We start from the raw sequence: 67,309 nt of genomic DNA on the forward strand, positions 1-67,309 counted from the left end.
GATCCCTTCTTTGGGGAGCTCAGCAAATGGAGCAGGAAATTTGGACCCTCTGCCTCCCTCTCTCGCCCTGCTCATTGGATCCGGAGCCTTCTCCGCTGGGAAAGCTGTAATTAGAGGGTGGATCCCTACAGACAGAGAGCAGCCCCCCCACCCCCCACCCCCCAGTCCCTTCTAACTTTAGATCTCTTCTCTCCCATTCTCCCATTCTCCCTCCCTCTCCCTCTCTCTCTCCGGCTCGGCTGGCTCTCTCCATCTGCCTGGCTCCTTGGGACCCGTTCCCCAGCCTCAGGATGGCGTCCTCCCTGCTTGAGGTAACAGCCCCCTCCTCCCCTCCAGGACACCAGCGACAGTCCTAATGGTCCTAATCCCTCCCCGCCCCCTGCCTCCCAACTCACACAGACAGTGGCTCTGGTGCTTGTCACTTCCAGGGTCCCTCTGATGAGGAGAGAGGACAGGGATCAGAGTGGGGAGCAGAGGGCAGGAGGAAGGGCTGCAGAGAGAGGGGCCAGGGGTCAGAGAGCTGTCAAAGGAAGATGAGAGGGGTCAGGTCAGAAGAAGGCATGGACCTCTGGGTCTGCAGCACACATCAACCCTGAGGAGTGGACAGCGATGGAGAAAGGAGGAAGAGGAGGGGTGGGAGATGGGTCAGCCTTCGCAGACAGGGGGAGAGAGTGAGAGGGCTGGTGGGGTGGGCACCAGGCACTGCACTGGGTATAGTGCCTCGGGGGTCCCATACCCAGGAGCTCCTGGCCTGAGCCTGGGCCGCAGGTTGTCTGGTTTGTAGGTGGGCAGGGGGTGGGCCTCGGGGCAGAGGTGTGTAGGGGAAGAGGCGAGCCATGAGAGAAGGGAGAAGGGCAGCCCTGTGCATGTGGGGGGGCTGACCAGAGGAACTGGGCCCGGGCCTGAGAGGGAAGCAAGGAGGAGGGCCAGGGTCTGAGGCCGCCTGCCCGGCTCACAAATATTTAGCTTTCAGCCAAAGACAAACTTAGCTCTATTTTGGGAGTGGGAGGCTCCAGGGCGGACTGGGCCACTTCCCCTACAGGCTGGGACCCCGGCATCCCTTGCCTTGGCACTAGGGATGGAGGGCACTAGGGTACCATGGAGGTCAGGTGTGGGGGTCTTGAGAAATCACGGACTCTGTCCAGGGGGGACTCCAGGTGCATAGCCGGAAAGGAAAGACTCATAGCCACTCAAAGCCACTCAGAATGTCCTGAGTTCTCCTTGTTTCTGGATCTCTGACTCTGTTTCTCTGTCATCATCTCTGTCCTGTTTTCTGAGTCCCTCCATAGGAGTTTGGGGCTGGAGAGCCCTCCCCCCTTCAGGTTAGCTGCCTTCAGTAGCCTTGAACTTTCCATATTCTCAGGCCCCTCAGAAGCCCCCATCTCTGCTCTCAGTCCCCTAGGGGCGATGGGCTGACCAGGAAGCCGATTCATTCAGCCTCCGGGAGAGGTGTGTGTGAGACGGAGCGAAAATCTTTTAACGCCTGTGATCACTGGCCTGGGCATAAGCACTAGGGTGCAAACCAGCGTGCCTGCATACGCGTGGCTGGCTCTGTGAGAGCACAGGTGTGTGTGTGTGTGTGTGGATGTGTACCAGCTGGACCATCTGAGCATCTGGTCGTCCAAGTGAGGACTGGTGTGTGTGTGTAAGGCTGAGAATGGCGAGTTTGTGACTGAGTTGGAGGGAATGGCATGCAAGCCAGTGGTGCAGACACGATGTCCCTCGTCACTGCTCGGTATCCAGTCGGGGTCCCCAGTGTTGCCCTCTACGGCCTGCCGCAATGAGGGCAGATCGCTGACCCTGCCATCCCCCCACGGGACTCTATACTGAGCCATCATCGGAACACTGTGGTTGGTCTTGAGGAAGTTCCCGGACCAAGGTGCGCGGAGATGCTGGGTCCATCCGGGGCAGGGGCAGTGTCAGTGGGCGTGGGCACCATGCCAGGTTGCCAGCGTGGCACTGGTGTCTGGGGGAGGGGCTGGCCCAGAGGCCTGCTGGAAAGACACAGGATCAGGGAGCACTTGGCAAGAGGAGTGTGTGCTAGGATCTGGGCTTTCATGTCCCTCACTCCTCGTGAACTGGAGATGCCCCCAACACAAAGGCACTCCAGTCCTGTCTGTTTCCCCTACTTTTGGGGCACCGGGGCCCTCAGCTGTCCCCTTCCCCCACCTAGGACGCCCTCCGCCTGGTATGGGTGGGCTCTCGGGTGATAGGAGGAAACTGGAGGTTCAGAGAGGGAAACAGCTGTTGTCTGAGGAGAGGCTCACCTGGGCTGAGCGAGCTGCAGGGGAAGAGGCCGGAGGAAGAAATGGGGGTGAGGGCTACGTGGGGATGGAGAATTGCAAGTGGGGAGAACCAGACAACGTGGGCGGAGGCTCACATGGACAAGTGGAACCCAGGACCCTTGTGTGCTCAGATCGGATGGCCAGCTGGCCCTCATATATAGAGTGAGCTTCGGCAGGAGGTCAGCCCGGCACCGTGAGCTCCCTGGGAAAAGGGGACCCCCTTCCCCAGCTGCATATAGGAGTGAGAAAGCTGGGACAGCTCTTCGTTCTTTCTTACTGAAAAGGAGACCCCTCTTCAGGACTTGAAGCCTGCTTTTATTGTTTTAGCAGAAGGTGGGGTAGAGGTCGGAGGAAAAACAACTGGAAGGTGGGACCCCTGGGAAGGTGATACATCTGACCAAGTATGGGGGCTCATACGTAGGACCCCCTCAGGAACATGCAAGTGGCCGCAGAAGGGAAACTGAGGCTGTGGTGAACCTAGCCAGGTGCCTGGTTCTTGGCCTCCAGAACCTTTTGAGGGGGTCTGGTGCCTTGCTCCCCCTTCTCTGCCCTCAGGGGCTCTGGGGGCCACCACTCCAGGGCTGGGGTCTCCTGTTGGCCTGGGGCTGCTAGCCTTCTTTCACCCCTCCTTCCCTCTCCCCAGCTGGGTGGGGTCCCTGGGCTTGGCTGAGGCCCCTGTGGCCACAGTGTGAGGGCCGGGCGGGGGGGACGGCGTCGGCGTTTTTAAAAATAAACCGACCGCAGGGAAACCAACGGAGCCGGGCTGGGCCGAGGGGGAGAAGCGGTCAGGGGGAGAAGGAGGGAGGAGTGGCCTGGTCTGGGGGTTTTCTGGGGCCCAGCATCATGGTGGTTTTCTTTTAGGTAGGAGATCTGTCTTCCTCCTCCCCCTCCCCCTCCCCCTTTTCTTTTTTCTTCCTCCTTTTCCTCTCTGTTTCCCTCCGCCTTCCTAGCTGAGTCCTCTCTCCATCACCTCTTTGTTTATTCTGCTTTCCTCTCTCTCTCTGCCCTTTGTCTTTTCACCTCCCTGCTCTTTTGGGTCTCAGCCCATTTCTGCCCCTTGATGCCAGTTTCCCCCTCTGCCTCCCCTTCCCTCACCCCCCGGTGGCTTTTATATCTGTGCCTCACCCTGCGCAGGGTCCTTTGCTCCTGTTGGCTCTGGGTCTCTGCCTCTCTCCTTCGCACTGCATGTTTTTACGTCTCCGTTCTGCTAGGACTTGACTCCTGCCAGCAACCCTGCCTCAGTCTACCCTCTGCTTGTGAGAAGGGAGGCTCCAAGGGAAACTTTGGCTGGGGAGGACCCAGAGCTTTTCCCATAGCCAGATTTGAGGACGGTTTTGGTGGCTCAAATTTGGGAGTCTGTGGGGTCAACAGGGCTTCAGAGAGGTAACTGGGCAGGGCGGGGGCTGCAGGTGTGCATCTGGGGAGCAGCACAGGGGTGATGACTGCACACGCCCCTCACTGCAACATAAAACCCCAGACCTACCTGTAGGATCAGTGTCACACACACATCCCGCAAGCTCGGAGGGACTGGACAGGTCTTGGATGCTTGAGTTCTTTTTTAGCTTTACTGGGAAAGCACTGGGTACATTGCCTTTTGAGGGCATCTTTTTGGGTGGGATTCTCAGTCATGGATCTCTGTACCAGCCAGAGATGCTGGAGGGTATCTCCTCCTGGGGTGTCCTGAGGTTGACCCAGGGAGGGGTACCATGACCTCCTGAGGGATGGGAATCTCAGGGTGGTTTGGCCGGGTAGCGGTAGCATGATGGGCATTAAGGGCATTTTGTGCTTGGAAAAGACCCCCACGCCTCATGTCTGCATATCTTCCTTCATTCATGGTGCTGGAAGGGTATAGAGAGACCAGCTACATAAGGGCTACTGGACATGGAGGGGTACGGCCGTGAGCCAATGTCTTAGCCACTCCAATTCCCAGCCCCGGAGGAGTGTGAGGACTTTGGGTGCCTCCAGCCTTCCCAAAGGGGTACCAGCTGCCTCCACAAAGCAGGAGGTGCCCACTGCCCGCTTGAAAGACATTCTTGCCTCAGCCACAGTCCGGGCTTGGCGGCAGCCCTGTTCCCTCTCAATGTCCCAGTGTCTCCGCGTCGCTTCCTCTTGCTCCCCAGCCCTAGAGTCCCTGCCAAGAGATTCTTTATTCCTTACATGAGGCTGCGGCCTCAGGGAGACCGGGCCACTCACTGCCTTAGTCGAGAGCTAGAGCAGAGACAGGAAGTGGAACATGGGGCTGGAGCTGGGAAAATCCGGAGTAGGGGTGGCTGCAGTCCCCTAATACTTCTCTCTCTCCCCATGTTTCTCTTTGAGACTTATCTCTTCTCTCCAAGTCTCTGACCATGGCTTTTATGCTGAACCCACTTTCAGGAGCAGGACCCCTTAATTCTCACCTCACCCAGGTGCTGCTTCCATCCCCGGCTCTTCTCGTTGCTACTTAAGAAGTGTCTCCTGTTCCCCAGAGGCCCTGGCACCCTCCAGGAACTCCACAGGGAGCTCTGCCTCCTCCCTCCTGGGTCGGGTTGTTAGGTTGCGGTCTGGACCTCTCTCTCCTTCCACGAATCCATCTGAGCTCTGCCCTGGCGCCCAGTGTTCTTCATTGGCCTCTCCACCTCCATCTCCCATCCTCTTCAACTCTTCCCGGACCCCGGGGTTCTGCTCTCCAGGTCTCTGGGTCTCGTCCCAGGGATTTGCCCTTCCTTGGCACTTCCCTTTCTCTCCCCTTAAGCAGCGCTTCCCTCTGTCCACAGGAGGAAGCCCACTATGGCTCCAGTCCCCTGGCCATGCTGACGGCGGCGTGCAGCAAATTTGGTGGCACCAGCCCTCTGCGGGACTCAACGACACTGGGCAAAACAGGCACAAAGAAGCCTTACTCCGTGGGCAGTGACCTTTCAGCCCCCAAAACCATGGGGGATGCCTACCCAGCCCCCTTTTCAAGCACCAATGGAATCCTCTCACCTGCAGGCAGTCCTCCGGCACCCACCTCGGGTTATGCCAATGACTACCCTCCTTTTTCCCACTCATTCCCTGGGCCCACGGGCACCCAGGACCCTGGGCTACTAGTGCCCAAGGGCCACAGCTCTTCTGACTGCCTGCCCAGTGTCTACACCTCTCTGGACATGGCACACCCCTACGGCTCCTGGTACAAGGCAGGCATCCATGCAGGCATCTCACCAGGTCCGGGCAACACTCCTACTCCTTGGTGGGACATGCATCCCGGGGGCAACTGGCTAGGTGGTGGGCAGGGGCAGGGCGATGGGCTGCAAGGAACGCTGCCCACAGGCCCTGCCCAGCCTCCACTGAACCCCCAGCTGCCCACTTACCCGTCCGACTTTGCCCCCCTTAATCCAGCTCCCTATCCAGCTCCCCACCTCCTGCAACCAGGGCCCCAGCATGTCTTGCCCCAAGATGTCTATAAACCCAAGGCAGTGAGCAATAGCGGGCAGCTGGAGGGGAGCGGCGGGGCCAAACCCCCTCGGGGCGCAGGCACAGGGGGCAGCGGCGCTTACGGAGGCGGCGGAGCCGGGCGCTCCTCCTGCGACTGCCCCAACTGCCAGGAGCTAGAGCGCCTGGGGGCAGCGGCGGCCGGGCTGCGGAAGAAGCCCATCCATAGCTGCCACATCCCCGGCTGCGGCAAGGTGTACGGCAAGGCCTCACATCTGAAGGCTCACCTGCGCTGGCACACGGGCGAGAGGCCCTTCGTCTGCAACTGGCTCTTCTGCGGCAAGAGGTTCACCCGTTCGGACGAGTTGGAGCGCCACGTGCGCACCCACACCCGGGAGAAGAAGTTCACCTGCCTGCTCTGCTCCAAGCGCTTTACCCGGAGCGACCACCTGAGCAAGCACCAACGTACCCACGGCGAGCCGGGCCCAGGGCCCCCTCCCAGCGGCCCCAAGGAACTGGGGGAGGGCCGCGGTGCGGGGGAAGAGGAGGCCAGTCAGACGCCCCGACCTTCTGCTTCCCCGGCACCCCCAGAGAAGGCCCCTGAGGGCAGCCCAGAGCAGAGCAACCTGCTGGAGATCTGAGCTGGGCGGAGGGTCTCCAGTCCCAGGGCTGCCTCACCAGCATCTCCTGGCTTCGTGGACCACTGCTTGCCCCTCACCCCCTTTGCCCCATGCATGCTGCCCTTGGGGCTCTCAACATCCTGGGCCTGGGTGTCTCCTAGCATGCCTCCTCGGCTCACCCTTCCCTTTGCCTTGAGCCTGTTCTGCAAACTCTCATCTCAGGCCCTCACCTCGTGCCTGATTTCCACACTCTGGCTTCCTAAGTTCTTCCCTCGCCCCTGCTCACAGCTTCCCTCTCCTCTGCTCTTACTGCATCATCTCATTTTCCTTCCGTCGGGCTCTCAACACTTTGTTTCTCCCATCTCACTAACTTATCTGCAAACATTCTTTCTGCTTCCCAAGCTTATTTACCACTATTGCTTAGCTTCCAGGCCCCAGTCTTCCCAATTTCTTATTCCCACTTGCTTTCCATGCTCCAGAGTGCTTTTTTTTTTGTTTTGTTTTCCTTTTTTACAAACACAGTGATGATGATGATGATGATGATGATGATAATTTATTGCCCCCTGGTGGCCTCTTCATTAGGGACCAGAGTTAGGGGGATTGGGGTTAGTGATCTGGCAGGGAGCAGGGTGCCAAGAGGGGGGCAGACCAGTGGGGATCTGATCCCAGCAATGGGGTGACCCCAGGGTCAGGGAGGCTGCCCCCAGGCCTGTATATTTAACCCCGATGTTCCAAGAGAAATGAATACTAATAATAATAATTCTATTTATCTAAGTTATGATGACAGGTCAGGTAGAGTGAGCTGGGGAGGGAAGGAGGTCCATTTCTGCTATGGAAATTTTAGCTAAATGTATCTCTGTACAGAAAAAGTGTTAGTGGAGATCTTGTTAATAGAATTTCTATCATCAGGGTCTCAGTTAATGGGGTTTCTCTTTTAATGGAATCTCTGCTAATAGGGTTGGTTAGCTAGATCTCTGTTAAAGAGTTGATGGGGGGGGTCCTCTCAGTTAGGGATCCCTAATATTCCCAGCCCCAGCCAGAAGCTGTGAAACCTCAAGCCCTATGGAGGGGAGGACTGGATTGTACCCCAGCTCCCTTGGCCCCAGATCAGGCTCTTCCACTGCCCCTCCCCTGACACCGTGACCCCTGCAGGCTAATCCCTTGTTGCCATGGTTATGGAGAGCTTTCAGCTGCCATCCAGGACTTTTTTGTGGAAGCCCACCTAACAGGAGGAGCACACTGGTTTGGAGGTGCCTCTCCTAAAGAATAGGTGTGAAAGGCTTTCTCTGAGATCAGATTCAAATAAATCAAGTATTTATTGCGTGCCTATTCTGTACAAGGCACTACTAGGCTGGTGCCTAAAAGCCAGGAGAAAGAAGAATTTATAGAGCTAGGAGGACAGAGGTCCCCAAGCTGATTTGGGGTTGCGTTCACCGCTCCTCCTCCCCCCCACTTCCAATGCTCCCAACTCCACCTCTGGTGACTTTTAAAGCCGCTTCGTGCCTTTAAACGCCTTTCCTGTGACTTTGGATCCTCCTTTTCTGTCTCCTGCTCCCTCAAGGCCCCAAGTTAAAGGGTTAAAGCCTCTGGAGCTTGGGGAGAGGGTAATATTGTGTGGAAGGGAAAGGATCATGCCCTCATGGAGTCTTTTTTTTTTTAATTATTATTATTATTTAATAAAAATTTTGATTTTAAATTTTGTCCTGGTGAGAAAAGAGAAAGAGGAAGGAAGAAGAGTGAGCCACAGGATTTTTCCTTGGCAAACTGGAGACTCCCCACGGGCATCCTATCGTGCCCGTTGGCACACTGTGCGCGCGGCAGAACGCCGCGTCGGCCAGGCCCTCGGGCGGAGGTCAGTATGTGAGCGCCCAGAGCTCTCTGTGTCGAGTGGAGAAGGCGGGGAGGTTTCCACACCGGCCCTTTCCAGCCTCTGCCTCCGGACTCCGGCCAGGGCAGGGACCCGGCCGGCGCGCCGGCCCCGCGATCGCCGCGCGGACTACTGCACCGCCCCGAGCGGGTCCCGGCGGGCAGCCCCGGCCTGGCACGTAACCGCCCCCTGCCCCCGGCCTGCAATCAGCCGTGCCCGCCGCCGAGTTAGCGGACGAACAAAAGCCACTCTGTGGCGGCCAGCCCGGAGCCACAATAGGGCTTTGTGCGCCCCCCGCTCCCGGGCTCCCCCGCTGGGCTGAGGGGGCGCACGCGCGGCGCCCCCGGCCACCGTCCCCCCTGCCGGCTCGGGAGGCGCTGCGGGCGGGCTGGGGCCGCCAGCCCCCTCCTCAGCCGGCCGCCGCGGCCGCCCCGTCCAGGTGCGAACCCTCCTGCCCTCAGGCGGGCCGCGCGGCTTCAAAGGGGCTTTGAAGAGGGCCGCGTTCCCGGGCTCCTCCAGCGGGCGGGAGTTGGGGGCCGCGGCGGAAGAGACGCGGGGTGGGGGAAGGGGTCCCGGGCGCCCGCCCCCATCCCGCCGGGCAGACTCCTCGGGACCCCCCCAGGGCCTGGTCCTCTCGGCTCCCGGTCCCCGCCTGTCCGGTGCCAGCCCCCGCCCGCCGCGGCCTCGCGGTCCTCCCCTCCCGGCCCCTCGGCCCCTTTCATCTTCCCTAGACTCCGCTTGGGGTTTTGCTGGTTTCTGGGAGATAAAAACCGCCTCAAATAGCGGCGGCGCGCTGCCAGGACAAACAGGGCCCGGCGGGCCATGTGCGCCTGGTTACCGGCCCTGAGCCGGGGCGCCGGGCCTCGGCGGGCCGAACTCCGGGCACGCAGGCTCCGCCGGCGCCTCCCGCCTCCCATAGTCGAGGCCCCCTTTAAAAGCCTCGGGCAGCGGCCCGGCGCTGCCTCGGTTTCCCGCCCAGGTCGTAAGGAGCACCCCCCTCCCACATTGGAGACCGCCTGCTGAGCGCTTGGAGCCCGTGGAGCGGTGGGTCGTAGTTGCAGTGTCGCCGGGGCCGCCGCGCCCCCTGGTGAAGTTAGTGGGAAGTGCGCTAGGCCTGGAGGTCGGCCTCCCAAGAATCTGCACCTCGTGAAAAACTCGGCACAAACCTTAAATACGGGGGAGGTGGGGGCCTGAATGAATACACAGCGCACTGTTTTTCCTCCCGAGTGCATCTTACAGGGCGAGTGGAAGGCCCCTAATCGGTAATTACACCACAACCTGTTGGTGAAAATCGGTGTACCTAAAGGAGTAGGAAGTTGGAGGCCGAGGCCGCAGTGATTTCTTGGTGGGTGTGGGTTGGCTGGTACCATGACTGAGGTACAAACAAAAACTTTGTCGGTGGATTCTCAGTGCCCCCCACTAATCTATCAGAGTCAGGGACTGCCTCTTTACCTCCAAGGCCTGCACTGCCTTCCCTTCTCAAGGAGAGCTCTCCCAGCCAGTTTCCCCGAACTACCCTCGGTTTTACTCTACACCCTTTAAGTCTTCTGTAACGTTGCAGGTGACGGTGAACTAACCTAGCAAATTAAACTGAGGCTATTTAAAATTTGGTCTGTGCAGTATCAGGTGAGGGGCGTTTTGGGGCTACAGCTTAAAAGCTCCACCGCAGAACCTGCATTTTTAGCAAGATTTTTCTCGGGTGTGTACGATCACTAACATTTGGGAAGTCCCAGAGCAGAGGAGACCCGTGGCTTTCTCCACGTTAAGGGCATTTTCAGAGGAGCCTTCTTGTTTTTTGACCCTGGAATCACTTTCTTGGGGGCAACTTTTCAGGTAGAAAGGAGGGGCAGACAAGAATGCTAAACCTAGAATGCCCCCTAGTTTCTCCAACTTGACTGGCAACTCTTGGGAGCAGTGACTATGCCTTCCTTCTTCATTTCTGTGTCCCCAGAGCATGGTCCTTAGAATTGCTCATTAACCTTTGTTAAATGAATAAACCAGGGACACCTGGGTGGTCTGATCTTGCTGTTAGATTGGGGCTCTGTGCTGACAGCCCTGCGCCTGCTTGGAATCCTCTCTCTGCCCCTCCCCTGCTCTCTCTAGCTCTCTCTCAAAATAAATAACCATTAAAAAAAAACAAACCAAAACCAAACCAAAGCTCAAGGTCACCAAGTTCATGGCAGTTATGGCTAATCAAGTGTTTAGTGCTTTACCATTTATTAAATGGCTTCATTTCCATTATTTTGTATGGGAAACAACCACGTGAAATAATTAGGAGGGTCCAAAAGTGAAGAAACCGAGGCTCAAAGAATTCAAAAACGTTTCCAAAGTATCACAACTGCAAGAAGAGGCGCTCCCATTCTGCATTCTAGCTCCATCCTTTGGAAACAGAATAAAATCAATCTCACTTTTATTTTTTTTTATTTACTTATTTTAAGTAAACTCTACTCCCGACAAGGGGCGCGAATTCATTACCCGAAGATGGAGTCGCATGAACCCGCCAGGCGCCCCATCTCACTTTTATACTTAAATCAGAATGACGCCTGGTTTTCATATTTCTAGGTCCAATCTCTCTGTGCCTCACTTTCCTCTTGGTGATACAACAGTACCCACCTCATGGGGTTGTTGTAAAGATTAAACAAGCACCTTACTCTACAATACGTGCTCAGAAAATGTCAGTTTTCCAATCGTTCTCACTCATCCTCCGCGCCTAACCCGGGGGACTTCAAGTTTCGGCTGGCGCTTCCCTCTTCCTCCCAAGGTCTCCCCTGACTTTACTCCTCCCAGAGGCTTTTCACAGCTGGCTACCCAGCTGCCCGAGACCGTCCGCATTTTCCTCCGGATGATCCACAGTCCTGGCAGAGTTCACTTCCCTGAACGTGGCTTATTTTGGGCTTTCCGAGCGCTGAGAGGGGGGTGGGAAACTGTGTTGTGGAATTTGGAACTGGGAAAAACAGAGGTCTCGCATAAAACAAAGCAACACACACACGCACACACAAAACCCGCTCCGACCCTTAACTAGAGTTTGGAGCCCGTGCCACGCCCGCGCCGCTCTCCCTCCCGCCGCTAGGCGGCGCGAGACGAAGCTTTGGGAGTCGGTCCCGGACTGCGCACGCGTTCGTGTTCTGCGTTACCCTTCCCCTCACTTCCGCTGAATTTTGCATCTCCGTTTGTCCCAGACGGCTACCCGTACGGATCCGAATCTAGCCCGGGAACTAAGAGAGGAGCGGGGTTCGCGAATTTACCGATTCCAGACGTCCTCGGGACCGGCAAGATGTGCTCCCTGGGATTGTTTCCTCCGCCGCCGCCTAGGGGTCAAGTCACCCTATACGAGCACAATAACGAGTTGGTGACTGGCAATAGCTATGAGAGTCCGCCTCCTGACTTCCGGGGCCAGGTGGTCGGGGCGAAGAGGGAGGGGACCTTCAGGCATGGGGGCGGGGCATGGGGGACCTGAGGCTGCGGAGCGGGGACGGGGTCGCTGTCCTCAGTCCAGCGAACTGGAAGCCGCCTGGCCCAGGTTTGAGAATAGAAGGGCTGGAATGTATTTTAGGTTTGGGATTGGAGAATGAGGGGTGCTGAGGAACTGTGGGGCAAGCCTAGAGGAAATGGAAAGAATGAGGGAGAATTTAGAGGATGTGAGGGTGCAAGAGAACTACTGAAAAGTTGGGGACAGTATCTGGGAGAGCTGTGGAGGCACAACCTGGGCGTTTTCCCCCCCACAGCGTTCCTGGGGAAGGAAAACGGAGAGACACTGACATTTGCTATGTATGAAAGGCTCTGAGTCCGATGTGCTTCACAAATATAAGACTTCATAATCACAGCAATCCTATGCACTACTCTGGTTTTACAGATAAGGGAGCTAAGCTCTGTTTCCCCTTCTCACCAGGGTTAGGTTTATGGGAATGGGAGGCAGGTTAGTGGAGCCTCTTACTCTTGGCTTACTCATGGTTTGGAGATTGACAGGGAGTTCAGCAACGATCCGGGGAAGAGACGGACTCATCGCCACACCTCTCTAATTTCTGGCCTATAGTGGATCAACCTTCCTGTCCTGAACCTGACGAAGGATCCCCTGAAGACCCCTGGGAGGCTGGACCATGGCACAAGAACTGCCTTCATCCATCACCGGGAGCAAGTATGGAAGAGATGCATCAACATGTGGTGAGATGTGGCAGACGGTCTCCTGGGCCATGGTCTGCAGATCTTGAAGAAGATGGGGTCACCCTCCGTCTGCCTTGGTCTGCCAGGCTCTCTCTCTAGCTCAGGGCTGGATATCATTCATCATAACAAGTTAGCCGTTCTTACTGAGAAACCTAAGTCGACATTAGTTCATTTCATCTCCAGTGACTTGCCTTGCCTTCTGATTTGATTAAGTGAGCCTGCTCCTTGCCCCCACTTCACATCATTACCACTTTCTGAGCTTTTACCTGAAGCTTACATATAGTTCTAACGGTGCAGTGAATAAAGAATCTCATATTTAGGTCATTCATTTGGCACATGTAGGAGTGGAGTCACCTGTCTGGATTCAGTTCCTGGCTGTGTGATGTTGGGCAAGTTACTTAGTCACTTGGTCCCTCACTTTCCTCATCTGTAAAATGGAACCTGTCTTAATAGGTTGTAGTGACCATGAAATAAATCAGTGGATGGAAAGCACTTAGAGAACAGTGCCTCATCCATACACATTAGTCCCTTCAAGGGTTAGTTATTATAGGGGCGCCTGGGTGGCTCAGTCGGTTAAGCGTCCGACTTTGGCTCAGGTCATGATCTCACGGTTCGTGGGTTTGAGCCCCGCATTGGGCTCTGTGCTGACAGCTAGCTCAGAGCCTGGAGCCTGCTTCAGATTCTGTATCTCTCTCTCTGTCTGACCCTACCCTGCTCACACTGTCTCTCTCTCTCTCTCATTCTCAGAAATAAGTAAAAAACATTAAAAAAAAAAAAAGGGTTAGTTATTATCACTGACACGTGTAGGATAGACTCCTACAAATCCAGCAGGTGGGTTCAAAGGTGTGTCCATTTGTAATATCGTGAGGTGCCACCAAATAGTCCTCCACTGAAATTGTACACATTCACAGTCCCACCAGCGGAGTATGAGAGTGCCTGTTTGCCAGTACATGTGCTATCAAATTTAGGTATTTGTTACCATAGTCCTGTTTAATTTGCACACCTCTTTGTGTGAGGGAAGCTCTTGTCTGATAAGTCCCAGCCTCTTTCTCACTTCCTGCCTCTTCACCTGCTGCTTCTCCCGCCTTTTCTGTGCCTCCTCTTCCTGATGTCCCTTGAATATTGGTGTCCTGAGCTGGACTTAAAATGGATACTTCATACCGGGTATCGTCTTGTCTGCCAAACCCCCTCGGTTGGCTCTTTCACAGGCTTCACACACTCAGCATATTCAGAGCCGATCTCTTCATTTCCTTTTCCAAACCTGCTTCTACCTTGGGTTTTTCATCTCAGGGAATGACCTTACTACTCATTCAGGACCAAGTGGTTTGAATGTAGGCTCTGGGGCAGACAGACAGGTTGAATTCTGATGCTGCTACTTCCTACCTATGTCACATTGACAACAGTAACCTTTTCAGGCCTCTGTTCTCTCATCTAAAACAGATGTTAACAATACCAATTTTGAGGGGCGCCTGGGTGGCTTAGTTGGCCAAATGTCCAACTTGAGCTCAGGTCATGATCTCACGGTTCCTGGGTTTGAGCCCCGCGTTGGGCTCTCTGCTGACAGCTAGCTCAGAGCCTGGAGCCTGTCTTCGGATTCTATGACTCCCTCTCTCTGACCCTCCCTTGCTCATGCTGTCTCTATCTCTCTCTCAAAAATAAATAAAACATTAAAAAAAAAATACTGATTTTGTAGGGTTGTGATGGTGGCTGAATTAGATGATACATGTGAAGCCTCTAGCCCAGCCTTGGCATACTGTAAGCAGTATTAGCTGCTGTAATTATTACAGAGGTGTTTCCTTTGATATTACTCTTCCTAATGTCTAATAAGCCATGAAATTCTGTTCATTCTGCTTCCTCACGTCTCAAATCTATCTGCTTTTCTCCAACCCTATTGGTTCAGAGCACGTTGGCCTTTTTTCCAGATTTGTGAAGTAGTCTCTTACCCCATCTCCTTCTCTCTATTTTTGTCCCCCTCGAATTTGCAGCCAGACTGATCTTTCTAAAATGCCAGTGTGATCAGTTTATTCCTCTGTTTAAAATCCTTCCATGGTGGGACGCCTGGCTCGGTTGGTAGAGCATGACTCTTGATCTCAGAGTCGTGAGTTCTCCAGCCTACGTTGGGTGTGGAGATAACTTAAAAAAAAAAAAAAAAAATCTTTCCTTGGTTTTCCATTCACTCGTTTAGGACTAGTCTTGATCCCTTGACCTGCTCACAAGGCCCTGAAAGACCGCTGAGCCTTCATTATCTTGTTGGTAAAATGAGAAAAATGCCATTTAGATGAGTGTGATAATTAAAGGAAAGAATTATATATAAAGTGCCTGGAACATACTTGGCACTCGTTAAAATGTGAGTGATCCTTTTTCTAAAAAAGATTTTATTAAAAAAAATTTTTTTAATGTTTTTTTTTGACAGAAAGAAGGAGAGAGTGCAAATGCATGAGCAGGGGAGGGGCAGAGAGAGAGGGAGAGGTTCCAAAGTAGGCTCCACATTGACAGCACAGAGCCTGATGGGGGGCTTGAAGCCATGAACCACGAGATCATGACCTGAGCTCAAGTCAGACGCTTAACCAATCGAGCCACCCAGGCACCCCTTAAGATTTTATTTTTAAGTAATCTCTACACACGCTGTGGGTCCCAATCTCACAGCCTTGAGCTCAAGAGTCACATACTCCACCCACTGAGCCAGCCAGGTGCCCCTGAATGTTCTTATTTTTGATACATGCTTATTGACTGAATATAACTTGTGGAGGGAGGCAAGGGATCAGAATCGTCTAACTCACAGCTTTCTCTCATCAGGCGTGATGTGGGCCTTTTTGGGGTGCTGAATGAAATCGCGAACTCGGAGGAAGAGGGTAAGTATTTCCCCGCCTTCTCCAGTTTTATGGTTGGCATCTCCCCTCCATATTCTTTGTAACTTATCCCAGTACCTCTTGGCCCAGCCGTTTCCCTTTAGCCCTGTTTTTCCTGCCCCAGTTGTCTGTGCCCGTGCCATCTTCTTTTCTCCCCTCTGCCTCCCTCACATGGCCCAGAGTGGGTGTCTCGAGCATTTGTTGGGCGGAAGGACCTGGGGGACGCTCGTCCTTGCTCATCCTTCATCTTAGGGTGCGCACTGATTGCCCCATGAATGGTTTAATTGGAGCTAATCAGAGCTGCTTCCTCAACCTCACAGTGTTTGAGTGGGTGAAGACGGCATCCAGCTGGGCCCTGGCAGTCTGTCGATGGGCCTCCTCCCTCCACGGGTCCCTGTTCCCCCACCTGTCCGTAAGTTTGGCTTCCTCCCCGGCCCTCTCTGCCAGCTGCTGCTCCCTCACTCCTGCCTCCTTCCATTTCTCATCTCTTAAGGTCAGGGTGAGGTGGGAGCGGAGGGGATAAACTCCCTCTGTCCCAACACGTCCTCTGTTGCTTTGTTCTTGCAGCTCAAGAGTGAAGATCTGATTGCCGAATTTGCCCAAGTCACAAACTGGTGAGTGTAGGAGCTCTGGGGCTTTTGTGGGAAGGAAGTCCTGTTCTGAACCTTGGAACTTCTCTGAGGTAGTCAAGGCAGAGACCCCTCCCACTGCTCTCCTGACTAATACCCACACTCCCCTTCCTCCTGCCTCCTGAAAAAAGAAATAAAAGAAAAAGGGAGAAATGATAGTGCCCTCGATAGTGCCCTTGTGTGAAAGGGAAGCTGAGCCTCTGGGCTGGGGGATGGGGAGGCGCAGGGCAGCCTTCCTCATGCTCACTCCTGCGCCAGGTCCAGCTGCTGCCTGCGGGTCTTTGCGTGGCATCCCCACACCAACAAGTTTGCAGTGGCCCTTCTAGATGACTCGGTCCGTGTGTATAATGCCAGCAGGTATGTGGGGGCATGCTGGGTGTGCCCTGACTCTTCAGTCTCCACGAGTCAGTCTCCCTCTCCCTGCTCGCCTTGGTTCCTGGGCCTGGTCCACAGGACCCCTTGCAGAACCGCGTCTGGGAGCCGCTACAGTTAGACGTGTCCTATTTCCGGATCTAACCTTTACCCTATCCTCTCCCACAATACCCCTGGGCTCTGTGTGGTCCGCTTTCTTCTCTTGGCTTTCCCTCCTCACCTGAACTCTGGTCCCCTCAGCTGTAGTGTCCCTGCTTTGACTCCACCCCTTAATCTTCACCACAGCACAATCGTCCCCTCCCTGAAGCACCGGCTGCAGCGAAATGTGGCGGCTCTGGCCTGGAAGCCCCTCAGTGCCTCTGTGCTGGCTGTGGCCTGCCAGACCTGTATTCTCGTCTGGACCCTGGACCCCACCTCCTTGTCCACCCGGTGAGTCCCAGCGGCTTCTGCCTTACCTTGGCCTCAGGGTTGCAGCCATGCTAGTGGTGGTGGGCGTCAAGGTCTAGAAGTTCTTTGTCCTTGCGGTGCTTCCCAGGGCTGTGGGAGAAGCAGACCTAAGGTCACCGTGAAGGTGCTGAGAATGCCCTAATCTAGAGAAAGGGACAGAACTAGGGACTTCTGGAATTGTGGGTAGTGTGTATCCATGGATCATGGAGTGGAAAGACTTGTGTTTTTCAGAGGACTGTCCCAATGTTGGGTTTAAAGGAAGTGGGGGAGGGAATTAATGTAGACAGAACTTGAAATTAAGGAAATTGGAAAAAAAAAATACCCACGAGAACTAAGTAAATGTAAAATCAGAAACTGATTCTTTAAATTATGAATAATGAAGAAAACTTTTTGGCCAGCCGTATCAGGGTAAAAGAGAAAATCAGAGTATAGTATTTTCAAAGTGGGAAAGAAGAGATAACAGCAGATATGGAAGAAAATAGAAGAACTATTTGAGAATATCATATACAAGTTTAGACTAACATTGGAAATCTGAAGGAAATATTTGATTCCCTAGCAAAACCGAACCAAAGTGGATTGTGTAAGAAATTAAAACAGATGAGCTCTAGCACTAAAAGAAAATGCCAGGCTGTGGGGCGCCTGGCTGGCTCAGTCCATTGAGTGTCCAACTTTGGCTCAAGTCATGATCTCACGGCTCGTGGGTTTGAGCACCATGTTGGTCTCTGTGCTGACAGCCTAGAGCCTGCTTTCAGAGCCTGTCTCCTTTCTTTGCCTCTTTCCCTGCTCATGCTCTGTCTCTCTCAAATATAAATAGACATTTAAAAAAAAATGCCAGGCTGAGATGGCATTATGAAAGTTCTATGATAATCTGCATGTTATTTGTTTATTTTTAAAGTAGGCTCCATGCCCAACATGGAGTTTGAACTCATGACTCTGAGATTAAGAGTTTCATGCTCTACTGACTAAGCCAGCCAGGTACCCCTCCTTGTTATTTGAATTAGACCAGATCATAGAAAAATTTGGAAAACCTGATTTTTTTCCTTTCAATAAACTTTATTTTGGTATAATTTTACATGTTTATAAAAGTTGCAGATAGTACAGAAAGTTCTGGTATACCTGTCCCCCAGTTTTCCCCATTGCTAACATCTTATGTTAGCATGTTACATTTGTCAAAACTAAGAAACTGATGTTTGTCAGACTTTCTTCAGATTTTACCAGTTTTTCCATTGATGTCCTCTTTCTGTCCCAGAATTGATCCTGATGTATATTTATAAAGCTAAGCCCTAAAACTTAAATCTGACAGTAGTATAAGAAAGACGATATTTGAGCATAGATTTAAAAATCATACATAGGGGTGCCTGGGTGGCTCCGTCAGCTAAGTGTGTGACTTTGGCTCAGGTCATGATGTCATGGTTCACGAGGTCAAGCCCCATGTAGGGCTCTGTGCTGACAGCTCCGAGCCTGGGGCCTCCTTCAGATTCTGTGTCTCCCTGCTCACACTCTGTCTCTCTCTCTCTCAAAAATGAATAAACATTAAGAAAAATATTAAAAACCTTAAAGAAAGGTTTAATCTTCTTAAAAAGCAGACATTGGGGCACCTGGTTGGCTCAGTTGGTTAAGCATCCAACTTCGGCTCAGCTCATGACCTCACGGTTCGTGGGTTTGAGCCCCGCGTTGGGCTCTGTGCTGACAGCTAGCTCAGAGCCTGGAGCCTGTTTCAGATTCTGTGACTCACTCTCTCTGACCCTCCCCTGCTCATGGTGTCTCTCCCTCTCTCTTTCTCATAAATAAATAAAACATTTAAAAAAAAAAACAAAAAAAGACATTCCAGGGGTATCTGGGTGGCTCAGTCGGTTAAGCGTCTGACTTTGACTCAGGTCATGATCTCACGGTTCGTGGGTTTGAGTCCCGCGTTGGGCTCTGTGCTGACGGCTCAGAGCTTGGAGCCTGTTTCAGATTCTGTGTCTCCCTCTCTTTTTTTTTTTTTATTAATTTTTTAATGTTTTATTTATTTCTGAGAGAGAGAGGGAGAGAGATAGCGTGAGTGGGGAGGGTCAGAGAGAGAGGGAGACATAGAATCTCAAACAGGTTCCAGGCTCTGAGCTGGCAGTCAGCACAGAGCCCGATGCGGGGCTCGAACCCACGAACAGTGAGATCATGACCTGAGCTGAAGTCGGACACTCAACCGACTGAGCCACCCAGGCGCCCCTATCTCCCTCTCTCTCTGACCCTCCCCTGCTCATGCTGTCTTTCTCTCTCTCTCTCAGAAATAAATAAAACATTAAAAAATTAAAAAAAAAAAAAAGACATTCCAGGTGAAAACAGAAAGTAAAATAGGAATACAAAGAGATGACCTAACATAAGAATTTACTCAGGGAAAAAGAAAAAAAGAGTATTTACTCAGAATCAGTAGCTCTCATGATAGACATTGAAATATGAAATATTAAAGGTATTTTCTCCAGTAATGTCAAGATAAAGATAGTTACCATTATCACTGTTATTTTTATTTTGTTTTTTATTTTTTTTAAAGATTTTATTCTTTTGGGGCACCTGGGTGGCTCAGTTGATTGTGTGACACTTGATTTTGGCTCAGGTCATGATTTCATGTAGCCCCTGTGTTGGGCTCTACGCTGACAGCCCTGAGCCTACATGGGTTTCTCTCTCCCCTCTTTCTCAAAATAAACTTTAAAAAAGAAACATTAAAAAAAAAAAAGATTTTATTCTTTTAAGTAATCTCTACACCCAAACTGGGACTGAAACTCCCAACCTGAAGATCAAGAATTGTACATTCTACCAACTGAGCCAGCCAGGAGCCCCTTATTGTCACCATTGTTAATCAGCATTATTTTTGGAGATTCTAGTGAGCGCATTAAAACAAAAAAATGTGAGGGGCGCCTGGGTGGCTTAGTCGGTTAAGCGTCTGACTTTCGCTCAGGTCATGATCTCGCGGTTCGTGGGTTCGAGCCCCGCGTCGGGCTCTGTGCTGACTGCCAGCTCAGAGCCTGGAGCCTGTTTCAGAGTCTGTGACTCCCTCTCTCTCTGACCCTCCCCTGCTCACGCTGTCTCTCTCTCTCTCCTAGAAATAAATAAAACATTAAAAAAAAAATTAAAAAAATTAAAAAAATAAAAATAAAACAAAAAAATGTGACGTCTTGAAAACAAAGGGAAAATTATTCTTCTTTAAAGATAGGATTTTCATGGGGCGCCTGGGTGGCTTAGTCGGTTAAGTGTCCGACTTCAGCTCAGGTCATGATCTCACGGTTCGTGGGTTGGAGCCCTGCGTCGGGCTCTGTGCTGACAGCGAGCTCAGAGCCTGGAGCCTGTTTCAGATTCTGCGTCTCCCTCTCTCTCTGACCCTCCTCTGCTCATGCTGTCTCTCTCTCTCTCAGAAATAAATAAAAAACATTTAAAAAAAATTTTTTTTTTTAAATGTTTTTTATTTATTTCTAGGAGAGAGACAGAGAGAGAGAGACAGCGTGAGGGCAGGGTCAGAGAGAGAGGGAGTCACAGACTGAAACAGGCTCCAGGCTCTGAGCTGGCAGTCAGCACAGAGCCCGACGCGGGGCTCGAACCCACGAACCGCGAGATCATGACCTGAGCTGAAGTCGGACGCTTAACCGACTAAGCCACCCAGGCGCCCCTAAAAAATTTTTAAAAAGATAGGATTTCATACCTAGATAAAACAAGAGACTCAACTAAAAAAACTGTTTGAGCTAATAAATTTAAATGTAGTAAGGTGACTGGATCCAAGAAACCAAAAATTTAATAGTTTTTTTTAATACCTATAATAATCATTGAGAAATTGAAGCAGAAAAAATGTTCTATTTACAGTACATACAACAATTATTAAATCACTAAGAATAAATTATTAAATGTATTTAATCTACCAGACATCTGAAGAAAGTTGTAGAAGAACCCTGACCTTGAACTAGAGCTGACTAAATGGGAGACATACTCTATGCCCAGACAGGAAAGTGTAATCAAGTAGACTTGCAACCAGAATTCTGGCTTTTGTTTTTCTGAACTGGGCAAAATGATATTCAGAGTTCTTATTAAAGAATAAATATGGAAGAATCGCCAAGAAGAGTTTGAAAAGGAAGAATATTGAGGGGAGACTTTCATAAAAATTAAAATATTTATGAAGTTGCAGTAATGGAAAGTTACCACTGGCATAAGGATAGACAAACCAGTGTAACTAACATTCAGGAACAGACCTGAGAATATATGATAAATTTGGCTTATTATTGCAATAAAGAAGTTCAGTGTTTTTTTCTGTGTGTGTGTTTTAGTAGTGTTGATAATTGGCTATCCCTTTGGGAAGTCATAAAGATAGTCTTTGCTTATACTTTATATACAAGTAAATTCCAAGCAGACTAAAAAGCAAAACATAGAAATAAAAGGACTAAAAGAAAGTACAGAACATTTTTTACTCATTCAGAATATTAAAATTAAAATGTTTGATAATATCCAGTACTAGCAAGACTGGGAAAGTGGGTACTTTTTTTTCTCATGAGACTATGTTGTACAAACTTTTCACAAAATAATTTGTTGGTATATTTATATTTAGTTAGTTTATTTTTGAGAGACAGAGTGAGCAGGGGAGGGGGGAGAGAATCTTCAAGGAGGCTCCACACTATCAGCAAGGAGCCTGATGTGGGGCTTGACCTCACAAACCATGAGATCATGACCTGAGCTGAAACCAAGAGTTGGACACTTAACCGACTGAGCCACCCAGGCGCCCCTATTTTTAAAAAAGTGCCAACCTTTTTTACCCCCAAATTCTGAACTCATAGTAACATGAGTATTTAAGGATACCGATAAGAGAATTTTTTTGCAGTATTGTTTGTAATCAGAAAACATCATAGAGCGCCTGGGTGGCTCAGTTGGCTGAGCATCTGACTCTTGATTTCAGTGCAGGTCATGATCCCACGGTTCGTGGGATCGAGCCCTGTGTAGGGGTCTGTGCTGACAGCACGGAGCTTGGGATTCTCTCTCTCCCTCTCTCTGCCCCTCTGTGCTCTCTTTCTCTCAAAATAAATAAACCTAAAAAACCCCCTACATCATAAACAACTGTGAAACGCCCATTTGTGGAGGCCTGAGTGAATGAATTATAGTTTATCTGTTCAGGGGAATGGAGGCAGTGGAGCCGCTGAGAAGAGTGAGATGGATCTCAGTGAACAGAGCTGAAAAGATAACTGATTTAAAGTTCAAGAATAAGTTGTGTTCTGTGATCTGGGGTCTCACTGGCACTAAAGGTAGTTACAGTTTGGTGGAAAAGGAAGAGGATGGTTCATTCAGGTCACCACCTGCCCCAGGTGCATGGCTGTGGATGTACAAAGCTGACGAAGTCACATCCTCATGGTGGAGGATGACCCACGTGCAGCACCCTCGTGACAAGCAGAAGAAAATGCAGGAGCACAGACAGACTAATTCTCACAAGACAGACAGGGTTTGCAGCACGGGATGAGTTCTTGGGGGAGCAGCAGATACTTCTGGAAGAGAAATTGGAACTCTGAGGTAGAGTCCTAGATGATCCCAGGCCCCAGGCTGGGCAGTGCGGTGCGGAGAGGGCTCTGGTCGGGGCCAGAGCGCGGCCTCTCCCCTGCTCGGCACCATCCAGCTCTGCACCATCCAGCTCTGCTGTCAGAAGTTCTTGTCTCCGGGAGGCCCACAGTGCAAGCTTCCTCCCTCTCGTGCAGTTTCATCCATGGACCTCATGGTGGCAACTCTGCTCTTCTTCTTTATTTTTTTCTATCACTTCCACGACCCTTCTTCATTTCTCCTAACTTGGATTCCAGGGGCCATTGGGATTTGGAAGTTTTAGTGGAAGGCAAGGAAGTAGAAGTCGGGGAGGGGCATTCCTTTTGTCGCCTTCTGACTCTATACCTCTCCCCTGGGCAGACCCTCTTCTGGCTGTGCGCAAGTGCTCTCTCACCCTGGGCACACACCTGTCACCAGCTTGGCCTGGGCACCCAGTGGGGGACGGCTGCTCTCAGCTTCACCTGTGGATGCTGCTATCCTGGTGAGTTGGTCCCCACCCCTCTTTTGGCCATTTCAGCCCCCTCAGACGTGAGCCAAGAGCATTCTTCTCCAGTGGGGGAAAAGATCCCGGGGGAAGGAGGGGGCTAATTGTCCATTCAGTGTTAAACGTACCCAGGGAAGGAGCGGCACCATAGGAGCGGCACCATTCAGACTCTTCAGATTTAAAACTCTGCTTGCTGGGGCGCCTGGGTGGCTCATCCAGTGAAGCATCCAACTTTTGGTTTCGGCTCAGGTCATGATCTCATGGTTTTGTGGGATTGAGCCCGTGTCGGGCTCTGCACTGACAGCATGGAGCCTGCTTGCTATTCTCTCTCCACCCTCCTCTGCTTGCTCTCTCTCAAAATAAAGTTCTGCTTGCTATCACTGTACATATAAACCCATTCCCTCCTGTTTTAACAGTCCTTCCCTTGCTTCCTCCCCTCTCTGTGTCCTTGTACCTAGAGTTAGGGCAGCCCCTGTGACAGGATGGGGATGCTGGAGCGCCCGCTCACTCCCGCCCCTTCTGCCTAGGTATGGGATGTCTCAACAGAGACCTGTGTTCCCCTTCCCTGGTTTCGCGGCGGTGGGGTTACCAATCTGCTCTGGTCTCCGGATGGCAGCAAAGTCCTGGCTACCACTCCTTCAGCTGTCTTTCGGTGAGTGGGAGGAGAGCGGGGGAAGAGGGAAGGATAGGAACGACCCCGAGAAAGGCACTTGGTTCCTGGAACTTCCAGCAGGCAGAACCTTCTGTTCTGTGACCATTCTCTGATCTGGCCCTGGGACCGGCAGAGGGAGGGAAGTGCAAGTTTTGGAACCTAGAGGTCCTAGGCTGTGACCTGACTCTTTCCGGCGCAGAGTCTGGGAGGCCCAGATGTGGACTTGCGAGAGGTGGCCTACTCTGACAGGGCGGTGTCAGGTGAGAGGGGACTGTGATTCAGAGAGCAGGGGAGGAGGTGGGCCCCAGATCCCTCCAGCTTGTCTCCCTGCGCCCCCCCTACCGACCAGTGTTCCCCTACCTTTTGTTCCCTGACCCCAGACTGGCTGCTGGAGCCCAGATGGAAACCGACTGCTGTTCACTGTATTGGGGGAACCACTCATTTACTCCTTGTCATTCCCAGAACGTTGTGGTAAGTCAGGGGAAACTGCTCCGAATGCAGACTATCTGGGGCAGTCAGGGGGAGGCAGGCACCCCCTGGAATAGGCTACTCTGAAGGATAAAGCGAAGTAAAACTTGGGGGACTTGAGAGGTGTTGCGTACAATGAATGGGTGGGAGGCAGGCGACCAGTGAGAGGCCCTCTCCTGTACTTCAGAGCCTCTGCCCTTCTTGCAGGGGAGGGAAAGGGGCGCGTTGGAGGTGCAAAGTCAGCCACCATCGTGGCCGATCTGTCTGAGACAACAGTACAGACACCAGACGGGGAGGAAAGGTGAGCTGAATGGTGAGGGAGGGGCAGTGAAAAGGTGGAGGGACCACGCTGAACCCTCCCAACCTACTGTTCTGACCCACAGGCTTGGGGGAGAGGCTCACTCCATGGTCTGGGACCCCAGTGGGGAACGTCTGGCTGTGCTCATGAAAGGTAAGGGTTGGGGAGGAAGGACTTTGCTCGGGCCACAGCCATCTTCCCATTAATGGAGGGTGTCCTGTGTCCAGGCTGGAGTTCTCTGCCCTGCCCCGGGATTCTGCCTGTAGGGTGCCTTCCTGTCACACCCATTTCTTACAGGAAATCCACGCGTCCAGGATGGGAAACCAGTCATCTTCCTTTTTCGCACTCGAAACAGCCCCGTGTTTGAGCTGCTTCCTTGGTAAGTGCCTGTTAGGCCATCAGGTCTGGACTCCCCACCCTAGCCTTCCCACACCAAACCACATCCTCCTCCGCTGCCCGGCGGCCTGCTCACCTTCCTTTCCTAGTGGCATCATCCAGGGGGAGCCAGGGGCCCAGGCGCAGCTCATCACTTTCCATCCTTCCTTCAACAAAGGGGCGCTGCTCAGTGTGGTGAGTAGGCCAGGCTGCTGGGTTCGGGAGTGGGGCGGAAGAACCCAGGGCTTTGGCTACTGGGTGGCCCCGCTCTGCGGCCTTCTTTAGGCTTCAGCTCTGATAAGATTTCTCTTGTCCTTCTCTGCAGTGTTGGTCCACAGGCCGAATTGCCCACATCCCTCTGTACTTTGTCAATGCCCAGTTTCCACGTTTTAGCCCAGTGCTTGGCCGAACCCAGGAGCCCCCAGCTGGGGGCGGAGGCTCTATTCATGATCTGCCCCTCTTTACGGAGACATCCCCAATCTCTGCCCCGTGGGATCCCCTCCCCGGGCCACCACCTGCCCAGCCCCACTCCCCTCACTCCCACTTCTGATAATAATAATAAATTCCCCTCGTTGTTTTCCACTTAGTTATGAGACTTTTTTCCAGGGAGGTGCATTGGGGTCTAGTGAAAGAAGGCATGGACTTTGGGTTAAGATGGCTGTGTCGCTTTTTAGGAGTTTGGTCAAATTATTTATCCTTAGGAACTGGGTGGTTTTCAAACGATTTGGAAGCAACGTGGAGAAAATATCTACTGTGGGCTTTGGCATATAATAAACATTTCACTTTTCCCAAGTTTCAGCAGGTTCCCAAAAGGGTGCAGGGCAATAATGGGGCAAGGACTGGATCAGTATGAGACAGAGAGCATTTTATTGGACTAGGAGATTTGTAGGAGGCGTTGGCGCTGGGCCAGGGTGGCACGGGCCATGCTCAAGGCACCCTCTCGGGTGTGGTGCCCACCAATGAAGCCACTGGTGTGGACAAAGATGCAGCCAGGAATCCCACTGACCTGGTCCAGGGCCTCATCCCGAAGTCCCCGCCAGGGTTCTGGCAGGGGCAGCCTGTAAGTAAGCAGAAAGCGGAAGTTGGTGGGAGCAAATGCAGGCCTCGAGGAGCAGAGAGCGGTGGCACAGAAGAGGCCCAGCCTAGCAGCCCCCGCTGCTAAAGGGCTGAAACAAGCCTGCAGGGCGGTCCTTTAAGGGCCTTACCGGCTCTGGAATGAGTGGGGCTCCTTGGGCACACACTGTACCCGCCACTGTCCAGCCTGGTCAGTGTAGATAACAAAGGTGATGGTCGCCGGGGGTGACATCCCAGATTCCAGGTGGTAGAGGTGATCCTTCCAGGGGCATCCACCTTTTGCCAGTTCTACTATCTCTCCACTTGGGTCCACCTGAAAGGAGGTGTGGCTGGAAGCGGGAGCCCCGCCGACCAGCAGCTGGCCAGCAGTCACTAATCTGTGAACCACAGTGCCTCCTCCCAGGCCTGTACCTGGAATCGCTGGGCCAGGGCCTCTTCCACCAAGGCCCGGGCTGGCAGCCAGCTATGCTGGTAGAAGTCTACTCTCTGCAGAAACTCCTCGCGAACCAGATCCATCGCACGCTTGAACCCGGCCTGGGAATCGGAGCCAGAACCATGGTGCCAGCCTCAACTTTTGACTTTGCTAGGACTGGAAGAGGCAGCCACTCTCATTTCCTCCCCCAAAATACTTACGTGCCTCACAGTCCCTTCCCCCGAGGCTCTCCTTACCTCCGTGTCTTGGTTGGGCTGGTTCCATGTAGGGTTAAGCCGAGCAACCCGGGCACTCAGTGTGGTGGTTAGCGCGTATCTAGGCTCTCCCTCCTCCCACTGGGAGATCCCATTGTCCACCGCATCCACCTCCTCCACGAAGTTCTCGTACATCTAAGGCAGCAGCAGGAGAAATGCTGAGGGCACCTACCACTTGCATAAAGGTGTCTAGGTCTCAAAGTCTGTGCACGCACCGTTTCATTTAATTTTTCCAACAGTCCCATTAGACCTCTCAATGTTCACTGGATGAACAACGGGGGAACTGGGGAATTCAGCAGCTTAAGGTCAGGCTAACCGTGCTGGGGGCTGGTATTCAGATCATCTGACTTCTAATCCAGCACTCCCTCCACTACCCTGCAGAGCATGAATCAAGGCCAATGTGTGTGGGGTGGGGGCTGCTGACTTCAGAACAAGGAAGGTCTCAAGTTCCACGAGGGGACCTGTGGGAGTGGACGGATCTCTGGCTGAGAGCAGGTGAGTCTCTGGGTGGGTTAAGTAGGCTATTCAGTGACCTGGTCAATGAAGTACACAGGGGTGTGGCCAAACACAAGTCAGGTGGGAGAGAGAGTGCTGGGTGAGACACAGGAGCTGGGATGTGGTCCCTGGGAAGCCCAGGCTGTGTCACGCGGTGGGAACAGAACAGCAGCTGTATCTCTGGAGCCTGTGGAAGTGGCAGGACAGCGCCTCAAGAGTCTGGGGGTAGAAACAATAGGCTACAACACCAACGCGTTTGCGGTTTGCAGAAAAGCACTGTTTTTGGGGAGAGCCGAGAAAAACTATGCCAGCACCTCTTGGTCTGGGCCCCAACACGATGCTCAGTTAAAACTTGGCGTAACCTACTGTAATCACTGAGAAACCCCTCAGCAGAAGGAAGACTGACCCACGCAGTCTAAAACCAGTATTCCTAAAGCTCTAATCCAGCCATTCATTATTTCTTCACTTGTTTGGCTCATGCTCCTGCTGTGTCACAGGGGCACATGACAGGCAAACTGAGACAGAGTGAACTCAACGGCCTCTGCAAAAATCAGAGTTGCCTAAATCTGAAGTTTGACTTATTTTTTTTAATTTACTTATTTTGAGAGAGAGAGTGTGTGTACATGCATGAGTTGGGGAGGGGAAGAGAGAGCAAAAAAGAAGCCCAAGTAGGCTCTAAGATCAGTGCAGAATGCAACTCGACATTCAGTCTCTCAAACCATGAGATCATGCCCTGAGACAAAATCAACAGTCCACCGCCCACCTGACTGAGCCACTCGGGCGCTCCTGAAAAGTTTGACTTGTGAACTTCATAGGAGTGGGGCCAAGTAGATGTCCTCAGAATCCCTGTTTGATGTGACGTGCGCGCCAGGACGAGTGGCCCCATTCCTTCCCCACAGCAGGAATGTGTTGAGCTGCTTGCAGGGGATGCGGATGGATCCTGTAGATGTTTTCATAATCCGACCCCTTCCAGCTGAGCTTCCCAATTCATGCGTCCAAGATCTGCTCCCTCCCCCCTCAGGGCAGCCAGAACCTCTAAGCCTTATACTCCCAAAGGTCCCAAATCCTAAATCCCAAACATAAGCAGCCTCCTCTATTGCCAAGTTGTGCAACGATTGCCTATGCATGTTGGGTCAAGAAAAGGACCAGGAAATGCTGCTTTATGGTTTCCAAAGCCCTTCCCCAAACACCACCTCATTCTCACAACCCCCCCAGGATAGAGACGGGAGAGCCTAACCATCTCCTTGTGAGATGAGCCTGAAGGAGAGGGTGCTGGGCTAGCTCTGGGCCAGGAATCTTGACCGGAGGCCCAGTCCCAGCTGGTGGAGATACATATACGGGTCATCTCTGTCCTTGGATCCCCACCTTGTCATAGATGGTGTCCACCGTGCTGTCCTCTTCGTCAGCGCCCAGCAGTTGGGCCAGCAGCTTGTGCCCGAAGTGCAGATAAACGAGTCCCGCACTGCTCAGCTTTGTCTGCCATGGCTTCCCAGGCGACAGGGAGCTCATGGTCTCTGTGAAAGACCTGAGGAGCACAAAGAGGCGGGGCTGAGGCACAGCTGCCTCAGTAAACCCAGTGTGCGCGTGCGCAGGCACAAGTGGGTGAGGACGCTGGAGCTGGGAGGACAAAGCCCAGCTGTGAAGGCTTCAGCTTTTTCTTGGGGTTCAACATGGACCTCAGCCTGGGGTCCCCATTCATGCATGCATTCAACAATAGTTTACTGAATGCTTATACATGTCAGGTATTGTGTTTTAGACATTAGGGATTAAAAAAAAAGACCTAAGACAATGTCCCTGCCTTCAAGTTCATCTACTAAAGGCAGACAAGCACACAAACAACTAAGTGAATGCTCTAGCTACATTATAAACAAATATAAGGGGGGAGGAGGAAGGAGTGTGTTCAGGCTAAAAGATGAACTAGTAGGTGTCGCCAGCCAGACAAAAGGTGAAGGAGAAAAGGCATTCCCGGCAGATGGAACAGCATGTAGAAAGGCTAAGAGCCAGATGTTTTCATGGAACTGCAGGAAAGGCGGCTTGGATGTGAGGAGCGGCAAAAAATAAGCTGAAAGAGTCAGCAGGGCCAGGTCGTGGCAGGCCCCATCTGCCATATCCTGGAGCTTGGACTTGATCTGTAGGTAGTGGGGAGCCACCGAGAGACTTTAAGCGGGCAAGTGCTTGTAGAGCCCTGTGCCAGCCAGCACACAGAGACAAATGCAAGATTACCTGCAGCGCTGGAGGTGAGTGAGGACGGCAGGAATCTGAATTCTCAGTAGCACAGAGAATAGGGAAAAGGTAGGACAGTTCTTGGGGAAAGAGAAACCACAGCTGTAATTTCTAACTATCCGTTCATCATAAGTTTTTTGTTTCAGTGTTCTTTATTATTAGTGAGTAAATGCAAAAATAGTTATAAAATGCCTAAAATTACCAACAAACAGTAACTCCCTCAGATAAAAGTTCAAGAAGCAGCAAACCTAAATTGTTGATAGAAACAGACGTGCTGAACTACACAGAACAAAGGCATGATGGACACAAAATTAAGGATGCTGCTTGCTTCTGGGACACAGGGGGATGGGCGGGGAAGAAGTACTTGGGCACAGACACAAAGGTAATGGTAATGTTCTAGTTCTTAGGTTGGGAGACTGGTTCTTGGGTGTGCATTACAGGTTTTATATTCCAAAAATGTATATTCTTTCATGTATCAAATACTTCATCATTTAAAAAAAAAAGTGTATATAAAATCAGAAAAAATTAGTCAATACTGTCAAAGGCCACAAAGAGGTCAGGTAAAGTGAGCCCTTCAGCCAGCAACCTGAGTTTGGTGTTGAGGTCACTGGTGCCCTTTCCATGAGCACTGCCAGGGGAGAGACTGGGAGAGGACCGGCTAAATGAATGAATGGAATGACCTGGAAGGAAGGTGGAGGGAGGGTCGGCTCTTCTTTTGAAGACAGGCTTGGAAGGGAGGGTAGGAGATGAGGCTATAAATACCATGAGGGTTCCCACATTCATTTATGAATGTAGTATGAACACTTAGAAACGAAGTGAGAGGGGCATTCACTTTCAAATGTCCCCTCTGTAAAGACAGCTTTCATATTATTATTCCCTTCTAATCTTATACTCTAACAAACTTTTGCCTGCTGCTTTAAAAAAAAAAAAAAAAAACCGAGGGAGAGAAGTACTTAAAGAGAATGAAAATAAAACATCCTCATAATCTCTCCGCGATCACCACTTTAAACAGTGCGGTGCATATGAGGGAGGGTTTTGTTTTTCGTTCACTTCTTTGACTTCCAGACGGGAGACGGCAGGACAGAGTGTTAGGTTGCAGGCAAAAAGCAGCAGAAGCGCGGGGGTTGTCGAGAACGGTGGTCTCGACCCCGAGGAAGAAGCAGTAACATCCGGAAAGGGGCGAACAGAAGGGAGTGAGTTTCCTGAGCTGGAAGGAGGGAGCTGAGGATGCCCGGGAGTGGGAATCTGAGGGCGGGCCCGCAGGAAAGGCTCAATTTCCTTAGAAAAGCGGGAGGCAGGAGGGAGCTGGAGGAGGCAGGGGCCTGAGGAGAGGGGAAGGGGGCTGGACTGGTCCTGCGGACAGCGGGCTAGCCTCGGAAAAGAAAGATTTCCCAGGGGAAGAGTGTCAAATGAAGCGGAAGACCACGCACGTCTAAGCTGTCACCAACCACGGGCAAGGACTGATCAGAGCTGGGGGACCGGCAGAGGGAAGGCGGCCAGTCGGGAGGGGCGAGAGGCGGGCCCGGGAGCCGGGCGAGGCGCGAGGCCAGGGGGACGGCTGCAGGCCCACGGGACTCGGGAGTCCGCCGGCAAGGATAGGGCGGTTCCCTCCGGCGACACGGGGCGGAACCCCGCGGCGGACAGCTGCCTTGGAGCAGAGGGGCGCCCCAGTCAAGGGAGGTCAAGAAACGGTATCTGGCAGCTCACCTCTGGTGATGGTCATATCGGTGTCTCTGCGGGTCGTACTCGCCACCCACGTCTACCACGATGTCACAGGCAGCCAGTTTTTCGGGGTCCCGGGTCCGCACGATCTCTGCGTCCTGCGAGGGACAGGGGAGGTGAGGGGAAGGCCGGGGGCGCGGCCCACCCCGGAGGCGCTTTCAGCCGGCCGTACCCGGTACTCGGGCAGCAGGCGCAGCAGGGCGCACGCCAGGGCCTCATCGCAGTGAAAAGTGCCGTTGTGCGTCCCGATGCGCGGTGGCGCCATGCGGCTGCCGCGGGCTCGCTTGGACGGCGGGGCGGGCTCCAGGCTGAGCGTCCGGGGCCCGGCCCGGAGGGCGGGCGGACGCAGCAGCAGCAGCCGCCGCCGAAGGCGAGGGAGAAGACCGCGCAGGAAGTGGTGGCCCATGCGGCCTCCCTCTGGAAAGGGATTGGGGGGGGGGGGGGGGGGGGGGGGGGGGGGGGGGGGTCGCCGACCCGGAAGAGGAAGCGTCCGCGCAGCTCCACTTCCGCTGGGCCGTTCCCATGGCAACCGCCGCAAAAAAAAAAAAACAGCGCCGTGTAGGGCTTCTCCCCAACTCCCCCGCCCAAGGCCCAGGGCGGAGCCTCCGAGATAAGCACTGCCTCACCCCTACAGAGCTGGCTCTGGGGAGGGGCACAGCGACTAGACCATGGCCCTCCAGGCTCACCACCAATCCTTTGCTCAATGCAAGAAAAGACCAATATTCTGCCCAGCCGGCACATTTATTAGCATGAAAACACCAGACCCCTCTCTTCCTTGACCCCAGGAAGCCACGCCCACAAAGTCCCAGGCTCCTTGAAGCAGGGTCCATCGGCCCCATTTCTGAAACAAGCTCTCAGGCCTTGGCAGTAGCCTGAGCTGCCCCCAGGGCTGTAAGCTGCTGAATCTTCTGGCTCATCATCTCCATGACAGCTGCGGAAACAAAGAAGAGTCAGACCCCCGTGTGGAGCGAGACGGGAGAACCCACAGTTCAGTTCAGGAAACGTGAGGAAAAAATCAAGGACAGGTAGAGAACCAAGTACAGTTCATAAAACTTTAAACACAGTGATTCACTGGGGGACGCACACATACTGAGAGTCTACCGTGGTCAGCAAAGATGATAACCACTGGGACATAAAGATGAACAAAATGAACAAAATACAGTATTAAATGCTTCAAACAACGAGAAAATTACTCTGTGGACAAGAGTTTTGCCTTCAGAAGAAGCGCTCTCAATCCTGATTGTAACAGAAATACGTGGGGAGCTTTTAAACAAACACTGGCCCCCAGAATCCCCACATCCCCAGGCTGACTTAACTGGTTTGGGCTGTACTCCGGCTTCCTTTATAAACTTCCTGGGTGATTCTAATGTCTAGCCAGGGTTGCAAGGGCTAGTCCTTAGTTCCGGCTGTATTTCTTTCCTAGGTGTTCATTTACCCGTATCATTCTCCCATCCCCCATTAAAGAGGAACTTGCCACAAAAAAAAAAAAAAAAAAAAAATAGGATTTCCTTCTTCTAAAATTCTCAAGCACCCAACCCAGGAATCTACAGTGAGTATGTAATGCACAGAATCTAGAGAATGCTACATATGGACATCAAAGAGAAGGGCATGGCTTCAATCTGGAGAAGGGGACATCCCCAGTTCATTCCATGTTCGTTATGGAGGTAGAAAGGGTGAAGAGGTGGCCCAGGCCAAGCTTACCCTGTTTCATGGCATGCTTCTCCTGCAGGGCTGGCTGGATTTTCTCCATCTGTTTGGTGAGGAAGTCGATCTTCCTCTTGAAAAAGTCCTTGGCATCCTCAGCTGTCTGCAAGGGCAGAGTGAATGGCTAAGGGGAGGCCCGATGTTGTACTCTAGCTCTTCCCCTAAACTTCCTGTCCCTGCTCAGAGGGGCATCCACGTGGTTACTTCCACTCACCTTTTCTACATAGTAGCCTGTTCCCACATCGATGAGGACATGTTCCACATCATGTAGCTTCCCAGGGACATACATCTGAGAAGCAAGGATTAAGGGAAAACTAGCCCAGCGGGAGTCATGATTCCTTGTCAGCTAACCTGCTTGGCCTTCTTTTCTAAAAAGCTACAAGGCTCAAGGACTGAAGAATCTGGAAGCCTCAGAACAATGCCTAGCCACTCCAGATGGGGAGGGACAGAGAACTCGGTGCCTTATGGAGAAAATGGCATATGCTGGAAACACCCTCCTTCCCTGATCCCATCTCCCATTCTCCATGCAGTTCTCAGAATTCTTCCCACCAGCCTTTCCAGAAGGACTGCATACAGTATTTTCCTACTGCTGTGGAGTCGTAAAAGTGAAAAGCTGGCCTCAGGGCACCTGGGTGGTTCAGTCAGTTAAGTGTCCAACTTCAGCTCAGGTCATGATCTCATGGTTCATGGGTTTGAGCCCCTGCATGAGACTCTGTGCTGACAGCTAGAGCCTGGAGCCTGCTTTGGATCCTGTGTCTCCCTCTCTCTCTCTCTGCCCCTCCCCTGCTCAGGCGCACGCGCTCTCGCTCTCTTTCAAAAATAAAACATTAAAAAAAAAAAGCCAGACCACTTTCCCTTAACAGCCCCAATCACAAAATCACTAGCTAATTCCTAATGGACTCAATGGTACGTGGCCAATCGCTACTACACTACTTCTGTTGTTTTCTTTGCAGCCTGTCAGTTCTCAGCTTACAGGTGCCCTATTGTCATAACTCACTCATTCAAGTAAAACAATGCAGATTTCTTAGTAACAACAGTTTGGAAATAGCCACTGGTAAGCCAACATTGAGGATTCATACACAGAGCCGACCCCCTTGTTTCTATATCCTGCTATTCTTCTATCGTCTATGTCTTCTAAGTTATTAGTAAAAGTGTAAACACACCCGTTTTGCCTTCATATTAGAGGATATTCTCAAAACAGCAAAGGGAAATAATCACACCTTAATTCTACATATGGCTTGGTGCTCACAAAGCATTAGCTGGGGGGCAGCTGGGGGGCTCAGTCGGTTAAGCGTCCGACTTCGGCTCAGGTCATGATCTCACGGTTTGTGGGTTCAAGGCCTCATCGAGCTCTGTGCTGAGGAATAGCTCAGAGCCTGGAGCCCGTTTCAGATTCTGTGTCTCCCTCTCTCTCTGACCCTCCCCTGTTCACGCTGTCTCGATCTCAAAAATAAATAAAACTTAAAAAAAAAAGCATTAGCTGGATGTTGGCCCCAGGTTAGGAGAGGTACAAAGTGTGTAAAATAAGAGTGTTCTCAGAATCATGAAGACACGCTGGAGTAATCGAAACTTATCCCATCCTTTCCCCCCACCCTTCTCCGGAAGACTGGTGAGAGACAAAGAGAGGGCAGGGTGGTAGTTTCTGTGGAAAGGATACAGAACTCGTCAGTGGGACGAGTAATTCTTTCCCTGTGAAAGCAATTAAGACAAACATCTGGGGAAGGGTAAGACGTTAAAGGGAGTTGCAGTGGGGCACAGCGCAGAGATAGCAAGAAAAGAACGGAAACGGGACAAAGGGAGCAGAGGAGTGTCCTGTACATTTCGACTCTCGGCAGGCAACATGCAAAGTGCTCGTGTAGCGGTATACAATACGTGGTGGATTGCTATCTCTTCTCAGGTAAGGACAACTAGATTAGAAGGCGGGGCGAGAGTAGCCGGCTCACCACATCCCCCATGTCGCCTTCACGCGCCTACCCCATACCCTCGTTGTTCTTGTTCAGCACGTTCAGACAGTCCTTGGCTTCCACGTACTTGGTCTGTACCACCTTGAGCTGGGCAATGGACGTGGACAAGAACTCCACTTCCTGCGGAGGACGGGAGACCGGGTCAGTCTGGGTGCTGGAGAGAGAGGAAAGCACTGCCGCAGAGGGGGCTGGTCCTGGGATGGCGTGGGGGTTTCGCAGGGGAAGGCGAGCATCCCAAAGAGGAGAGGAATGGGGGCGAGGGAGTACGCGTGGGCAGAAGGGATGTGAGGCGGGGAAGGGGTGTCGGCCGCCCGTCCCCACCTGGTCCAGCTGGTTCTTGAGCATCTCTAGCTGTGGCAGGTTCAGCTCGGTGATGTTAACTGACTGCGCCATGTTGGGAAGGAGGACTAACGAAGCGGAAGCCGGCTGGGCGAGCAACGCTCTAGCCGCCCCCTGCGCATCTCGATGGATGCGCCTGGAGGCCTCGCTGCGCCGAACATCTCTATGATCCTCCATCCCGGAAGAGAGGGGCTGGAGTCTTTAACTTTAATGGGAGAGAGTGGCCTATGATTTTCACAAAACCTCACCCGCCTCTTATAGTAAAATTGTTGCAAGCAGGCCTCCTACCCTCGAGGAACTTAATGAAAATCTTAAAAATATCCAGTTAGTAATAATATTGCAAAGTAATATATGCTACTCCACGTGGGTAGTATAAGCATAGTGAATGACAGGTAAGGAAGGAGGCTGGTGCTTTGGGATCACAAAGGGTCTGGTGATGGAGAGAATAAGGAGACACGTTATCAACTAATAAGTACAGTACAAGGTTTATTAACCAAAACGATGTTTTACCATGTGTTAGATGTGAGGGATACACGAAAGTGGAAGATAATGTGCTTCTGAGGAATTTAACAATCTAGTTGGTGAGAGAAAGAACATAAATAGCAGAATTCCAGAGAATCTACTGCTGACGTGCACGGCCCTGACAAGTGTAACAGGCATGTGTGGGGAGAGAACAAGAGCCTCTAGTATCCACTTGGAGCCAGACAGAGCAGCTGAGGCGTTAAAGCTAGTGTTACTCCCAAGATACCTGAGCGCAGAAAGAGGACATACATGATGGTACCTGGCCAAGACACTCTCAATGGGTCTATTTTCCACCCTTCCTGAAGCCTCTGTCTCGACTTATAACAGTTTTCTTTTCTTTTCTTTCTTTTTTATTTTTTTGCCGGGGGTGGGGTGTGGGGGTGGGCAATGGAGAGAGACAAAGAATCTCAGATAGATTCCACACTCAGTGTGGAGCCTGACTTGGGGCTCCACCCACGACCCTGGGATCAAGACCTGAGCCAAAAATCAAAGGTCAGAAGCTCAACTAACTGAGCCCACTCAGGCACCCCCCACCTAAGAGCATATTGATACCCCTCTTCATCTTTGTCTGCTGAGGCCAAGCCAGGCCCACCTTTGTCCTGTGGTTTTACCTTTCTTCTTAACACTCTCAGACTTGGACTCCTGCAAGCTATTCTCTCTTTATCGTACCACATAGTGGGAGGGAGCAATAATCTTGGCTTCAGATGTTCTCAGATGAACCACACAAAACACAGGGTTTAAGTGCTACATCTTTATTATATTAAGGTTAAATTAAAAGGAAATATTTCATATAAAACACTGGAAAAGTAATTTAAAATATTTATCATAAGGGTTAAATCTAAGAAGAGGAGGTAGAACAGTCACATGGCTTTTATCTGTGATAGGACAGTCCCAAGGGCTCACCGCAGGGAGACAGGCAAGCCATAAGCCACAGGTGCAGCTCCAATAAGATACTTGAGTCGGGGAGCCTGGCGCGCCTGGTTGACGTAGTAGAGAAGAGGGGCTCCTGGGCCTGCTCCAAGCCAACCCTGCAGCAGAGCCTCCGTGTAGCGGTCAATGTCACGGTCAGTCACATCCCAGAGGTTACCCAGAAACAGGGGACTGGGGAAAAAAGAAGAACTGCAAAGTGAGGGCTTTAAAACAAAATACGTAGGAAAACATGACTGGTGGTAGTGGGCGAGGAAAGGGGAGTGAGCCCATGGGAAGTGCCCTGGTCCGTAGTTCCAGAAGGGCAGAAGAGGGCAAAGGGTTAAAGGCCCAGGCATGCCAGGGAACCATAACAGGAGGAAGGTGGGGCATAAAAAAGGAAGGATTTAGGGTTCAGGCCTGGAAAGAACCTGGGGTGGGGACCTAAGTTAGGCCCTCAACTCACCAGCCAGCCATGATATACTTGAGCACGATGCCAGCCCCCTCCAGGTTTCCATGCACAGCCAGGGCCGCGCTGCTGCAGCCAAACAGCAGGGCCACTGCCCGGCAGCTGAGGCGCAAGACGGCCTGTCCGTCCAGGAAGCGGGCACCCGCCCCGTGTCCTGCATAGCTAAGGTAGAAGGACGAAGGGGGAGTCTGAGATAGCAGCACCTGGCCTCTGCCGTGTCTCTAGGGGTGTCCTGAGTCAGCCAGGGGCTTGAAAGCCCCAAAACAAACTATGGTGACGCCCTCCTCTGGGGCCACCGCCCCCCCCCCACTTCCCTGCCCTACGCACTCACATATATAAGTCATGCTCTGTCAAGGCCGCCTGCACTTGTTCTGGGCTTGGCACCTCGCCAACCACCCCTTTCCAGCCAGCTTCGCTGCAGGGAAAATGTGGGAGTAAGAACGGGGGTCAGCTGGCACAGAGGGCAGAGGGAACACTAGTGAGAAGGTGGGCTGCAACCTCTGATTCTGGAGAAAAGGACATGGTGCCCCTCTCTACGCCCCCCCCCCTCCTTCTTACTCTTATCCCCCCTGACCTGCTAAAATTGGCTCGAAACTGCTCCTCTGTGCTCGACAGGTTATTGTGAGGGTTCAGGACATAGAAGGTATTGCGCGGATCCACCCCTTGGCTTAGTACTGCCGAGGCCCCGGACTGAGGAGAAGACACTGGTGATCAGGATCCTGGTCTGGCCAGAGAGCCTGAGCTTCAGCAAACTCCAAACCCCTTTCCACGACTGAGCCATCCCATCTTGAAGGCGCTCTCCTGTCGGCCCATATCTCCCTCAACCACCAATCATTCCCCACTCCCTGGAACCCACCTCTCTGATGATGGAGTAGCTGAGCAGGAAGCGGAAGGAGGGCAGCCGAGTGACGGGCAGGGCCCGGAGGCTGGGGATGCTCTCCCACGGCAGCTTTTGCAGGTCCTGGACAAAAAGCATGCAGGCATGACTATCCCCAGCCAGGCATACACAAGTGTCAGAAGGGGGTACAGGGGCCACCTGGTGCCCGTCGCCCACCAGAGACGGCCCTCCAGCCCCCAGCTCCTCACCTTGTCTAGCACTAAGATAAGATGCCCATTGCTTGGTACTGTCTGGCCCTGAAGACGTCCTACTGCCTCACTCAGAAGCTCTTGGGCTCGTTCTGGTCGGGCTGGGCACAGCCCATAGGCCAAAGTCTCAATGTCCTGCGGGGTGAGGGTGCTGGCACCGCTGAGCATGGTCTGCAGGGGAACAGCGGTCAGTGAGGGCCATCGCACCCATCTCCACTCGCAATGGCAGGGGGGAAAGAATTAAGTCCGGCTGTCTCCCCCCTTCCGGATTTCTTAACTCACTTTCAGCAGAGCCGCATCGGGATATTTCCAGCCACATTCCTGCAGCAACCTCTGTAGGCGGGAGGCCTCCTGGGCAGGGCCATGGTCCTCACTGGATGGCAGCAACAGTCCCCTCCAGCAGCCCAGTACGTGCTTCTCTAGGGAAGTGACGAGAGCCTGAACGAGGAAGAATAGAACGTTCAGTCGGAGAGGAGCTGAGGAAATGGCTGCTCCAGCGTGTGTATCTGTTTTACACATCTTCCCACCGGTTAAAAAGGCAAGAAGCTAGAAACATTTTTCGTTTGCTGAGACTCTGGGGGAGTACAGATGATTTATTACATGTCACCATGTTTTGACAAATACCAACAGGTGGGCAATGAAAGTTAAACCCGGGAAGCTGATACTTGGACTTAAATCATTTTCCTTGTATGTATCCTCAAATATTCTGTTGCCATAACACCTTCAAGTTTTTGGTGCTTGTTTAAAGTCTTTCTCAGGGCGCCTGGGTGGCTCAGTCAGTTAAGCATCCATCTTCGGCTCAGGTCGTGATCTCACAGTTTGTGAGGTCAAGCCCCGCATTGGGCTCTGTGCTGACACCTGGAGCCTGCTTCAGATTCTGTGTCTCCCTCTCTGCCCCTCCCCAACTTATGGCTCTGTCTCTCTCAAAAATAAATAAAGATTAGACTAAACAAACAAACAAATAAATAAGTCTTTTTCAAGTGACCTCATTTTTTATTTAGGCCTATGCTTCCAGAAACGACTTGAGGTAACTAAGCACTAGCCTGGGACCCCTGGGAGAGAAGACAGTGACCCCCGGGGTCACTCTCAGGGCAGGCCCGACCCCACTCCACCCCACCTTGGGGGCACACACCTCCATCCTACGGTCCAGTTCTAGCCGTCCTGTCCACCATTCTCGCTTGTCAGTACAGCTGCTGTTCTCCTTCTGTTCCTTCTGGATGGCGTCAAACTCTTTCAGGGCTGAACTCAGTGGAAGCTTTGGGAAATGGGACTGTGTGAGCTTTCTGCTTGTCCACGTGATCACCACCTCCCCCCCCCCCCCCCCCCCCCCCCCCCCCAGCTGCAGAATGTGAGCAGCTTGATCAGAAGCCTACCCCAGCCCACCTCTGCTTGCTGGCCCAGGAAACCTACCTTGTTCTGGGCGGTGGGGATCTGCACGGTGACTGGGGGACTGTCTTTTTCCAGCCGGGTCAGCAGGAGGGTGTCGCCCACCGTTCCGGGCTGGAGTGTGGCCAGAGCCAACACACACACAGTCACCCCTGATGCACAGAGCAGACCCAGCCTCATTTCAGCTCTTACAAGGAACTCCCTTCCCCGTCTTCTGCACTCAATTCCTATCCATCACTCAAGACAACTCTAAAAAATAATCTTCCCTGGTCACTGGAGTTCAAGGTGCTCTCCCTTAACAGCCACTTGAGGAGAGAGACCACATCTTGTATTTTTCTGTGTCCCTCATAGAAACTAACAAAAGTTCCTGCACAGAGGGAGGCACTCAAATCATCTGTTAATGTGGTTCACGTTAGTGCAGGGAGACTCTGGACATCTGAATACACCCCGAAAAAAGTCACTGAATCTACTAGTAACTGAGAGTGGAGGTTAAAAAGACGAAAAACAAAACAAGACTCCCAGATTTAGGGCATTTCTCTGGTGAGAGTAACAAAATGACAAATCAGTGAAAAAGTAGGAGATTTCCTTCCATAGGAGTCATAACTCTACGTTAACTCCTTAAACTCCATAACTGCTAATGCCTTAAACTCTTCGCCTAACTCCTTAGTAAGAAGATGCAAAACAGGAAAGAAGAGCCAGCGGAAGCCAGCTGCCATACCGCTAGGGATCAGAGCCAGGCGCTGCCGGAAACTCTCTTTCTCGGGCTCAGGGAATTGACCAGATCCTGAAGCCCTGAAGGAAAAGAGGTGCTGGATGCGGGCCAAGGGGACATCTCCAGGCCTGTCCTGCAGGCTCAGCCTCTGCAGCTGGTCTGCCATTTCGAGTGATCCCTGGTGCTTCTGGGCCTTGCTGCAGACGACACAAGTAAGGGTGAGCTCTCCCTCCTTCAAACTCTGGACCTTCCTTCCAGTGTGCCCCCGCACAGCCCTTGGTGCAACTCACCTGAGCTGCCTGTGGAGGTGGGTGAGCAGCTGGTGGCGACAGGTGATGGACACAGACTCGGTGACAAGGCAGGCCGTGGCATAGGGATCCCGGTGGCCCAAGCACAGAGCCAGGAAGCGGCAGAGGTGAGCATAAAGCCCACTAGGCGGGCAGTGACTAACCCCACGGAAAGCAATGCTCAGTAAGTCACAGACAGAATCCAGGGTAGAAAGACCTAGAGGAAGGTGAAGATACTTGCTATAGATGAGTCCCATACTGCTTAGCTGATGATGGAACTTTCCGTTCCAAGCTTCCAAGGCTCTATCTCATCTCCCACTTGGAAAAGCTACCATTTACGAAGGGCAATGTGCCAAGTGGGATGCGATGCAACTTACATCAACTCACTCCATCCTCCCAAACCCCATTTTATAGATAAGTAATAGCAGCTCAGAGAGGTTGAGTGACTTGCACACAGCTAGTGTGCAAGCTAGTGGAGAGAGTAATGGGATTCAAACCCAGGTTCAAAGGCAACTGGATCTAGATGGGGATTCGAAGACAGAACCATGGACAGGCTACAAGGGCATCAGGATTGAGCAACCTTAGAGGCTCGCCCTCTCCTAGTGACCAGACCTCAGTGGTCAGCATATTCACCAATGGCTCCAGGGGCAGAGGGAAGTCGGAGCCGACGACCGAGATCCTTGTCTCTCTCCTTGTCTAGGCATGGGACGAGCAGCTCCTCTTTACTGGAATCACGTCTCAACACTTCACATTCTCCTATGGCTATATCAGGTTCTGGAGCCGATGCCTTCCCACCTGGGGAGAGAACGTGACTTTCTGTAGTTTCTGCCTCCTGCCCTCCCCTTTGTTCTTTCTGGGATCTAGTCCCAGAGCCAGGAATAAAGTTGTATTTCTGTACTGTCTTTGGCACCAGTTATTTCTTGTGCTTTGGCCCCAGGGCAACCCCCCCCACCCCCCCACCAAATGTATGCACCTTCTACCTCCCACCATTACCATCTTACCTGAGGCTGAATCTTCCCCATCGGAGCCCCTGAGGATCTCAAAGCTCATTTCCATCTGGTCATCAGTCATTTCCTCCTCAGGGATGGTCCTCATGACCTCAGAGCCCAGCTCCTCACAGTATCCTGACGTCACCTTCTTGGCCCTCCGGCTCCTACCACCCAGGCCTGGGTACCCAGGGGCACTACTTGAGGCTGCTACCGCAACAGTCTTCAGGCTCGGGTCCTTCCTGGCCCGGCCCCGGCCCCGGGAAGCAGTACCCCGTCTCTTGGGCGCCTCTGCAAGCCGTGCCTCAACTGAGACAGGGTCTTCCAAGTCACTGTCATCACTGAAGTTCACCTGGGACGGGTGGGAAAGGGAGAAGGGCCAGGGGGCCTTCAGTGACAAGACATCCAAGACCTCTGCCGGCAGGTGGCGCTGCAGAGGCACGATCTCAGAGGCCTTTGGGGAAGATTTAAAAATTAACCTCTCCAGTTGAGGCAGCTCAATCAAGGGCAGGGACTCTTGGGTGTGGAAAGAGAGAGAAGGAAGGAACAAAAGGACAAAGGATGAAATGGAAGAGGAACCACAGAATTAAGGAAAGCACCTTCTGTCTGAAACAAAGGTACAGTTGTCTTTCTGTGCAGGTAACAGTAGAGCTGAGAATCCCACCAGGCCCTGGGAGACACACCTACTCTGCAGAATTCTCTAGAACTACCCCATCTGACACCACCATCCAGCCACAGTCCCATCTCACCTTAAGGCGTGTCTGGACCCTCTGTTGTACCCTTGGGGCCTTGGGAACCTCAGGCTTGCTCTTTGTAGGGAGGACTTCCTCAAACACAGTGAAAGGGACGCGAGCACCGGCCTGCCTGACCTGGCCCGGGGGCTTCGGTGTACAGGGCAGTCCTCCACCTTCCAGACTTTTCAGAGAGGTATTATGGAGAGCCTGGGTAGATGAGTCTGCTCGTTGACGCCCTCTTCCTGACTGTTTTTGGCTCCGCGGCTTAGAGGGCTCTGAGCCTGCGGAGGGTTTTACTGATGGTGGCTGCCAGCCCCAGGAGCTTGCAAAAAGTTGGGTACTGCAGCAGTTGAGGCCGGCCAGCTTCGCAAGGGCCCGAATCAAGAGCAGGCTGGCCCGCCAGGGCTCCAGGTGGGGTACTCGTGCTGCCACAAACTTCAGCCCTGACTCCAGGACCTTCCCCAGGCTCTTGTATGATGGCCGGCTCAGCCCCTCCAGTGCCAGCTGTGTGTAGGCCTGAGCCGAGATCTCATCCAAGAGGCTCGGGACAGGGGAGGGAGGTGCTTTGTGATTCAGGGCAGTTTGCAGAGCTTGGGTGAGGCGCTCAGTGGCTGCAGGGCAACCCTTCAGCACGACCTGCAGCAGCTCCAGACCCTGGGTCTGCTGACCCATGGCCAGCCTCACCCCCGCTGTGACCAATGCCCAGCGCAGACAGACTGCTGAGAGCACGGGGCTGGCACAGAGCAAGCAGTCACACGCAGGCAGGTGGGTCAGAAAGCCAGGGCTGGGCTGGGGCTTCGTTTTCAGGATAGGGGAAGAGTTAGTAGAGGGTGCCACCGGACCAGGCTCCTTGGCCACAGTGGCTACTAGCTCCAGGGCAGGGCCTCTCAGGAAGGGCTCCTCTTCAGGGAGCTCTGGAGGACGACGGGCCCGGGTCTGCTGCTTGCCCTTCTGCAGGTGGACCTTCTTCACAGAGTCCTGGTGCTGGGCTGGCCCGCCAAACTCTGGGGAGAGTGGAGCCAGAATTACGAAGCTGAGGGATGCGATACCAAGTGCTTCCCAAGCTACCCCAGGGCCTAACTCCTTACTATCAGCATTACTTACTTACTGCTTATACGAATTACTGTATGAACACCCTAAATATTAATATGGCTTATTCTTTTCTCAGTAAAATCCCTATGTTTCTTCCCATCCCACAATGGATAAACACAACCCGCAAAGCCCCCATACCTGCACCTGAGACGGCTGAGTGGCTCAGGAAAGCAGGCGGGCACCAGGAGACCCACATCTTAATCCTGGCTCTGGCCTCTACCTAAGCCCATGATCCTGACCCAAAACACTGAATTTCTCAACTTCCTCATTTTACAAATGGAAAAAAAAAAATCCATGTGTCCACCTGACTTTCCAGGGTTTTGTGTGGGTCAAATGAAATACTAGAGGGGCGCCTGGGTGGTTCAGTCGGTTAAGTGTCTGACTTCGGCTCAGGTCATGATCTCATGGTTTGTGGGTTCGAGCCCGGCATCATGCTCTGTGCTGAATGTTTGCTCAGAGCCTGGAGACTGCTTCGGATTCTGTGTCTCCTTCTCTCTCTGCCCCTCCTCCCCTCACACTCTGTCTCACTCTGTCTCAAAAAATAAATAAACGTAAAAAAAAAAAAGAAATACCAGAGGTAAAAGTGGTTGATAAGAAAAAAAATATACCATAAACACACTATTTTAGCATTAATTTAAGCCCTCCTGAGGACACTACATTTGTGCTGTTTAACAGAGTGGCCACTAGGCCACAATGTGGCTGCTGAGCACATGAAATATGGCAAGTGACTGAGGAGTGAATTGTAAATTTTATTCAAATTAAGTTTAAATAGCCAAAATGTATTAGGCAGCGCTAAAAAGTACAGCCACGTAGGGTCAGTCACGGGCAAGCCTTCTGAAGGAGGGGCACCAGTGGTCTGATTGAAGCTGAGGAGTTAGAAGTCCCGGATTTAGAAGGGGCCCACACTCTCATACACAATGTGTCGCAGAGTGTGTACCACTCCTGCTGCCACCTGTGGGTGCGGGGGCATGGCTGCTCACCTGTGCAAGACTCCAGCAAGAACAGAACCTGCCGCAGGTCTGACTCACAGAGGTCAATGTCGGTGCGTGCCAGCTCCAGCTCGGCCTTCAGCACTAAGAACAGGGCACACCTTTTTGGGAGAAGAGATGACGACCAGCTCATAGAAGTCTGTGTTCCTGAGTCCATCTTTCTGTCCCTTTCACAGGCAGCACCGGACCAGGCTCCTAGCCTCTGGAGGGCCTCTACTCCCTCGAGCTGACTTCAAGCCTACCCTGGGAAAAGTCTCTACACTTCTCCCTCATCCCAAGTCATCTTGGTGCACGAGGACATGATTTCCCAAACCACATTCCCTCCCAGCAAAAGGATCCAGTGGGCAAAGGGACTTAGGGAAACCCGGTACACTGGCTCTCCCTTTTGGGGACTTAACAATGCAGATCAGCGTATTGAAGGACGTGAGAAGTCCTACAGGAAATAAAAATGTCTAACCTTGGTTAACTCAGCATTTCCCACTTACTAAGCCATGAAATACATTCTCCCAACCCCTCCAAACATAACACGTTAATCTGTGGAAGAGTTTGGGAACCCGTAGTCCAGGATGCGAGCCCTCAGGCTCTGGACCTGGCCTCCTCTGGACTGTACTCACTGGCGCGGTATCTGCAGCTTCGTTGTAAGCTTCAGGGCGTCCAAGCAAAAGGCCTTGGCTTCGCTCACACTTCCCAGATGGCCCAGGCGGGAGACCAGCTTCTCTGAGCAGCTCAGCACCTCTGTCAGAACCTGCCATTTTTGTACCAGATTTTCACCTGTGTAGCAAAGGAGGGAGACGAGACCATCGTCACTCAGTCACAGCCTGGATCTCTCTGGAGGCAAAACAGGCAGCCCCCCTCACCCCCTGGCCCATTCATTCCCACCGGGCCTCACTCTCTTCCTCGCACTCACCGTAGTCCAGAAATGGCGTCTCCACAGCTGCCTTCTGAATCGAGAGCACGTCACTGCCCAGGAGCAGGAGGATGATGCTTCGGAGGAGCTTATGGGAGTCGACGAGTGCGATCTCAGGCGTCTGCCAGCCTGTGCAGGGGTGGCCGTGGAGGGACAAGAAGGGAGATGACGCAGCCACAACCACCACCACCCTCACCTACAATGATAGCAAATGAAGAGCATGCTGCCACCATTCTCCTTCTGTGTGCCTAAGGCAGACAGAGCGAATCAATCACAGAGGACCACGCGGGGCCTCAGAATCCTTGTTAGTGTAGCATTCCGGCCAGGTACTGAGCAACTGATCAGTCAGCAGACAAACAGATACTCATCTGCTATCCCAGGCCTACTACTCTATGCAGCCTCTCAGTGGGCTGGGCCACACAGTGGGGACAGCGGAGGGGACGAGGGCTCGAGAAGAGCTGAGAGCGGACAAACCACACGATTTGACCACAGAGGGCTGTCATCCACCATGTTCTTTCACCTTGGGCACAGAGCTGCTCCCGCAGGGAGGCTGAGAGACTGTCTGAGGAAAGGCTGAGGTACGATGCCACCACCTGCAAGGCCTGGACACGCAGCAAGTACCAGGCCTTGGATGTCCTCTGGAGGGCAGGGTCCCGAAGCACAGACAGCAGCAGAGAGGCCCCCTCAGTCACCTGGGAGACAGGGAGGGCCAGAGAACGGTGTGTTCCAGAGCAGCGATCCAGAACTTAGGATGCCCCTGAAGATCATCTGGCCCAGCCTCTGCTTTCGGGAATGATAAAAGCTGTGGAGAAGCCTATAGCCTGAGAGGGCGCCAGACTCAGCCAAGTCACCCAGTTGGTCTGTGAGAAAACTCAGCTTTTCTGCATCTCACTTGATTTCCAATTTGGGCTCCAGGGCCTTCCCGGGATCAGTGTCATCCCAGTTTCCAGTCACAGGACAGGGTGACTGAGGCAACCGGGAAAGAATAGAAAGGACGAGGCTGGGAAACAGCACTGCTTCTCACAGTCGGGAATATGCTTCCAATAGCTTCAGGGAAATCTCAGAAGCCAGAAAAATATCCCAAAAATCCTAAGAATCCTTCTAATACTTGGGAACTTCGGGGATTCTGGAAGTGAGAAATACCTTCTGGTGAACACGGTAGAGTTGACTTCGAAGTAGGTTACAGTTCAGTGAAAGGAGCAGGTATGTGTCAGTGCTATGATCCAGAAGCTTCAGGGTGGAGTCTGCCTCTGCCAGGTGCAGCTAAGAAAATGATCATGGGGTTCTGAGCATGCTGGTGAGGAGAGGCAGTCAGACTTTTCAAATTAAAGTGGGTCACAGCACTTGCAAGTAAAATGCGGAACATCTCCAGCTAAGTATTAAATTATTTCAAGTAATATAATCTATAACATGAGAGTTATTCAACCACTCGCTAAAATGTTCATTTAGGATCTTTCGGTTAACCACTATGCCAGAAAGACAGCTCAATAAGAAACAAGCGAGACTTTCCACCCAACAGCCTGCGATGCAGTGGGGGCGCAGACACGCCTGTGTAATCATGACACAGTGCCATCGGTGGTGTGGGGACCCAGGGAAAGTAGGTGATTCTGCCCTTGAGGAAGAGGATGTCTAAAGTACTTCATGAGGGAGAAAACAATTGGGCTAGGTCTTGAAAAGAAAGTAGAAAAAAGGGGAGTGGAGGAGGCACATTTAGGATGGAGGGGCTAACAGAACCAAAGGGAGGGAGGCACGTACAAGGCCCTAAAGTAACTGGCGTGGATGGACAGAAGTTCCATGGCGGGGAGTGGCCAGAAAAGGCGTGAGCCAGAATACAGAAGGTGTGCAATACCAAGTAAACAGTCTAGACAGTATCCTACAGGTAATGGAGAAACCAGTGAAATCCCTGCAGCAGGAAAAAAGACGAGATCGGATCTGTGCCTTAAAAGATCACGTTAGCAGTTAGAAGACAAAGGGCCCTCCCTGCTGGAAGCAGGGGGACCAGCAGCTAGGGGGCGCTGGAGCAGTCCTAAGGGAGTGGAGAAAGGGCGACTCGGGCAAATGGTGGGGAAATACAGGATCAGCGGGGTATTTCTGGTGCAGGATCTATAAGACTTAGGAAACAATGGTTTTGCAGTGAGAAGGAAAGACGCTTCCTCTTCCCACAGCTGCCTCCCAACCACTCCACGCTTTACGATCCTCCAGCAGGATGTGGCGGTAGAAGGCAGGGAAGATGCTGCTTCTGTATCTTGTCTTCTCAGAGAAAAGATGGGTCGCTAAAGCCAGGTCTCCCCGCCCCTCCCGCAGCTCCAGGCTTGGCTGGCTGGGCACTCACCTGGGCATAGCTGGGACAGCCGAGCGTCAGGAGCAGCTGGGCGGCGTGGCAGGAGGAGCCGGCCGCCTTCGCGTGGTCCTCCAGTCTCTGGGAGACGATCCGAACGAGCAGGAGGACCTCGAGAGCCTGCAGGGGCTGGTGGGCCGGGAGCAGGAAGTTTACCCCGGCTCCTGCTCTAACCTCCATTTCGACCCTCTGCTCCTCAGCCCTTTGAGACCTTGGTCTGACTTCAGGGCCTGGGTGAGGTGTGGCTACAGACAAGGTGACCGTCTGGCACCCTCAGGGAGCCTGAGATGAGAGCAGCGAGGGAGCCTACCACTGTGTTCCCTCCTGCTTGAAGGCTTGGGTGCCAGTCAGCATCAGCAGCTGGGATTCCCTACTGGGCCAGGCACTGTGCTAAGAGGGTTACATGAGGGTGGAGATGGGCAAGACAGGCGAAGAGGAGCAAGAGGTAAAACGTACAGCTATAAAATAAATAAGTCACGGGGATGAAAAGTACAGCACAGAGTATATTCAATAAGACTGTGATAATGATGTACGGTGACTACACCCATCATGGTGAGCCCAAGTAATGTATGGAATTGCCAAGTCACCATGTTGTACACCTAAAACCAATTCGATATTGTGTGTCAGCCATACTTCAATTTCTTTTAATGTTTACTTATTTTTAAGAGTGAGAAAGCCTGAGCAGGGGAGGGACAGAGAGAGAGAGGGGACAGAGGATCTGAAGCGGGATCTGCGCTGACAGCAGCAGGCCTAATGTGGGTTCAAACCCCTGAACTGTGAGATCATGACTTGAGCCGAAGTCAGACACTCAACCGACTGAGCCACCCAGTCAGTTCGAGCCCCACATTGGGCTCTGTGCTGACAGCATGGAGCCCACTTGGGATTCTGTCTCCCTCTCTCTCTGTACCTCCCCTGCTGGCTCTCTCTCTCTCAAAATAAATAAAAATAACTTAAAAAATTTTTTGAAGGGGTGCCTGGGTGGTTCAGTCGGTTAAGCATCCGACTTCAGCTCAGGTCATGATCTCACAGTTTGTGAGTTTGAACTCTGCATTGGGCTTTGTACTGACAGCTCAGAGCCTAGAGCCTGCTTCGGATTCTGTGTGTGTGTGTGTCTCTCTCTGCCCCTCCCCTGCTCACACTCTGTCTCTCAAAATTAAATAAAACATTAAAAAAAAAATTAGAGGGGCGCCTGGGTGGCTCAGTCAGTTAAGCGTCCGACTTCAGCTCAGGTCATGATCTCATGGTCCATGGGTTCGAGCCCTGCGTCAGGCTCTGTGCTGACAGCTAGCTCAGAGCCTGGAGCCTGCTTCGGATTCTGTGTCTCCCTCTCTCTCTGACCCCCCCCCCCTCTCTGAAATAAATAAAACATTAAAAATTTTTTTTTTTTTTTAATTTTGAAGGGATGCCTGGCTGGCTCAGTCAGAAAAGCGTGCAAGTTTGTGAGTTTGAGCCCCACGTTGGGTGTAGAGATTACTGAAAAATAAAATCTTAAAAAAAATTTTTTTTGCTGTGAAACTTAAAAAGTAAAGGCATAATAAAAATATCAAACTGTCAGAAAGAGGGAGTTCATGTGCATCAGCTCATTTAATCTTTCATAGCGACTCCAACCCCAATTTTACAGATGACTGTAAGCTAAAAGGCTAAGACTCACACAGGTTAAGCTGCTTGTCTAAGTTCACATCATGGGTTTGGGGTAGAGCTCAGACTCATATTTAAGCGCTGAGGCGGCTTCCCATGCTCCTCATGCTAGAAATATGGCCTAAAGGCCACAGTAACAAAGCTCTTGAGCAATGTTCTTTATCGGAGGTTCCTAATGTGGGGTCCAGGGAAGAGCTTCAGGGAGTCTATGAAACATTCTCACATTGCATGTAAAAATGTAAAACTGGACCTACAGGCATCTATATATGTTTCTGATTATACGGGGCTTCAATTATCTAAGAATTAATAATAATTATATTTCAACTTAGGAAGGCCGGTGATGGAGGCCATGCCGGGCTACATGGCTTCTCAGCAGATACAGCGGCCAAAGAAGGGGAAGGAGCTGGGCTTCTGGTGTGTGGTAATGCCTGCCCCATTACCTTTGCTGCCAGCTGATAGAGGGCTGCGAGGGTCTGCAGCGAGGCTGCTGTCTGCTGGAGACACCGCACGGCGGGGGCTTGAGCCTTTGTAAGCACCTCCTTCCAAAGGGCCAGTGCTTGGTCCAGGCATTTGGACTGAGCTAGAAGTCAGAAGAAAGGGACCAGCCATTCTTTCAGTGTGGGCCATCTGGGGAGAATGCAGCCTTCTTCATAACGCCCTCTGCCCTCGGTGCCCACCTCCCATCCTACTTCCTTTCCCTACCTGGGGTCCCCATTCTGCTCTTAGGAAGCCACAGAGGAGACCCCATGCGACCACACTACGTCCACAGCCCTCACCAGCATCTGCAGCCAAGTTGAAGGCGATGTTACTGTATAGAAAACGATCTTCTTGGAGTTTATCTTCATAGTTCAGGTCATTGACTTCAAATTCCTCCAGGTTTTTAGGGGCCTGGGCTCTCCGATCCCGCTCAATACCCTAGATGGGGGTGGGGTTGGGAATCAGGATAAAACACAGGGCTGGCACCAGCTTACTGTGGACCTGGGGAAAATAATCCCTGTACCCAGTTCTGCCGAGCCCCACAGCAGCCACACTTACTTCCTGCATCTTGGTCTCCAGGGTACAAATGTAGAGCCACAGCAGGGCCTGTGCTTTATCATCCAGAAGCCGATCCTTGGCATGGGCCTCGGGCCTCACAGACTCCAGAAGTTGCAGGGCTTCCTGGATAGCATCCAGGGCAGAGCTGCAGGGAGAGGATGGACTTACACTGGGCCCACAACGAGTACTTACCCTAGTGTCCTGGGAAGGACCTTCTGCAGGCTGGCCGGCCCCACCCTTTGAATGAACTCCCATGGCCACAAGCTGAAGTGGGGGCTCAGGGACTCAGAGAGGGCAACAGCCTCTGAAAAGTGCAAGAAGACCTGGGGCGAGAAGCAAAGGTGGCCTCCCCGGCTATTCTTCCTCACCAGTTGGTCTGCTGGGCAAAGTCATGGTAGCAGAGCACCTGAGCCAATTCCACCAGGTGGGTGGCTCGAGCCCAGGCCCCGGCCGGCGTCTCCTCAGGGCTCAGCTCCAACAGGTCACAGATGACATTGAACCGTTCCTGCCCCGTGTCCGCTCGCACGGCCTTATAGGCCTGCAGCTCCTCCCTCAGCAGGAAGACCAGGGTCTCCGGGTCCCAGCCACTCAGGCTGTCTCGCAGAGTCCTAAGAGAAAGCAGGCCCAGCACCAGGCCAGGGAGTCGGTGAAGCATGGAGCTTCTGACCCATGCCAAGGAGTCAGCCTTGGCTTCATGAGAGGTCACTGACTTCCCAGTCATCAAAGCAAGGGGGTTGCCTGTCGCCACTGCTCCCCTATACCTAGCACAACGACCAGCATAGAGTAGGCATTTGATAAATAACAACAAACGTAGGAATCAGTGCCTTTTTCAGACAGAAGGATGCACAAGACCACGAGTACCAAAGGCTAGCCCTAGCCAGGGAGCAAACACGGTCGTCTCCCTCCCCAGCAACTCACCTCAGCTGTAGCTCCTTGTCTCCCGCTCTGGCTGCATCCATCTTGATCCGAACCCAGAAGGTGACAGGTTCTGCCATGTGCTGGGGGCCACAGGGCTGCAGGGCTGTCAGCCACAAAGTCACCATGTCGCAGCCCTGGGCCTGTTTACCCAGTTTCTTCAAACTCTCTCCGTGCAGCCGAAAGTACCTGTGCAACTGACCAGAGAAAGCAAACAGACCAAACTGCAGAGGGGAACCAACGAGTCTGTAACAGTGAGGGAGTAGGAGCCGCACAGGTACATATACCAGCACGGTCGTCCAGCCCCCAGCCCTGCCCCAAGCAGAAGACACCGAAGCACTCAATACCCCAGGGGCTCCCAACCTGAGGCTTCAATCCACCCCACCGACGTATCTGTGTCCACAGCCCTGAAAACCCGGTCTTCCTTCTGTAAGCCCTCTCTCAGCAAGTCAGTGTCTTCTCCTCAGTCAGAAATGCCAGACCATCCTTGATTTTTCTCCGCCCCCTCTCCACTCCCCTCCTCCAGCCACTCACTAAATTAATCCTGGGCTCCTTGCACCCATTCACTTCTCCCCATCCCTCAGGAAGCTGCTTCAGTTCAGATACCACCCTTTCCTACCCAGGCTACAAGAGCAGGGGGGGAGCCCAGTGTTGTCCTGGTATCCTGTTAATTCACCACAGTGATGCCAGAGAAACCCAAAATGCCAAGCTGATGCCATGCCTTCCTTTGGTAGGCTCATCAGCCTCACTCAAGATGAAAACCAAAGCCCTCTACAACCCACTGCACCTGCCAATCCAGCCAACCCATCATTTCATGGGTGTCCCTGCCGTGGTTCTCACTCCGGTTACTTAAAGGGCCTCCTCGCGGAACTTTTAAAAGATCCAGATGCGTGGGCTCTAGCAGCAGAGATTCTGATGCAATCGGCTTGAGGCAAGCATCAGAGTGACTTTGTTTTAAGTTCATTCAGGGGATTCTAATGTGCAACCAGGTTGAGAACCACCAGTTTGGAACATGACTAAACATAAAAAGTGAGACCATGAAAAAAAAAAATCAGTAACAGTGCAAGGGAGGCGTGGAAGACATTGCCCCAGGTACATGGTTCCTAACACGCAAGGCAGGGTCCCAGCCAGGCCCTTTCATGCTACTCAGGCCACCAACATAACCTCCCTTCCGGCCCTCGTACCTTCTCAGGAGGCACCTCAGGATAGGTGGCTGGCTTCACTGAGCCCAGATGCTGACAGAGAGGCTCAGAGATGGCACAGGCCTCAGCATACAGCTTGTGACTATAGAAGCTGTAGGCCAAGTTACTGGTGTAAGAGGCTGCAAGTGAGAGAGAGAATAGTTGACAGCGGAAATAGTTCCCACTGCTGCTCTCCTGTTGGAGAGGCAGCAGAGACAAGCTCAGCCTGTGGCCAGCTCAGTAGCTTCCAGATCAGACAGGAACGCCCACTGCTAGGGAACGAGGCAGGGACAGCTCTCCCCTTCCTGCTCCAAGTCAGCCCGGGACGTCCATTCCCGTAAGGCAAAGCCACACCAGCAGCCCCTTTTTGCACTCGTTTTACAAGGGCTGAGCCTTCCTTCCTACACAGGGCCCATCTCTCCTCACATGCCAATTTTTGCCTTCATCTTCTTCCACAGGGCAGCATTGTTGGGCTAACACTCTGGCCTGTGCCTTACTTCCTCCTTCTCTCGTTCCACGAAAGCCACTCTAGTAGCCTCCTTGCTATTTCTTGAACACACCAGGATGGTTCCTGTGTTAGGGCCTTGCACTGGCTGTTTCTTCTGCCAGGGACGTCCATTCGCAGGTGTCTACGTGGCCACCTCCATCACATCACCCTCTCAAGGAGGCCTATCCTGACCACCCTATTTTAAGTGGTAACTTGCCCCCTCGCCCACCCTGAACTCCTAATTCCCTTTCTTATCCTGCTCTACATTCCTTTCCCCCCACATTTCTTATCATTTTCTAACATACGGATAAGTCAATTATTCTGTTGCTTATTATCATTCTCTCCTAGCCAGAACGTGGCTCCATGAGGGCAGAGATCTTTATTTCGTTTACTGATACACCGAAGTCCTCACGACAGTGCTTGGCACGTGAGGTATTTATTGAATGAACAAAATTTGCCCTAAACTCTACTTTATGCAGCTTCTTGGCTATCAGCATAGATGGCTGGGAAAAATTAAGTCCAGCTTTGATATTCTGGGAAGAATTTACAAACCAGTAATTTTTTTGACTTCTGATGATATTTTTATCTCAATGGGTAGGTTCAACTGCTAAATATACAAATATGAAATTTTCTCCAAAACTTTACAATGTCTGAACTCATTGGGTTTGTATAATTTAATGGGGCCATGCTTTTTGTAAAACAAGGGGGGAAGCTTATCATAAAATACAAAAATAGACAAAACTAATCTATGCTGTTAGGATAATGGTTGCTTTGGTGGGGGACGGTCACTAGAAGGGGGGCAGAAGGAGGGGTTTTTCCCAGGGTCTAAGTCATGCTCTTACTTGACCTAGACGTTGGTTACAAAGTATATTCACTTTGTACTTTTCTGTATGCACATTTCAGTTGAAAGGGTGTGGAGAAGTATATATGCAAATTGGTTTATAAAAATACATAGTGTATCTCCAGAATGATACATAAGAAATCAATATTAGTTGTCTCTGCAGAGGGCAACTTGGTGACCAGGATTAGGAGAGACTTTAGACTCCATGCCCTTTTGTGCAATCTGATTGTTGAAGCATTTTTACCTGGTTTCTAAAGAAAAATTTCAGTTATAAATATTCTTTAAAACTTAAACATGTAGAATGGTCATAGGGGCACCTGGGTGGCTCAGTCGATTAAATGTCTAACTTCAGCTCAGGACACGGTCTCACGTTTTGTGAGTTCAAGCCCCATGTTGGGCTCTGTGCTGACAGCTCAGAGCCTGGAGCCTGCTTCAGATTCTGTTTCTCCCTCTCTCTCTGCCCCTCCCCTGATCACACTCTGTCTCTCTCTCTCTGTCTATCAAAAATAAATAATAAAAAAACTTTGAAAAAAGGAAAGTCATAAAGTTGCATATCAGGTACAGTTTCACGAAAGAAACATCAAATCACATTTCAAAGTCAATGGGAAAACACTGTGTCTGCTATTATAAGTTAGCCTCATCACTTCTCTACTGCTGTAAATGACGAGGGTCACTTAAGAACATTTTTTTTACTTCCTTTTAAACTATAAGGAGCTCCCAAGGTGGTCAGAACAATCCAGCAAGTGCTATCTGTCTGCCTAGTGAGTGATGACCTCCCCCCACCCTGTATCTGGGCCCCAGGGCACTAACCAGTCATGCCCAGGTAGTCAGTCAGCTCTTGGCCTGACAGGCCCTGTAAGGCCTCCAGCATCCAGACCACAGTAGATCTGCAACTTTCCACCAGCTGGGCCAGGTCAGCCAAATCAGCTACCTAAAGGGACAAGAAGATCTTGAGGGTGAAAGGAGACATAATAGGTCCAAGGTGACACCTACCCCACCCCAAACCCAAAGCAACCCCAAAGCTCTACTGAGGCAGTCTGGCAACCCCAGACCCTGGGACCCATCCAGGTTTTTTGATGCCCAGACTGTACCTGACAGCTTTGTGCAAAGTCATAAACCACCACCGTGTAGAGGTGAAGTCCCTGAAAGTGCATCTGTACCAAAGACTGCTGCTGCTTGGCAGAATCCCCACAGACCTGAGGAAAGGAGGGAAAGTTGGTTGGAGAGGCAGAGATACAGGATGAGCTCCAAACTGAAGGCTGGCCCAGAGTCCTGGAGAGCTGACTCAGCCCAGGGAGTAGGAAGAAGGACATCAGGAGGGGCCATGGCCCTCCCAGGGTAGACTAGGCTGCTGGTGGCTGGGCTAGGCATAATCCAGAAAGCAGCTTACCGAGGAGGGATTCAGGGCTTCCAGATCCTACCAAAAACCTTAGCCGGATGGATAGTCTGCTGAACCAACATTCCCACCCTACCCCCAGGTCCTTAACTCACACCATCCTGCAGCTGCCGGATGAGAGAGTAGTACCCGCCAAGAAAAGCAAAAAGGCCCAGAACAGCATCTGGTCTATAGCGTCTCTTGATGCCTCGCTCCAGCCCTGAGAGGAAGAACTGGCAGCTGTCCCATAATGCCCGTAGTGGGGGTGATGGCACCTCCACACTGTTCTTCAGGACAGCGGAAGCCTTGGTCAGAAGGTTGGCCAGTGCCTGGGATTCTCCCTCCCCAGCCTGAAGCAGTTCAACCCCAAGTTGGCATAACTGGAGGCTGGGGGCCAGATCGGTGTTCCTTAGGTAATCACGGGCCTTCTCCACTACTCCTGTGGCCTTGGCATGGTGGCAACTCCAGCAGAGGCGACGGCAGCGTTCCAGGGTGAGTTCCAAGAGACAGAGGGCCCTCTGGGGAGAGAGAGGACCAGGAGAACCCCCTCCCTCACCCACCAAGACTTTGATCACATGTCTGGAGAGCTGGTCATCTAGGAAATCAGCATCGGCTTCATTCAGACTGTGCCCAGTGGCATCAAATAGCTGATGGGCAGCTACCACTCGACAGGCTGTTGGAGAAGCAAAGTGGGGAACCTCACAGGAGGTACTTTCATCCTCCAAGAGTACAAGAAAGCTCAAGGCCTTCAGCCGAGTTGATAATGCAGCTCGCCGCTCCTCCAGGGCTTCTGCTGCCTTCCAAAGCAGAGAAAAACTGCCTCGAGCCACAGCCTCAAAGTCCTGGGGAGCGGCTTGGCGAGAGCACTGCACCAAACAGCCATGGAGGGGTTGAGCGAATCGGAGTGTGGCCTCTGGGATTCCCTGTGTGGCAATGTTCCGCAAAAAGATGAAGAGAATTCGTTCCAGGTACAAGGGTGGGCGCTGGGGGGTGGACATCAAGTAACCACTGCAAGCCAGCTCTGCCAGTTCCAGCAGGCTCTCCAGGTGTCTAGGGCAAGCCAGCTTGGCAGTCAGCTGCTGGTTGCAAGCCCTCAAGATGGCATCACAAGCTTGTCTCCTCTCAGCATCAGATCGGCAGCTGGGCAAACCAGCAGCTGGAAGCTTGGACAGGAACTCCTAAAATGAGAGGAAGATGTGATTGGCACTACCAAAGTAGGGAACGATAACTAGAAAGTGAGTTGCTCAGAAGAGGATTCCCCCCACCCCTTTTTTTTTTTTTTTTAAAGCTTATTTATTTTGAGAGACAGAGAGAGCAGAGGAGGGGCAGAGAGAGGGGGAGAGAGAGAATTCCAGGCAGGCTCTGTGCTGTCAGAGCGGGGCTGGAACTCCCAAACCATGAGATCATGACCTAAGCCAAAACCAACAGTTGGACACTTAACTGACTGAGCTGCCCAGGCGCCCAAGAGGATCCCCTAGTAACATGTCTCTTCAAATAAGACAAAAAAACCCAGATCATCTCGGAAGGCCAACTTATCCAGAGCCAGACACACTCCTACCTTCAAGTCAGGCAGCAACTCTTCAGCCTCCTTTACGCTGCTTAGCAAGGTCCCAAAGTTGATTCCTTTGAAGCTCCTCATGGCGTTGGAGGGCTAGGGAAAAGAAGAAGGATTACAGTAGGCGGAGAAGATTCATAATGGAGGACAGGAGGGCTTGAAGGCTGCAGAAGAAGGAGGGGCGGGTGTGTGTGAGTGTGCAAAGAATCCCATGAGAAAGACTATCGGGAGGGGCGCCTGGCTGGCTCAGTCAGTGGAGCCGTGGGATACTTGATCTCGGGGTCGTCAGTTCGAGTTCCACTTTTGAGTGCAGAGATTACATTACTTAAGAAAGAAAGAAACCCTATCGGGAAAAGACGCCCACGTCAGAACAGCGGGCTCCTGTTATAAACGGACGCGTCTGCTTTTTCTTCCTCTCGGGGGATCCGGAGCCTCACTACCCATCCCACCGCCCCAACGCCCCACACCGGGAGGTCTCCGCTGAGTTCGGCGCTCACCAGGACGTCCGGAGGGCTCCGAACCTTCCCTCGCAGAGCCGCCCCGCTTCGCCCTCAAATCAGCGCCCGGACCCCACCTCACCTGGGCACGTACACACGCTCACGAGTCCCTCTGGGATTTATCGCCCCAGAGGTCGCCCCCTTCCCAGGTCCCAGACTTACTCGCCAGAAAGAGTAGTCCGCAAAGATCCAAAACGCAACCTTCGTTTTCCGCGCCAGCCCCCCCTTTCAAATATCCCGAGCGACCAATCAGCGAGAGCTTGGTAACGCCGGCGTGCCGCGCGGCACAGTGGGAGTTGTAGTTTACCTGCCGCGCCGCACCGTCACGTGACACCGGCGGCGGAGTCGAGCTGCTGTGGGCGTTAAGGCCTCTTGGGGGCGCGGGTTTCCCCACTTGTGGCCGAGGCCGAGATTCTCGGCTACCCTTCGGTTAGTCGCTATCGGCAGAGCCAGGCCTCTGCCTCCTCCGCTTTATCTTCAGAGCTCAGAAAGTTTAAATTTCAGGAGAATAGAAATAGGGTAGACAACAAAAAGAACTTACTTGGAAACTCACGCGGTTTGGGTTACTGGGAAAATAGGGCGTAGCCTTTCCTGGAATTCTTTAAAAATAAAATTTTCTGAAGGCACTGACAGGCGTACCATGACTTCCAGTGCGCTCGCTCGCGCTCACTCGCTCGCTCTCTCTCGATCTCGGCCTTCCAACCTTGCTCTTTACATAATCTGCATCAACTAGATTGTGTGAAGAAGACAGAGGACCTAATACTTCTTGATGGGGTTAGAGAGGGTAGAGGAGAGGGTTAAGAGAAGAACTAGGAAAACTCATTCACTGGGATATTTCACAGTCTTTAATGACTTAACGTTTGTAAGTACTACTTCCCCAAACGTGCAGATTCAATCGATTCCTCCTGTTTCTCTTTCCTTCCTCCACCAAAGAATTCAGTTCAAAATTCTGGTCTTCCAGTTAGCTTTTTCCTGATGAATTCTATTAGATAACTCATCTTTATCTCCTTTTTCTTTCTTCTTTTCCCCCTCCCTTCCTACTTTCTTTTTTTTTTTTTAAGATGAATGGTTTTTTAAAATGTTTTTTAAATTTTATTTTTGGGGCGCCTGGGTGGCTCAGTCGGTTGAGCGACAGGCTTCGGCTCAGGTCATGATCTCACGCCTCGTGGGTTCGAGCCCCGCGACAGGCTCTGTGCTGACAGCTCAGAGCCTGGAGCCTGTGTCAGATTCTGTGTCACCCTCTCTCTGACCCTCCCCTGCTCACGCTCTCTCTATCAGAAATAATTTTTTAGGGGCGCCTGGGTGGCTTAGTCGGTTAAGCGTCCGACTTTCGCTTAGGTCATGATCTCGCGGTTCGTGGGTTCGAGCCCCGCGTCGGGCTCTGTGCTGACAGCCAGCTCAGAGCCTGGAGCCTGTTTCGGTCTGTGACTCCCTCTCTCTCTGACCCTCCCCTGCTCACGCTGTCTCTCTCTCTGTCTCCTAGAAATAAATAAAACATTTAAAAAAAAAAGAAATAATTTTTTAAAAATAATAATAAATTTTATTTTTGAGGGGGTGGGGAGAGGCAGAGAGCAAGGGAGACACAGAATCTGACACAGGCTCCAGGCTCTGAGCTGTCAGCGCAGAGCCCTCGTGGGGCTCGAACTTGGGACCTGCAAGATTATGACCTGAGCCCCCCAGGCGCCCCTTTTTTTCTTTCTTCCTAAGTTTTATTTATGTAAATACTCTCTACACCTAATGCAGGGCTTGAACTCAGGACATTGAGATCAAGAGTGGCATACTCTTCTTTTTAAAACCTTTTTTTTTTATGTTTTAATTTTTATATTTGAGAGAGAGAGAGACAACAGAGTGCGAGGAGGGGAGGGGCAGAGAGAGAGGGAGACAGAATCTAAAGCAGGCTCCAGGCTCGGAGCTGCCAGCACAGAGCCAACACGGCGCTCGAATTCATGAGCAGTGAGATCATGACCTGAGTGAAGTTGGACGCCTAACCGACTGAGCCACCCAGGTGCCCCAAGAGTGGCATGCTCTCCTGAGTGAGCCAGCGAGGTGCCCCTATCATCTTCAACCTCTTTTAGGAGCTGAGAATCTAGCAGAGAAGACTATTTTTAAAAACAAAGAACAAGAACATCTCCAAAGAATCTCACCGTTGGAATGATAATATTAATGTAGGTGCTAAGTGTATGTTACAGCCATTACATACATATCTCGTGTAGGGTAAAGGACCCAACAGAGGTGTTCGTAAATGATCAATGAATACATCAGCTCTCATACTGCTCATTTCCTCTTGCTTTCGTCTCAGCAATCAGTACTCATTTATTTACATGTTGTGAAGCAAGTGTTCTAGAACTATTTTCATATATTTATTACATCTACTTGATTCTAAACTCCTTAAGAGGGGTGCCTGGGTGGCTTAGGTTAAGCATCTGACTTCGGCTCAGGTCATGATCTCACGGTTCATGGGTTCGAGACCCCCGCTGGGCTCTGTGCTGACAGCCAGCTCAGAGCCTGGATCCTGTTTCAGATTCTGTATCTCCCTCTCTCTCTGACCCTCCCCTGCTCACACTGTCTTTCTCTCTTTCAGAAATAAATAAAACATTAAAAAAATTAAAAAAATAACTCCTTAAGGGCAGATAATTTTTCCTTTTTATTTCTCTTCTTTTTTTATATAAGTTTTTTAAAGTTTATTTGGGGGGGGAGGGACAGAGAGAGAGGGAGAGAAAGAGAATCCCAGGCAGGCTCCCTGCACTGTCGGTGCAGAGCCCAGTGTGGGGCTTGAACTCACAAACCATGAGATCATGACCTGAGCTGAAGTCGGAAGCTTAACCCACTGAGCCACTCAGGCGCCCCTCCTCTTCTTTTTATTAATCTTTTTTTTCTTTTTCTTTTTTTGAGACAGAGAGAGCTCATACCCCTTCCCAAGCAGAGGAGCAGAAGGAGAAAGAGAATCTTAAGCACATTCCATGTTCAACTCAGAGCCTGATGTGAGGCTGGATCCCATGACTTTGGGATCATGACCTGAGCCAAAATCAAGAGTGGGATGCTCAGCTGACTGAGCCACCAGGCGCCCCTTCTTTTTTTTTTTAAATGTTTCTTTTTAAAGAGAGAGAGACTGTGTGTGTGTGTGTGTGTGTGTGTGTGTGTGTGTGGCACTTGTGAGCAGAGGAGGGGGAGAGAGAGAGAGAGAGAGAGAGAGAGAGAGAGAGAATCCCAAGCAGGCTCCACAGTGTCAGTGCAGAGCTTGACTTGAGGCTCAGTCTCACGGACCATGACATAATGACCTGAGAGGAAATCAAGAGTTGGATGTTTAACAGACTATGCCACCCGGGTGCCCCTTTTTATTCCTCATCTCCTCCTTACAAGAAGTAGGAAATTCCTGAAGTATTAAGAGATTGGTAAGTGCTGACCATTCTGAACCTGAGTCATAAATTTCAATCCCTCAATTGAATGCCCAGCTTATAAAGAGAAAACACGGGATAGTGGAAAGAACTCTGAATCTGGACAGGGAAACTGGATTCTAGTCCCAGTTCATTGTATTATTAATCTGTGAAGTGGGGATAGAAACATCAAGCCTCACTATATTTCCCAGGGGTTCTGTCAGCTTCAAATAGAATAGGCTTGAAATGGTCCAATGGCCCTAACAATGCTACACAGCCATTAAAAAGCATGTTTTATATGTACTGCCATATATAAAGATGTCGGAGATATATGAATGACTGTTAGTCTTCCTGAGGATTTCAATGGTTTTAAAGAGTGAAAAACGAGATTACTGTTATGTAAAAAAAAAAAAAAAAGTTGCAGAACAGCATGATTCAACACTTTGATTCAATTTTTATTAACAAAATAAAACAAAACAAAACAAAAACCAACTGGGGCACCTGGCTGGCTCAGTCGGTAGAGCATGGGACTCTCGACCTCAAGATCATGAGTTTGAGCCCCATGTTGGGCACAGAGCTTACTTTAAAAAAACAAAACACTCAGTTAAGCATCCAAATCTTGGTTTTGGCTCAGGTTGGATCTCACGGTTTATGAGTTTGAGTCCCATGTTGGGCTCAGCACTGACAGTGCAGAGCCTGCTTGGGTTTCTCTCTCTCTGCCCCTCCTCGACTCTCTCTCTCTCAAAATAAGTAATGAAACTTTGTTGAAGAAAAGATTGGGCCCTACCCCCCATTTATGAAAAAATAAAAAATAACAAACCCCAACTAATATTAAGTCTGCGGATTAGACTTCAAACAGTGGTATGAAGAGTGAGATTAAGGGGGTCTCTCGATAGATAGATAGATAGATAGATAGATTTCTGTATTTATATTTAATGATCTTATAATGAGTTCATATAATTTATAGTAAAAAACCTTAAAGTAAATGTGAAGTATTTTTATGACATTAGATCTAATCCCAAGCATGACAAATTTTTGTTTTATATTCTATTCTGTGGTTCTGTGAGGAAGTGGTGGCAAAAAATAATAAAAGGGACAGAGAGAACCACAGGGTTGGGGTTAGTGGAACGCAGACCTAGCCAAAGGGCCATGGCCATCAGCTGGGAAAAGCTCCCCCTCTCCCTGAGCAGGGACTGAATTTCCAGGAAGAGAGAGTCCTTCAGGTTTCCAAACCCAGTGCTGTCCTCATGATCCAACCCTCCTGCCTTCTTATCCACTGGCTCCTGGTTCCTTGGGATGTTTCTGCTCTCCTCAGGATCACTTAAAAGTTCCAAATCAAATAATCATGTGTCCAGCTGGATGGGAAGTCAGAAAATCAGGAGCCTCTTAGTGAAAGATAGTGGTGTGTATGGAGTCTGACACCAAGCTGACCTTCCCACTTGAGGAAGAGGAAATGAGTTCAAGTGGAACATACTGACACCCTACTCAGCTGCTCACATACCCCAGAATAGAAGGCCTCTCAAATAGCTTGATGCTTCCATCTGGGCCGGGACCAAGGATAAACACTTCTGGGAATCACCCAGCCACTGGGATGCATTGGAAAGTTCTATACCCCATTACAGCCCTATCCATTCATTCTCACACCCAAATCTGGTTAGGCCCAGCTGGGCTGAAAGAGTTTTAAAATAAAATATATAAGCAAACACTTCTGTAGTGCTTATACTGTGGGCCAAGTGCCATTCCATGCACTTAAATACAATAATGCTTTTAATCCTTAAAAGAGCCCTATGGGGGTAAAGATGATACTATCATTCCTATTTTACAGATTAGAAAACTAAGGCACACCTTTGAACCCAGGCAGTCGGGCTCTGGCTCCATCCTCTTAATGCGTTCCCTATGCAGAGCATCATAAGGAGTGTTTTGCAGGCAGGGAGCACTTGGTGAACCAATCCCTCAAAAAGTGGACCAGAAGGCCAAGGCTAAACACTCCTGGTTGTTTGCCCTTCTCCCAGGATAGGGCTTGGGATGAGGCGGCAAGGCTAGAGGGGGAAAGGCAGGGGACACAGTCAGTCCATGGCATAGAGGGGGCCCTGGGCAGGCAGCAAGAAGCAGTTTGGCTTTGGTTTTGCTATTTGCTTGCTACATGCTCTTCGAGGGGACTTCCCTCTTGCGTACAAAAAGTTTTTACCAGCACCTTTGGAGAAAGCTCAACAGGGACAAAACTAGGAACCTCATTAGTCGGTCTCCTCTTCCTATTTCCCGATCACTTAGGAATGTGGGACCTCCTCATGCTTCCATCAGTAAAACAACTGCTGTCATCCAAAACAACAAGTCATTGACCAGGCTCTGGATTCTAGGCTCATAGACGTCCTGAACGGGCAGCTCTTAAAAAACCAGGTTGGGCTAGCCTGTTTCCTCTCCAAATACATACTAAGCATTGGCACGAGAAAAGCACCCACTGTGTGTATATATGGAGGACACAAAGGCAAATAAGACACAACTAGCTTCTGTTCTCAAGGAGACCATACTATGGTGGAAAGAGACAGAAAGTCTACAAATACCTATAAAATATATCTAGGCCCAGCTCAACAGGGCAGAAAGAGGAAGTGGAGTTTTGCAAGAGACTGTCTTAGCTTCCAGACGCGGCGGGGGGGGGGGGTTGGGGGGGGAGGTAATCTGTTTTTCTGTACCTAACCTCTATTCCCTGCAGTCTGGGTGCGGGCACTTTTTTTCTTCTTCTTTACTGAATAGGGACCTGAGACCACCATCCATTCCTCCCCCTCAGCCTCACCCTGCAGAAGCCCATCTATGCTGCATTCCTACAGCACCAGCTGATGTTATCACTCTGCACGGGTTGGAACTTGCAGGGCTTAGTACATCTTGCATCCTCCTGTCTGGAAAGTAGTCTGGGACCCAGGGAAATAGCGTCAATCCCTTTCCAAGACGGGTGCGTCCCTGTGCCCAGCTCAAGCACATTCCAGGACATAACCTGAGCCTACCCTCCCTTCATCCCTACCTTTTGTTTTGTTTTGTTTTGTTTTATTTATTTCTAGGAGAGAGAGAGAGAGCGTGAGCAGGGGAAGGTCAGAGAGAGAGGGAGTCACAGACCGAAACAGGCTCCAGGCCCTGAGCTGGCAGTCAGCACAGAGCCCGACGCGGGGCCCAAACCCACGAATCGCGAGATCATGACCTAAGTGAAAGTCGGACGCTTAACCGACTAAGCCACCCAGGCGCCCCATCCCTACCTTTTTAAAAGCTGCCTCTGCTTCCTCTGAGAAGCCTGGGTTCTGGTGGGAGGAGGAAAGGCAGATACAATCAGTTGAGGCAGGGAGGGGCCCAAAGAACTGGTGTTCCCACTGGTACTGTTTCCTGCCCCATGGTTTCCTCACCCTCACTCAGGCTGGGTGGGGAAGAGTCAGGTACAGACAAGATGTCCCAGTCCCTCAGCCATTCCCTGTTCTCTCCCCATGGCAGCCCTTCCCCTAGGTTTCATGCAAGGATACAGGATATAGGACCTGGGGGGCCCAGGTGGTACTGACAAACGGTACATTCTGCCAGGCAGCGTACATGTGTTGAGCTCCAAGTTGTTTCTGCAGGAAGGTCCCAGATTTTCCCAAGGGGGTGGTCACAGAAGCAACTCAAACCTCTGGAATCTCTGTTCAGTGGTGTGGGCATTTACCCCACATCCTCCGGAGATGGTCTCACCCTGAATGTGGAGCAAGGGTCTTGCGGGGCAACTAGAAAGGGTACCTGGCTCCAGGGTAACAAGATATAGAAGATCTAGAGGTCTCGGGCATTTTCCACCCATTTCTGCTACGAGGCAATGCTACAGCTCTCCGTTTGAACTGGAGACAGTCTTAGAGGCTAGAAATACAAATACCTTCTGCTGGTAACCCCACCTCAATCCTCAAACTGTCCAGCTGCCCACTCACCAGAAACTACTGATGTGGGTACAGGGGAAGATGAGTGAATCAAATCAATGGTCAATTAAAAGTGTTTATTTTTAAATGGAAAGGGAATAACACAGAGGCAACTTTTGGCAGCTTCTTTCCAGGCCATCACTCCCATGGGCTCTCCGACTCAGAGCACTGGTGGGAGGGGCCCCAGGACAGGCTGAGGGCCCAGACAGTTGCAAAGTCCGTCACAGAGAGATCTGTACACATCTAGAGAGGTGGGATTCCAGAGTCCTTCCCAGCCCCCTTGTCCTGAACAGGGCTAGAGCTCAGGGGCACAGGGCTCTCCGGTGGGTGAGGGCACTCGCAGCTCGGCATTGTGCCTAACCACGGTGAAGAGCCCCACCACCGCTAGCAGAGCCATCACCATGACGGCGGAGCAGATGCTGAACATGTTCCGGGTGCCCGTTTTGTGATCGCTGTCATGGAGGACGAGGAGCCCCAGGCAGGCCAGTAAATGCAGGGGCACCCGGAACCAGTTGAGTACGCCAGCTTGCTCTGTCTCAGGGATCACCTTTCTCCGCAGGAAGCTCATGCTGGGAAAGTACAGCCCACAGGCCAGTTCGATAAGTAGGAAGGCTATGAAGGACTCCACTGGATTCTCCTGGCCTGGGCTGGTGGAGAAAGTCAACATGAAAAGGGAGAAGACGACGATGAGGACAGCCAGGGAGAGTAGGTGCATGGGCTGAAGGTGGTACCTCTTGGAGGTAGCGATGCGGTACAGGGAAGAGCCAAGCAGGCTGGCTGCCATGAAACTGGAGAAGACAATGCCTAGTGGGGCCCCATGTGGGTCCAGCACAGGTGTCCAGAGGAAGACAAAGATAAAGATGACACTCTCAAACAGGGCTTGGATGGTGCCTAGCAGCAGCACACGGCGGTCCGACAGGAGGCAGCGTAGGCCGCCAGCACAAGTCCTTGAAAAGGCACGCTGCCGATCATAGTTCTCTCCCCAGTTGTGAAGAGCCAGGGCCCCAGCCAGAGCCAAAAGAGGGATGGCAGCCACGAAGGGCGCTACAGGCCCCAGCCCCATCCAGCAGGCCACGGCCTCAGCTGCCACACCTGCCACCACAGCCAGCACATAGTTCCAGAAGTCAGCTCGGGCAAAGGTAGCTGGGATCCACTCAGCAGGGAAGTCATGGCGCTCCACGTGTTCATGGATGTACCAGGCCTCAAAGGCAGAGAAGAGCAGGGCCGTGGACAGCCCGCCAAGTGCTCGGCCCATGAGCAGCACAAAGTAGTCCCAAGAGAGTTTGGTTAAGCAGCATAGAGAGTAAGTGAGGGAGAAGAGGACACAAGACTTCTTGCGACCCAGCCAATCCACAAGAGAGGAGGCCACCAGTCCAAAAAGGACTGTGGAGGCAAGGCCACAGACATAGAGGATGGCAATTTGACCCTCCAGGAAGTGGTAATGCTGATAGAGTTTATAGAGGTAGGGAGCCTGGAGCCAGTCAGCTGCCAGGGCCAGGAAGTAGACCTGATAGAAGTCCAGTTGAAACCGAAGGAAGGAGGGGTTGCTGCAGGCCCTTCCAGGGGGCTTAGCCTGGCATCTTGACAGCTCCAACCCTAGACAGGAGGCCAGGAGGACCACAAAAGCAAGGTAGGCAGTCACCAGCATGGCGGGCCCCCGGACGACCTAGAGGGGGGGGGGTGGTTAGAGTCACATCCATTGCCCAGGTAGCACTGTCAAGGGGCTGGGTGTCTAAGCAGAAGGCAGCTCCACCCAACCCCCCCTGCCAACTGTATTTCCCCACCCCTCAACTCCACTCCCCTAGAGCTCAGACCGGAGGGACCAGTTGGGTGGGTGGGAGGAGTGGCCCGCCAGAGCGGTCTCCTAGGACACTGTGGGGCAGGGAAGGGTAAGAAGAGAGGGGACAAGGATGAGCATTCGCCCCACCCTTGCCTGGCATAGCAAAGAGGGAGTCCCTTCAATACAATAATCCCGGCCCCACAAGTTAAAGGGATGCTGCCCTTTTCTTCCACAACAGCTTCTACATACTTCTTTCTATTACCTCCCATTCCCTCTGGAGAGCCCGTTTTAGCCCTCAAAATCTTTCCATGTGTCCAGGGCATCCCGCCCGCCCTCGCGGGCCTCCGGAGTTGCTTCAGGGTCACGCGCGTGCCTCTCGGGTTCCCCCTCCTCCAGGTCTTAGGCAACCCCCTGCGCCCCCCGGCCCCCGCCCAGCGCCCCACCGCCGCCACACCCACTCGCGCCTCGCCCCGACCCCGTCTCACCTGCTGCCCCGGTCTACGGGGACGCCCCGGACACGTCCGGCTCCAGGCCGCCCGGCCGCCCTACCCTCTCTACCTCCGGCTCCGGCTCCGGTTCGGGTTCCAGCAGCGTGCCCGCCTCTCACAGTCTGCTTCCGGGAGCCGAGTAGGCCTCTGGCCGCCGCCATGATGGCCCCATCACGTGATGGGGCGCGGCGCTCAAGCCCCGCCCCTGCCCCGCCCCCAGCTCCTGCTAGGAGCCCAACTCCCGCCGCCCGCTGTAGAGAGGAGAGGCAGTAGCGGTTGCTATTCTAGCTCCTGATCCCTCTGCTGTTTTCCCGTGACATCCACTTCTTGGACTCCCGAGTGCCTGCGGGGCCGCCCTGTAATAAAGATCCATTTTTTTCTCTCCCTCCATAACATGGAGAATGCCCGCAGTCCCGCAGACTCCCCGGCTGGAGCTTCCTAAGAAATATCGCTGCCCTAAGCCGAGCCGGCTCCTCGGTTTCCCTCTTCTCTCACTGTAGTGACTTCCAGGCCCGACGTCAGTATGGCCCGGACACCTGAGGGAGGCAATGTGGTGTAAAGGACTTGGGCTCGGGCTTGCAGACCCGCTAAGTAAGTGACACCCGTGTCACTTACTACTGCGTGGCCTCGGGCAAACCACATTACTTCTCAGTGTCCAATTCCTTTGTCTGCAGTCACAGGAGAGCAGTGCCCAAATTAAAAAGGCTCAAGTTCAGCCTTGTTGCTGAATGCCCCCACCTTTTGCCACTTACCTAAGCTGTGTTATTTTGGAAAGGTTATTTAACCCGTCTCCAGCCTTACTGTTATTTCCAGTGGGCGCCCATCTCACTAATTGTAAAAACCAAAATCTTTAAAATGACCTACAAAATCCTCTATCCTCTGTTCCTCTGCTACTTCTCTGATTTCATCTACAATTCTCCTTTTAGACTCTTTCTACTCCATCTATACTGGCTACCTCCCGGGCCTTTGCATGCTGTGCCCTGCAAGGGTTTGGTTCTTCGGCCAAATACCCACATGGTTCCCTCCCTCAGCCCCTCCAGTTCTGTGTTGAAACCTTATCAGAGAAGTCTCCCTGAGCCATTCTGCTTAAAATAGCAACACCACCACCTCCACCACAGTAATCCACCTGCTAGCCTTCCAGCCTCTATTCACCTTTGCTGCATTTT

The 67,309-nt window shown here is 52.0% G+C and overlaps 6 protein-coding genes across 10 annotated transcripts in view; 2 read left to right on the plus strand and 4 right to left on the minus strand.

Moving 5' to 3' along the window:
• SP7 (Sp7 transcription factor) overlaps positions 1-7,924 on the plus strand; it is a 9,712-nt gene extending 1,788 nt beyond the window's left edge. For 2 of the 3 annotated variants that reach the window (XM_039255103.1, XM_039255104.1), the window contains exons 4-5: positions 284-311; positions 5,039-7,924. In XM_039255103.1, the coding sequence (XP_039111034.1) occupies positions 291-311; positions 5,039-6,313 (1,296 nt within the window). In that variant the 5' untranslated portion in view covers positions 284-290 and the 3' untranslated portion in view covers positions 6,314-7,924. Of the gene's footprint in view, positions 1-252; positions 312-5,038 lie in introns of those variants that run through there. The other variant, XM_039255105.1, reaches the window with a different exon arrangement.
• A 3,293-nt stretch (positions 7,925-11,217) lies between these two features.
• On the plus strand, positions 11,218-25,021 carry AAAS (aladin WD repeat nucleoporin). Of its 3 annotated transcripts, none has more exons than XM_039255093.1 (16): positions 11,218-11,556; positions 12,193-12,320; positions 15,117-15,172; positions 15,490-15,581; positions 15,737-15,783; positions 16,057-16,155; positions 16,456-16,599; positions 22,519-22,639; positions 23,170-23,294; positions 23,494-23,554; positions 23,675-23,765; positions 23,970-24,063; positions 24,146-24,213; positions 24,358-24,439; positions 24,546-24,630; positions 24,761-25,021. In XM_039255093.1, exons 1-16 carry the CDS (start codon positions 11,434-11,436, stop codon positions 24,983-24,985), a joined length of 1,641 nt encoding a protein of 546 aa, XP_039111024.1. In that variant the 5' UTR covers positions 11,218-11,433; the 3' UTR covers positions 24,986-25,021. The 3 variants fall into 3 exon arrangements, with proteins under 3 accessions (XP_039111024.1, XP_039111026.1, XP_039111025.1); XM_039255095.1 differs by having other exon boundaries at positions 11,224-11,504; XM_039255094.1 differs by lacking the exon at positions 11,218-11,556 and adding an exon at positions 11,608-11,679.
• Positions 25,022-25,279: 258 nt separating this feature from the next.
• On the minus strand, positions 25,280-31,065 carry MYG1 (MYG1 exonuclease). The gene is made up of 7 exons (XM_039255096.1): positions 30,809-31,065; positions 30,622-30,734; positions 28,057-28,216; positions 26,179-26,331; positions 25,921-26,043; positions 25,641-25,822; positions 25,280-25,493 (listed from the first exon to the last, which is right to left on the minus strand). Exons 1-7 carry the CDS (start codon positions 31,040-31,042, stop codon positions 25,310-25,312), a joined length of 1,149 nt encoding a protein of 382 aa, XP_039111027.1. The 5' UTR covers positions 31,043-31,065; the 3' UTR covers positions 25,280-25,309.
• Positions 31,066-31,358: 293 nt separating this feature from the next.
• Positions 31,359-34,735, minus strand: PFDN5 (prefoldin subunit 5). The gene is made up of 6 exons (XM_039255068.1): positions 34,626-34,735; positions 34,322-34,424; positions 33,998-34,029; positions 32,555-32,629; positions 32,338-32,443; positions 31,359-31,567 (listed from the first exon to the last, which is right to left on the minus strand). The coding sequence occupies exons 1-6, from the start codon at positions 34,695-34,697 to the stop codon at positions 31,491-31,493; spliced, it is 465 nt and encodes a 154-aa protein (XP_039110999.1). The 5' UTR covers positions 34,698-34,735; the 3' UTR covers positions 31,359-31,490.
• A 1,179-nt stretch (positions 34,736-35,914) lies between these two features.
• Positions 35,915-56,788, minus strand: ESPL1 (extra spindle pole bodies like 1, separase). Its single transcript, XM_039255067.1, has 31 exons — positions 56,744-56,788; positions 56,088-56,180; positions 54,646-55,707; positions 54,246-54,350; positions 53,965-54,085; positions 51,830-51,966; positions 50,649-50,842; positions 50,099-50,338; positions 49,731-49,875; positions 49,472-49,610; positions 49,136-49,275; positions 47,052-47,186; positions 45,863-45,982; positions 45,240-45,411; positions 44,720-44,848; positions 44,427-44,583; positions 43,804-43,913; positions 41,747-42,735; positions 41,013-41,349; positions 40,645-40,806; positions 40,015-40,228; positions 39,731-39,921; positions 39,037-39,164; positions 38,759-38,881; positions 37,909-38,064; positions 37,627-37,797; positions 37,397-37,501; positions 37,115-37,230; positions 36,872-36,955; positions 36,538-36,702; positions 35,915-36,266 (listed from the first exon to the last, which is right to left on the minus strand). The coding sequence occupies exons 2-31, from the start codon at positions 56,166-56,168 to the stop codon at positions 36,065-36,067; spliced, it is 6,330 nt and encodes a 2,109-aa protein (XP_039110998.1). The 5' UTR covers positions 56,169-56,180; positions 56,744-56,788; the 3' UTR covers positions 35,915-36,064.
• Positions 56,789-63,937: 7,149 nt separating this feature from the next.
• Positions 63,938-66,305, minus strand: MFSD5 (major facilitator superfamily domain containing 5). The gene is made up of 2 exons (XM_039255036.1): positions 66,141-66,305; positions 63,938-65,541 (listed from the first exon to the last, which is right to left on the minus strand). The coding sequence occupies exon 2, from the start codon at positions 65,521-65,523 to the stop codon at positions 64,171-64,173; it is 1,353 nt and encodes a 450-aa protein (XP_039110967.1). The 5' UTR covers positions 65,524-65,541; positions 66,141-66,305; the 3' UTR covers positions 63,938-64,170.
• Positions 66,306-67,309: the final 1,004 nt, after the last annotated feature.

This window comes from Hyaena hyaena, unplaced genomic scaffold (assembly GCF_003009895.1).
Source record: "Hyaena hyaena isolate Hyena2069 unplaced genomic scaffold, ASM300989v1 scaffold_510, whole genome shotgun sequence".
Classification (NCBI taxonomy): Eukaryota; Metazoa; Chordata; class Mammalia; order Carnivora; family Hyaenidae; genus Hyaena; species Hyaena hyaena.

Coding starts and splice junctions, on each gene's coding strand:
- AAAS (XM_039255093.1), top strand. CDS start 11,434: ATGTGCTCCCTGGGATTGTTTCCTCCGCCGCCGCCTAGGGGTCAAGTC. Junction 15,173..15,489: donor CGCGAACTCGGAGGAAGAGG/GTAAGTATTTCC, acceptor TCAACCTCACAG/TGTTTGAGTGGGTGAAGACG. Junction 23,766..23,969: donor GTCATTCCCAGAACGTTGTG/GTAAGTCAGGGG, acceptor CCCTTCTTGCAG/GGGAGGGAAAGGGGCGCGTT.
- MYG1 (XM_039255096.1), bottom strand. CDS start 31,042: ATGGGCCACCACTTCCTGCGCGGTCTTCTCCCTCGCCTTCGGCGGCGG. Junction 26,332..28,056: donor TGGACACCATCTATGACAAG/GTGGGGATCCAA, acceptor CTGCTGCCTTAG/ATGTACGAGAACTTCGTGGA. Junction 25,823..25,920: donor CCCTGGCCCAGCGATTCCAG/GTACAGGCCTGG, acceptor ACCTCCTTTCAG/GTGGACCCAAGTGGAGAGAT.
- PFDN5 (XM_039255068.1), bottom strand. CDS start 34,697: ATGGCGCAGTCAGTTAACATCACCGAGCTGAACCTGCCACAGCTAGAG. Junction 34,030..34,321: donor GCTGAACAAGAACAACGAGG/GTATGGGGTAGG, acceptor TTGCTTTCACAG/GGAAAGAATTACTCGTCCCA. Junction 32,444..32,554: donor CAGGCTACTATGTAGAAAAG/GTGAGTGGAAGT, acceptor CTGCCCTTGCAG/ACAGCTGAGGATGCCAAGGA.
- ESPL1 (XM_039255067.1), bottom strand. CDS start 56,168: ATGAGGAGCTTCAAAGGAATCAACTTTGGGACCTTGCTAAGCAGCGTA. Junction 43,914..44,426: donor AAGCTGCAGATACCGCGCCA/GTGAGTACAGTC, acceptor TCTCCCAAAAAG/GTGTGCCCTGTTCTTAGTGC. Junction 37,502..37,626: donor TTATCTTAGTGCTAGACAAG/GTGAGGAGCTGG, acceptor CTTTTTGTCCAG/GACCTGCAAAAGCTGCCGTG.
- MFSD5 (XM_039255036.1), bottom strand. CDS start 65,523: ATGCTGGTGACTGCCTACCTTGCTTTTGTGGTCCTCCTGGCCTCCTGT.